At 39.9% G+C, this 72089-nt stretch overlaps 1 protein-coding gene across 1 annotated transcript; it reads right to left on the bottom strand.

Annotated features, from left to right (window-relative positions):
* Positions 1-38705: 38705 nt before the first annotated feature.
* On the bottom strand, positions 38706-67619 carry LOC114574101 (Fc receptor-like B). The gene is made up of 6 exons (XM_028606422.1): positions 67578-67619; positions 61469-61504; positions 60657-60920; positions 40013-40255; positions 39785-39940; positions 38706-38945 (listed from the first exon to the last, which is right to left on the bottom strand). Exons 1-5 carry the CDS (start codon positions 67606-67608, stop codon positions 39798-39800), a joined length of 717 nt encoding a protein of 238 aa, XP_028462223.1. The 5' UTR covers positions 67609-67619; the 3' UTR covers positions 38706-38945; positions 39785-39797.
* Positions 67620-72089: the final 4470 nt, after the last annotated feature.

The raw sequence follows: 72089 nt of genomic DNA, 5'->3' as shown, positions 1-72089 counted from the left end.
ATTGAAAGGTTTTAGATTACATAATATTAGGTTCAACTTTATTGTTATTGTGAAGAGCACAAGTACAAAGACAACAAAATGCAGTTTGCGTCAGATGTGCAGAAAGAGCAGAAAAGTGGAACATTATAGGAGTAGTGAGAATAAGTGTATGTGCAGGATGAATAGTATGAAGAGCAGTAGAATATGGCTATGTATAAGTGTAGCTACAGTATGTACATTTGTAAATAAATAAATAGGACACTATGGGTGCGATAGGAGGGTTTGGGGGCTTTGTTGGTCTCTAAAAGATACGTGGTTCTCACAGTACAGCGACGACACAAACAAGATCTTATAGAATATGATGCATTGCTGTAGATTAAACTACCCAATGGTATATAATTCAGTGTTCAAATGAGCACAACCTTAAACCTCTACAGCAGGAAAATACAACATACACATTAATGCAGCAGTTTTCTTCATTTTTTTGCAGCTGTGGAGGTCTTTGGAGTTAACACAACTGCTGACATGCTAACAGCCCGTAAGCATATTTCCTCATTTCTGGCGATTGTCTCGCTATAATCTCTGTTGCAAATGAATTATTTGTTTCTTTTGTTTTTTAATAACTTTGTTGTTCTATTGAATATTTTGTTGTAATATGGATGAATTCTTTTAAACCAAAGTTTGTTTTGTTGAGCAGAAACCAGATGTCTTGAGGTAGGTGTGTTCCAACCAATTCTTGGTTATCATCAGTTAGAAAGATTGTTCTTAAAAAAAAAAGAGAGGCTTTTTTTGCCTTTAATTGAAAGAAAAGTTGTCGACATGAATTGGGGGAGGGAGGGGATGACATGCATCAAAGTACTCCTGGTTGGAATTGAACCTGTGCCACTGAAGTAACGACTGAGCCTTGGTACGTGGGGCGCATGCTCAACCATGTGAACTACCAGGGCGACCCTTCACATAAGCTTGACAACTTGATATTTCTCAACACAAATGAACCACACTGTTGCCAGGTAAAGTAAGGACAACTCTTTTAAAAACCAACATTGGAATTTCATCTTTCAACATAAAAAACACACAACAAACTGCATGTGAAAAGCAGAAAGCAGTGTGTATTACACATCTGTACTGTTCTTGGGTCAGTTTCATGTCAACAAACTTGGAGCAGTTTGAAAACAAACTATTCACAATTAATCTTTATTACTGGCTTTTGCTTCCTGCTTTTACACACCATTTTTTTTTCATATTACAGGACATTCTGGAGAGAACGCCATCCTTCAGTGTTGGGGTCCCAGAGATGCTGAGATCCTACTGTTAACGTGGCGCAGGTCGGACCTGATGTCAGAGTACGTCTTCTTCTACAGAGAAAAAAACAATTCCTATGAAGCCTATCAGCATTCGTCTTTCCGTGGTCGAGTGGAGCTGAGAGATCCGGAGATGAAGGACGGAGACGTTTCTGTTGTTCTGAAGAACGTCAGCGTCAACGACACCGGAACATACCAGTGTCGAGTTTCAGTGAACACCACAGACAGTGAGACAGCCAGTAACTTCGGGCCAACCATCAAGCTGACTGTCACAGACTCAGGTATGTCTAAAGAAATCAGATCCTAGATTGTATAAAATACGGATTTAGTCTCCATTACCCATCATTTTCTAAATGGATGAAATGAAGCTCAAAGTGGGCTACTCCCAGTGGCTCCGGCCATCGCATGGGGTCAATGGGGATTGACTTGTTTTGGAGCCAGCCTTAAATGGCCACTCGATGAACTGCAGATTTTGGCACTCAGGTTTTTTCAGTTTTTTAGGCTCAGAGGTTGCTACTTGTTCTCAGACTCAGAGTTCAGTGTGTCTCTTTGAATGTAAAGCTGTTTCCTGGTTATTTAGCTCAAAGTTACATCACAGATTGGAGGTTTGTGTTTTATGAAGATGTTGGTGCAACTTTACCTCACACCTGTTTTCTGCTCTGCAGGCCAAACACCTGGAGACACTGGACATCCTGGACTCATAGTTGGTCTATCAGTTTTTGGTGGACTTTTTCTTGGTGGAGTTGTTGTTGTTGTAGGTTTAATGATCTTTAGAAAGTGTAAAGAATGGCCATATCAACGTCCTGCTGATGAAGAAGCACAGTATGAATATAAATACATATGCATGAACGTCTTGGGTTGTTGCAATTCCTGGCCGCGTCCTGCCGCATCCAGCTGTGTCCTGCTGCCTCCTGCTGCATCCGCCGCATCCACCCGTGCTCTGCAGCGCCACGTTACATCCCGCAACGCCCTGCTGTGATGTTCATACGCACAGAGTAGTCAGGATCCGGTATTGGAGACTGCACTACTCAGTACGATGTAACTTCCACGATGACCTTCGAAGTCACTGTTCCATTATCTTTAATGTGACTATTATTTGCCACTGTTCATCATGCCCCCAACCGGCCCCGTCAGACACCGCCTACCAAGAGTCTGGGTCTGCCGAGGTTTCTTCCTAAAAGGGAGTTTTTCCTTGCCACCGTCGCAATAGCCACTGCTAATGCTTGCTCTTGAGGGAATTACTGTAATTGTTGGGGTTTTGGAATTTATAGAGTGTGGTCTGGACCTACTCTATCTGTAAAGTGTCTCGAGATAACTCTTGTTATGATTTGATACTATAAATAAAATTTAATTAAATTGTTTTAATTGTTTTTTGTTTGCACCAAAGATCTATGAAAAATAAAGAGCAGCTTGCTGCTTTTGAAGCTCATGGACAAAAATAGGTTTCAGTGTGCTGGCTTTGTCCGGTAGAAACCAAGAATCACGTCAGCACAGAAACCACCCTGATTAGTCACAAACTGACAACTGATGCTGTTTGATTGGAAATCTGCACGCTGCTTTATGTTTGAGTGCATGGACAAAATCTGTAGTGATATACAACAACAAATTGACTTCATGTTATGGTCAAACACACTGATCCTGGTATTATATTTCATATGAAGTGTTATACAGCATGGGGTTGGAACACATATTTGTTCAGCTCAAAGTGCCACCTCTAAAGATCTGCTTAAAGATTGTGGTTCGAACATTGAATATGTTTCCATAATGTGAGTACCAACAGTATGTCAACTTGTTCATGTCATTGACTTCCCAAACACCTTGTGTAGTTAACCAGTTGTCGTTGTGTTGAGATCAGTGATTATTTTTTTTATTTAACCTTTATTTATTCAGGGAAGGTTCGCTGAGAGGCAGGAACAACCTGATCACATTCACACAGTTACGCATTCATACCTGGAAGCTGCCCAGTACAACCACAGTCTGATCTGCTGGCCACTGAGCAGTTTCCACTGGAGCAATTGGGGTTAGTTGCTCAAGGGTGAAGGGTGGTCAATTTCCCAACCCAGATTTTATCCTGTCAGTCTGGGGATTGAACCGACGATCTCCCGGTCACAAGCTCGCTTCTCTAACCTTTAGGCCACCACTGCCCAAAAAGTAAGCTGTAAATAATGAGTTTTGGTTCAGTCTCTTTGGAATATGGCAGTAAATATAAATATCACTGGCAATTTCCCTGGGTTCAGTTCATCTTTATATCTATTTATTTCAACTGTCCTTCCTACTTGTAACAGTTTTTGCTTCCATGTAGATCTTCATATCCACTCAGACATATGCAATATCCCTTTTTCTTTGTCCTCTGAATTCTCAAAGAAGTTGGACGTAGAAAGATTGAGAAAATTAAATTTACCGACTCTCGTATAGAGGAGATAAAGAGGAGATATGATTCAGGTGTATGAGCTTGTACAGGGACTATATGATGTAACAGTTGATCCTGTCTTTTGGTTTTGGAGCAATAGGTATAAATTAGGAGGGAATTCTCAGAACATGCTTGTCTGAACAAAGAAAGAATTTCTTCACACTTTGTGCGGTTAAAGCATGGAACGAGCTTCCAGCTGAAGTTGTGCGTTCCCCTATCGGTTAACTCTTTCAAAAATAAGTTGGATACATTTTGTCTGTCAATAGATGTCATGTACAACTATAAGTTATTTATGAAACGTAAGTTATTTTGTGATTCATGAAATCAATGTGCTTCAAATTTGTTTATTATTTTAGTTTTTGTGTTGTTTGAGTCTCGTATAGAGGATTTTATATCCTGTTCAAGAACATTTTCAATACATTTAGGTTAAGCTCCTTCTGATTGGAATAATCTTCCTATTTCTCTGAGATCTATTACCACGTACCATTGATTCAGGACATCTTTAATTTCTCAACTTAAAACAAACTGTCTATGCTTTTAATTGTGTATTCTTAAGACTTTTCTGTTCATTTTTGCTAAAGACAAAGTGCTATGCCATGCTAAGCCGTGAACAGTTACAACTATTATTTGTAGTCATAGTTCCACTATCTTTATTTGCCACTGTTTATCATTCCAACTGCTATAATTATTATGAATTTCTCTATATCTGTATGGTTGTATCAGTCTCTGTCTAAACCGGCAGTGACAGATGCTGTCCACCAAGAGCCTGGGTCTGTCCGAGGTTTCTATCTAAAAGGAAGTTTTTCCTCGCCACAGTTGCACTAAATGCTTGCTCGTGGGAGAATTGTTGGGTCTTTGTAAATTATAGAGTGTGGTCTAGACCTACTCTATCTGTAAAGTGTCCTGAGAATCATCTTGTTATGATTTGATACTATGAATAAAATGTAATTGAATTGCTTCAGTTGTTCTTTATTCTTATGGAATTGATTCATTATCACGGTTTTTACTTTATGTAATTTCTATATTGTAGACCAGCTGGAGGTCGGGGTGAGAGAGGGTGAGCAAGTGGAAGGCGGATTTGCACCGACATATTTTTATATGTAATCTTCTGCATGTGCAAAATAGCAAAAACACTTGGGTCGGGCTTTGTGCCGTGCTTCGCCGGGTGCAACATAGGACCCAGTGTGTTTCTGGTACGTAGTCTATTTTTTTTAGTTGTCAGTTGCTGCTGACAGTATTGTAATTTAACAAAGTAGGCTACAAATACTTAACATTTTCACATTTCTGTTCTGGAATACAACCCTAACCCTGTATTTGTTCCCAGAAAAGAGCACATTTCAGTGTTTTTTTGTACCATATAAAAGGTAAGACCTGTCATTTCTGGACATAAATGAGTCGCAGTATCTCAGAGACTCCACGTAAATGACTCGGACATTCATATTTCATTCCCACACTATTTTGTAGAAAGTAACTGAAATACTTGATTAGATTGAGAAAAATTATTATAAAGAAGACGAAGCAGGAAGTGTTCAGCTTCAACCAGGTTACAACAGAAGAGAAAGCAGCCATCTTTACTGCAGCCAAATGCACACAATGCCATTTGATTATTCAAATTCAAATCATATTCCAGTACATTTTCCCCTGTGCACCACTATTTGTGATATTGCTAAGTCACAGAAACACTTTGAGTGAGCCTGAATGTGACGTAATATGTTTTGCATTCAGGTAAAATAACTTGTTGGAACTGATCCAGGAGACACAGAAACATGTTTACTTGCAGACAAACAGCTGATCTGAGAGGGAAAAGATTCACTCAAACACTTTGTTACATATAAATGAACTATTTTCATATCTGGAGCTAGAAACTTGAGCTGTTGAAAACACCCACACACACACAAACACACACACACACACACACACACACAACACACACACATACACACGCCAAACATTATGCCCCTCTATCCCCTATCTCATTCCCCCTGTGTCTTGTATTGTGTCATATGTGTCTTCACGTTGAACTTGTATTGCACTATAAAAAAACAAATGGCTTTCACATTTTAAAATGACACCTCCCCCACAACCTCAGTCTGAGCAAGGAGTGTCTGTTCCTTTTAAATGTTGGCAGGTTGGTGGGTATCCTCATGGGTGTGTCTTTTACACAACAACATGAATGTGGAATGACAGGTTTTGCATTCAGATGAAATAACGTGTTGGAACTGAACTCCTCTGAAGTTTCTTTATCCCGTTTACCTGCAGACAAACAGCTCATCTGATTTATAGATGAACTCTTTTCACATCTTTATTCTCAATTTAACGTTCAGACCGGTGAGTTCAACAAAACGCTCTCTGTGATGCATGGAACTGTACTGAAAAAAGGTTTCTAGGAGACATAGCGTTGTGTGCAAACATTTGCATGCACACTGTCGGTGTCTCTTGGGTATTTTTCCGTGTCAGTTGTTGCCCGAGTGGCACAGGTGTGGCAGGAGAATGAGCAACACCTGAATCTACTCTTCCTGATCGCCCTCCTGTAAAGACATGTCCCATTGGACACTAGGTCTACTTCTACTTCTACTAGTGGTGGGCAGATCGAGGCTTCGTGAAACAATGAAACCGTTGAAGCAAATGTGCCATATTGTGTCGAGGCTTCGAAACAATCCGACACCCGTCTCAACGATGACACCTAGTGGTCACTTGCAGGTGTTGATCTAAAACAACCTTGACAATGAGCCATTTTTTATTATTGTATTTTTCTAATATGTGAAGCTTATAACCTGTAGGCTCCTCACTGTGCATAATGTTATTTTGGTCATGACAAAAGAATATTAATAAAAGAAATCAAGCCACAATGTCTCAATTCTTTATAGATTTTTATTCAAAAATATGAATGTCCCAACAGTTTATTATATTTCAATCCTAATTATCTATCTATATCTATATATTTATATATCTATATCTATATATCTATCTATCTGTGTATCTATATATGTATCTACCTATCAATATGTTAATGTGTCACTATGTATACTCTGTCTGTCTCTAGCCTATCAGTCAATGTGTAAATTTAAATGTAAGCCTAAATATAACTAAACAATTCGCACTATGAATGTCAATATATCACCAAAAATCCACTATCTCAAAATCAAACTCCTCTCACAATAACCCACGAGGTCAAGATGCGTTGACTTCACTTTTATACTGATGTGCGATTGTGTGTTCCCGACCCTGTCAATCAAACGCTGATTCATGCCACCTGTTGAAACACTTGTGAAACACTCCGATGTTTCATTTAGCCGTAGTCACGTGACATGGGTGTTTTGAATCACGCTTTGAATCAGTGTTTCGAAACATCTGCGCTTCGGGATATCGACAAAGCTTCGGAACGTCAGTTTCACTTCAGCCATCCCTAACTTCTACACATTTTTCACAGCTCATTTCTTATTTCAGTGGTGGTGAATTGAGACCTAGTGATGCAAACTCAAAGTTTTTTAAAAACATCTTGTGTACACATTCCCTACGTCGGAGGCCAACATTTCCATTGGACACAGCGCTTTCGTAGAATCTCGACTTAAAATGAAATGGCATTTGTCAGCCACTTTAAAATGTCTTCTTTAAAGATATAATCTCATATAAAATCTCATATAATCTCACTGTGGGCTCTTTGTGCTGAACTCAACCCTTATCTGACCCAGGAAAACAATCCTATGCTATCAGTTTTCTTTCCTACGCTTTGTTTGCACAGAGTAATTGGGGTAATGCTGGTGTTTTCAATAGACGTTAAGACTTTAATTATGAGCTCTGTATTGGAGGATTTTATCCACTCTTCAGTGGCGTTATTTGATCAGTGTATGAAGGACCAATTGTTAAAGGTTGCTGGGCACTTTGAAAATGAGTGGACTAATACATTTGTTTCAGAGTGCACAGGTAACCATTTCATGTCACCTGGGGGCTCTCTGGTTCTTCCATGTTCGAGAGTTGTACTTTGGAGAAAAATGATTCCAGTAGGAATTGTGATTACTGTGTAAAAGCACTGGAAAAAAAGGTCCTGCTCACAGGGAAAAAAAAACAAAGTGTTCAGGTAGTGAATAAATTGGTGCCTCTATGTTGTGTCTGCAAGTTAAATAGGTCATGCAGCTTTAGTATGAAGCGCCTTTGTTTGGTTTGGTTTAAGTGACCTTTGTTACAGTAGTTTAGATTCCTCTTTGTGTGTAAGATTAGGATGACTGGGTTGGCTTGTGAGCCTTTGTTTAGAGAGTAACCTTAGGTTTAGCTACTTGATTTAGTGTATGTTATTTCAGTTTGGGGTGGATTTGTTAGCTAGTATTTTGTAAAAGCAGAGCATCTTCAATTATGCCTTGTCTAGCTGCAGGCCAGCTTGTTGGACACATCACATTGGACACTTGTAGGTCAACATTTAGAGATGTACAGTTTGTTGTTGTGTGTGCATTTCTGCGCTCTTGGAAAAATCCTAATCAACAGCCTTTCTCCTGCATTATAGAGGCATTAGCATATTGATAATGTTGCCTATAGTACCTTTTTATGTCTCTCCCCACTATCTCTTGAAATGCTCATTAAGGTCCCAAGGTTGCAAAGGGGTGGCGAAGGGTGCTAGTCGGATTTTGGATGGTGTAGCCAGTTTCTTAGTGTTTTAGGTGGAGTACCTGGTGGGTCTCCTTTCTTACGGTGGGTGGTGTGTTGACACTCATGGACTGGGATCAAAAAACAGCCCTGGCATTTGCAACACACCGGTGCAATTGTTCCTGTGTGTGTGTGTGTGTCTGTGTGTGTCTTTCTGAAGCTGCTGTGGAGTTTATAATGTTTAAAAATCTCTGTGTTGTGATATTTTATCCTGCCATTGATTCTGTTTACATTATGCAGCTTAATAATGTTCATTATAATGTTTGTAGCACCTGCTGCAGTGTCCGCGTGTTGTTGGTCATTTTAGTTAACTGTCTGAGTTTTGTCTCTTTTCTGTTTTTTGCTGAGTGTTTTGCTTAAGTGTTTCTGAAATGAATTAACTGTTGGGTTGGACACTGTGGTGTGATCTCATGTGTGTTGACATGTTAATGATCTTTATTTTGTCGGCTAAACACAGTAACATTTATTACTTTTTGACTGACCTAAGTTTTACATTTATCTTTTTTGCACACTTACTTGAGTACAATATTCAAATACTCTATCCATCTTTGGAGGTGAGACAGCATGAGAGTTTCAAGCAGACACAGACATATTTCTGTAATTTAGACTTCATCATTTAAAGACCGAGCCAACAGACTGAACTGTGAGCTAACCTGAACGAATGTGCAAAGAAAGAGGAGGAGATGTGCTGCCACCTGCTGGCTGTCTGACTCAACTGATATGATGCTTTCATCCAAAGAGTTTTACAATGATCATCTCATTCACACTCACAGCCATGATAGGGATCTGCCCTTAAAGAAGGAGCCTATGTTGTCCTATGCTCACACATTTCTAATAAAAAAAATTCTCAATGAAAATAAGGCCCTATGTTCCCAAAGTTCCCACATTTCTACAGTTGTTTTCCCCAAAATTAGGCCCTGTGTTCCCACATTTCCTATTTCATAAATTTGTATTAGATTTTATTCCCTTTTCTTCCAATTGTGTAGCCCATTACTACAGAGTGAATGTAACCCTAACCCTAACATAGGGCCTAATTTTAAGAAAAATCTTAGACATGTGGGAACATAGGGCTGACCCCGTTAAACACTGACGGAACTGAAAACTGAAATACAAACCCTGTAAAAGACAGAAAGCAACGCAGATTAATTCAGGACCACAAACCACATAAACACGTCTGTAGTAGTTCTGAAGAAGAGACCTCAAACACTTCAACTTCAACTCGTCGTGAGAATAGGTCAAAATGTCCTCACATTCAAAATGTTATCTAAACACTAACATCACCAGAAACCGAGTGTTAATCCTGAAATACTTGACATTGTTGGGACTCGACTCCCATTTGGGTTTGAGTCCCCACAATGTGACCATGTGACATTTACCAACCACAAATATGAGTAATTTAAGGACACGAGCTGAGTGAAGTTTCAAAGCTCAGTATGATTGTGGTGACCTAGTTTTCTGTAGAAACACACACCACAGAGACAGGCAGAGGATGTCTCACTCTGTGAGCCACAACTAAACCACAACAAGCAGCAGTACTTTCTATTTGTCTGGAAACACACAGACAGCATCACAACATGAATCTGACTCCAGAACAGCAAATACTTCAGGAAGAACTACGGAAACTTTATTGAAAGTATTCTGGATTACAGAGATGGCTGTGGCTGGCAGTAAAGGCGCAATTCAAACTAGAAGCAATGATTTTATGTAAAATATGTTTCAATCATAATTACATCGGCTTCCTGATTTAACGTCTGTCATCCTGATATCAGATCAGTTCAGAAATGGTGCTTCGTGGTGACAGTGGTGACGACATCATCATAGTCATAATCCAATCCCCCCTCAGCCTGGTTGGGCGAGGTTGTCACCACGGAGACAGGTAGGCTGTTTCCTACAGTCAGAGCAGGTTAGAGAGAAAATGTAGATAATTGATCAGCTGAAGAGTTCTGTTGGAGACAACTGTCAACCATCAACACTAGAGGAGTTGAGAGAGTTACCTGTGGCCCTTTGTCGATATAAAGACACCATGATGAAAGTGGAGATGCAGTACGGACAGAACACCACCAGGTGGCAAACCAGTCTGATCACAAGGTAGAGGAGGTCTGAAGTTGCGTTAGGGGGCGGTGGCGAGGTTGGAGGTCGGTCTGAGGTCTTTATTTTCCCTGTAGAGACAATCAGCTGTCAGGTAGGCCTGGCAAACCCGATTCCTTTTAAGGATTCGGGTTATTCTGATTCACTCCTCAACTGATCCGGGTTGTGCTAGTCACTTGAGTCACTTGAGTCAGTATTGCTAAATCGGCAAGGAAACTCAGTCCTAGCCCATTGTCTCTAACCACTAACGTAGTAGGAAGTTCTGTGGCTTCCCTCGGTGCAGACTCACTATTTCAGATGTGATCTGATATAGGCTTTCAATGTAGACATGGAAACAGGAACGGAGAAATGCCCGTGAATGAATTAAAAAACGTGTTTTTAAATTGATCAACCTAATTTTGTTGTATGCTACATCTATACACCAAACCTATAACCTATAAGCATGTTATTTCAGAAGTGAAAGAATGGCTTTTTTTGTGGATTTTCTTTTCACTCTGACTCGAGGAGAGACTTCACTCGCTCTACAGATCCACTCTTGAAAACATAGCCGGCTGATTCGCACGACTGACTGACTGACTTGAGGACTCAAGGGCTCATGATTCATGAGTCCCATGGTCTGCAAGCTTAGAATTTTTCCGGCACTGTGGGAAGTTCCTAATCTCGGGACTGTCTCTGCTCACTCTGTCGCTTGAGTTGACTTGTGGAGTTGTGGTTGCCTATGAAATTTTAAGTTATAAAGCTTTCAGCAGCTAAGATGGCTAGGACTAGTAGTAGCTAATGTTGCAAGAGGTTTGTGTGTGGCGCTGTTATCATTTTAGATTGAATTGTAGTAGGACTCAACTGATCCAAGTTAATGATACTACAGATTTGCAACTCATGGGTTGATTTAAAGACTCGGGTGAAAGAGCCGAGTGAGTCACGACTCAAACAGGTTTACTGTCAGGTGAATATCTGGATGAATGAACTCCTGAAATCAAAGGTAGCCTCCTCACCTGTGACAGAGACCCAGCTGGCTGGAGACTCTACAACACTGCTGATGTTGCACTTGTAGAGGCCTTCATCAGACCTGGAAACATGGTGGATGGTCATGTGACCTGCAGGCTCAGTCCTGATGAAGGAGCCATCTTTATAGAAACCAGCTGGGAGGTTGGAGGACATCTTTGTTCTACAGGTCAGAGTGAGGTCTTCTCCCTCCATCACAGGGAGGACAGGACTCTGCAGGATCACTGGTCCACCTCAACACAGAGACAAACTACAGCATGTCATCCATTCACACACAGCTTCATCAATACTGACTCCACAGTCTGATCTTACCAGTGACAGTGATGGTGATGATGTTACTGGTTGCTCCCTCTCTGGACTCACACCAGTAAACTCCAGTGTGCCATGAGACCATATGGCTGATGTTACAGATAGAACCAGCAGGTTTTCCCCAGCCATCACCACACTGAGTCCCGGTTTTATCACTTGTGTTCCTCCTCAGAGTCCATCCAGCAGAGCTGTCGTCCTCCTCACAGCTCAGAGAGACATACTGTCCTGGAAACATCTGAGAGCTGCTGGGACTCACAGTCAGAGAGACTGGAGGGGGGAGTGTGTGGTGTTTAAAGATATCAGTTGATGTGACACTGCTCTGGCCATGTGAGGGAGTCATTTTGTTAGTTATATTGACTGGAAGAAACCACTTAACCGCGTACCACAAAAGTTCCTTCTAACAATTAATGGAACATACTTGTCATTTCAGTTAATCCATAGATTCTATCCAGTGAAACATGTCTTACCAAAGTTAAAGAGTGAGATGTACATTGTTCTTTCGAATGTAAGTTAAGTAGTCAATGTAAAAATGTCACAGAAGTTGAACGAACATGGGTCTACTGGATGAAATCTGCAGACCTGTAGTTTGTTTTGACATAGCCATCCACCCTGACCTCCTACCCACACATACATTGATACTAAGTATGAAAATGTATAGGCCAAAATTGAATACTTTTACGTATACTGAACAAAATTATAAACACAACTCTTGTTTTTGCCCCCATTTTTCATGAGCTGAACTCAAAGATCTAAGACTTTGTCTATGTACACAAAAGGCTTATTTCTCTCAAACATTGTTCACAAATCTGTCTAAAATCTGTATTAGTGAGCACTTCTCCTTTGCCGAGATAAACCATCCACCTCACAGGTGTAGCATATCAAGATGCTGATTAGAAAGCATGATTATTTCACAGGTGTGCCTTAGGCTGGCCCCAATAAAAGGCCACTCTAAAATGTGCAGTTTTACTGTATTAAGGGGGGTCCGAAAACCAGTCAGTATCTGGTAATAGGTGTCAGACGCCATCGAATGTGAGCATTTGTCCACTCAAGTTGGTTACAACGACAAACTGCAGTCAGGTCGAGGGGGTGAGAGAGAGAAAGAGAAAGAGGGATTAACCCTAACACCAGATACTGACTGGTGTTCGGACCCCCCGAAACAAAGTGTTGCATTTATAATTTTGTTCAGTGTACATATATACTTCATTTGCACATACATGCATAACGTGAATATGAGGGTATATGAATGTGCATTAACACTGGACTTTCACTCAGGAGATCAAGGTTCCCTGTCCATCTGAAATCAAAAGTCATTTTAATGACTTAGTGACTTATTCATGTTAACTTACGTAACAAACATCATTATTTGAACCCAAACCATGATCTTTTCCTAAAACTTAGCATTTTTGCTTGAATTCAAAACGTAAACCACATGTGATGTTAACCGCATATACCATACGGTAAAAGAATAGAAAAATAGAGCAATATATCCAAGACCCTTGGGATTATCATGTCATGCAACTTCTGAAGTCGGTACCTTTTTTTTGTCCAATGCAGGCACTGACGTCGGGTGCTTAAAGATACGTTTTTTTCAACTCAAGGCGTTCCTGCAAAAATGCAAGGTGCAAACCCTAACCCTAACTAGGCTGCTAAATCTCGCTCTGTTCTGATCAGGGCCTACTCTGTTCTATATAGAAAAACAAGTGTACTGACCTTGGTTTGTTGTGCTGCTCAGCAGTGAAGTCAGAACTGAGGAGAAATGAAACTCAGGTTAGTTTGAGTTTGTAACACAACAAGACATTCAAAGTTTAAATGTCTGAATACTGGCTGGAAAAGCATTCACACAACCTTTGAAAATGAAATTCTTACACATTTAAGTTAACATTCAGGAGCATTTATTTCAGCCGGACAAAACAAAAACAAAAACATGAATAAGATGTAAATACCAAACTATGGATTTCTCATGTTTTTCTTTTATTTCTTTTAGCTGATGGTTTTGGACACGCTCAAAGAGTTTACTTACAGAGCAGCCAGAGTAGAGCTGTGTCCTCCATCCTAACAGTTGGTAAAATGATGTCTACTCTTTGTTCACTTCATAGTCATAGCATCACATAAACCCTCCTCCTTCCTTTGTGTCTGTGGCTCAGTGTTGCGGTTTCCTCCACAGTGTGAGAAACAGGGTTACTAGGTTTTAACAGTGTGAGAAAAAAAAGTTAGTTTAGTTTAAACAAAGCAGATACATTCACTTCTAAAACAAGGCACAGGACTATAACAGAAAGTGAAGAGAATAAAAACTAATAGATAACGTTGAGATGAAAATGAACCAACCCACACCTGAATGTAAATTAACATTAATAAAATGCAACACTTGTGTGTGTGTTCATTTGTTAGATGCCTGAGGTGAAAGGTATCTTTCCACAAAGGTTGAAGATATGTATTTTAAATCTGTGAGTGATTAATAAAGTAAATGACTTGATGATGATTTTTAAAAAAACAAGCTGCATATTACTGTAGATGGCTGCGGTTCAGTTGAGAGGAAGTGAACAGACGGGGATTTCCTACCTGCATGCCTGACAGCATGTTTCTGTTTCAAGCACTGAAATGTGGTCAGAAAGAGACTAAAATAAACTGTGTAGCTGCACACTATCAAAATGCACATCAAAAATCAAATCAGGTTTTCACATAGAAGAAATGTGCCTTGGTGCTTTCCTGCGGTCAAATTAACATTTGTGGTTAAAATAAGAAATGTGCAAAAGATTTGCGTTAATGTGACATGTAATGTTTGGTACAAGGCGAGGCCAGCTGAGGCCAGATGAGATACAGGTCTTGGAGGGACGGCAGATTGCAGCCAATCACCTTCTCAGCAGCATAAACTGTTTAAAAGAAGTGGGCGTAGCTATTGTACTGCTTTAACACTATTGGACTCAAGATAGACAGTTTTCACAAAAAAAAGGATCAAAATTGATGCAGCAGAATGAGAGATATTGTCTTCTTTATTTCTACACATTCACTTCCTTCTTAACACACTAGATGGTATTATAAATGGAAAACAAGAGCATGATTGAGTGTTCGTATCAATACATGCAATGCTTTTAGATACAAAGACAAGGTCTATCTTCAAGTAAATGACAACAATGATCTGACAACATATATGGAAAATATCTTCATTAAGAATATTTCATCACAAGCCAACAACCTTCATCTCTGCGATTATAAACTAACTAGAGACTAACTGTCCGATCAACTGCAGGAGGAGAAACCACACGGCTGCTGCACCCCCCTCCACAGAGGAAATGGGGGTTTGAACTGCTCTAACTAACCTCAGCTCCACCCCCAGCCTCAGACTGCCTTGATTTTATTTTATTTTATTTTATTTATAAGAGAGTGCCCTACACATGACAAAAGGACATCAAATACAATCGAGGATAAAAACACAATAAAGTCCAAGACTTATTTCCATTGTGGTCCTCAACACACATGAGGACAAGACAAAATACTAAATGACATGGCCTTGTGTGACTGGTCTGCCACCTGGTGGTGTTCTGTCTGTACTGCATCTCCACTTTCATCATGGTGTCTTTATATTGACACAGGGCCACAGGTAACACTTTGAATAATTGACTTACAACCAACCAATCAATCAATCAATCAATCAATCAATCAATCCATCAATCCATCCATCAATTTATCTCATACCACCACTCTAATGTTGATGATTGGCAGTTGTTTCTAGCTAAACACTTAGAAACAGCTAATCAATTATCAAAATTTTCTTTCTGACCTGTTCTGACTGTAGGAAATGACCTGCCTGTCTCCGTGATGACGACCCTCCCACCCAGGCTGAGGAGGGATTGGATGATGACTATGATGATGTCATCACTGCTGTCACCACCAAGCATCCCTTCTAAACTGATCTGAAAAGAAGCTTGAATGTTTCAAGTCCTCCGTAGATCGGAAACTGTAGAGGATGCAAGACGCTTCCCAGTGGAACTCCAACAGTTTGACTTGTAGATGTTGAACTTATCTTAGTAGCAGATGTTTCCTTAGATTCTGCCATGATTCATGTTTTTAAGTTGGTTTAGATGTCAAGTTTTTATTCTCTCTTCACACAGAACCAGGCCCTTGTCATTGGCTTTGCGGATGATTGATGTTTAATTGGTGGCAAGCCAGTCTGTAAAAGAAATCACACTGATTAGTTGTTCAGCTTCACTGTATCAGTGCCTGCAAAGAAAAAATGATAGTGAGAGAGCGTGAGTATGAAAAAAATTTGTTCTTTCAGTTTCTTTTAAGCTATTGAGCTATTAAGCAAAAAATGTTCATTATTGTTTGCTGACACATGGTGAATATAATTTCTTTAAACATCGGATTTTGTTGGTAATGTGCTAGCTGATTACTGATGATACGTCCGACCTGCGGGTACTAGTGCCTTTCATCTGCATATGGCAGAACAGAAAATGTGCAGACTTTCCCTAAAGTTACTGGGATCAGCCCTATGTTCCCACAGCCCAATGTCCCCACATTTCTAAGATTTGTTTTTCACTGAAAAGTAGGCCCTATATTCCCACAGCCTTATGTTACCAAAGCCCTATGTTCCCACATTTCTAAGATTTTTCTTAAAATTAGCGTTAGGATTAGGGTTATGGTTAACCTCTAACCTTAACCCCAATTGAGAGAAAGGGGATAAAATCTGATACAACTTTATGAAAAGGAAATGTGGAAACATAGGGCCTAATTTTGAAAATAATCTTAGAAATGTGGGAACATAGAGCTATGGGAACATAGAGCTATGGGAACACAGAGCTATGGGAAGATGACCAACATGAGGGCAAGAAAGTAGTTCATGCCAATAGCATAAGTTTCCTTTCATGAACTTGTAACCTCGGAATGAACAATTACCACAGAGACACTGCAATGTTCTTTTCACAAGCCGCCACAAGAGGAGCCCTAGTATATCAACAGTTTGAGTTCAGCCTGAGCATCTGCAGTACACACAGGAACCATGAATGGACAAAGACTATACATGTTATCCATGATGTAAAATGTCATTTCTGGGCATAAAGTTAATAGGTAACTTTATTCCCAGTTGTGAAGATATTATGGCAAAAGCTATGAGCTTTGGTTACTGAGAATATTAATGAGAGTTGTGTCTTGCTTGAAGGAATTGTTTGAGCCCCTGGAAAAGAATACATGGAACATATTCATGATTATATACAGTATGTTTAATCATGCTTTTCAAATGGCCAAATTCCATATGTGTAAATTCACAGAAAGGAAACCTGCTTTATTGTCTTTAGCAATGAGTTCAAACAATAAATGCATTCAATGTAACACTGTCTTAAACAAAAAGCACTTTGAACTGTAACAGATCGTATTTCTTTTCCTCTTTTTCCGCTATGTCAGCTTTTGTAAATGATACAAAATGCTGTGTGTGTGTGTGTGTTTGATTGCTCACTAGAGATTGTTGGGAGAACATGGAGGCTGCTGCTCCCTCTGCTTACAGCAGGAAATACAACTCAGAGCGGCTTCATGTTTCTTTAAAGCAAACACACAGTCAGTGTTTGACATGATCAGTTCTGAGTTAACATCAGCATATTTGGACTCTGTTTTGCTTGCTGTGCTGTGAAAACTGAGTGACTTGTTCTCTTATATTCTTATCACTATGTATCGCCAACACAGGAAGTGGCAAAACCACCAAAAACATGTAGCATATTTTAGGTTAAAGCACAAGGCCAAATTCCATTTATCTGTGTATGCTTATGGAATGACAATAAAAGGCACTTTTCACCTTTAACCACACCCTTAGTACGACCCTGTTTTATTTTACTAACCCATCGAGAGATCAAATATGTATTTATAGCCTTGATGATCTAAATGAAAACAATGAAAAAAAGATTTCAGACACTGCCGTGGGAGCAGTAAAATAACTGTAATGTGCACACTCTGTTAATGACAAATCTAACTTGATACGATTGGTATGATCAGGTGTGTGTGTGTGTGTGTGTGTGTGTGTGTGTGTGTGTTTGTTTAACTATATTCGTGGGGTCCAAAACCCGAGAGTCCAGTATACTTGTGGCGTACCGACAGCTTTGTGGGGTCAAAATGCTGGACTCCATAAGTTTAAAGGACTGTTTGAGGGTTAATACTTAGTTTTAGGATTATGGATAGAATTAGGTGATGGTTAGGGTGAGGGTTAAGGTTAGGCATTTAGTTGTGATGGTTAGGGTTAGGGTAAGGGGCTAGGGAATGCATTATGTCCATGATGGGTCCCCACAAAGATAGTGCCACAAACCTGTGCATGTGTGTGTGTGTGTCTTGCCCCTGGTTATCAAATGCGATCTAACGAACACACGTATTCCCAGGGAGGGAAGAGTAAACAGTTGAAGTATGGTGCCAGCGTGCATTCAGAATATTTCAACCTGTCTGTCTGTAACTGATTGTTGTGGTATTGTCGCAAACAAGTCTCTCTTGAGAATGAGACGTGTCTTATTAACATTACCTGTTTACATAAATGTTAACCCTCATGTTATCCTCGGGTCCTATTCAACCCCTTTTCAAAATCTCGAAAAAAAGAAATATTACCCAAAAATTAGACGGATTCCATTCAAAGCTCTTTGCAAGAAACCATTCACAATCACTACTTTTATTGAATTTTTGTTTTCTTCAAGTTTTGGCATTTCAAAAAAAAATTGAAACGGTTTCAAAACTGTATTCTGACAAAACTTTGACTCTTTGAAGACTCTGATCAACATACAACATAGGAATCAACATACGTTCCTCTAATATCTAAGTCTAAATATTTCATCATTTTAGTTTTTTTTACTCAAAAATTAGGTACCATTTCCTACAAATGAGGATTATTGTCCATGAATTCAAAAATAAAGTGTAAACCTAGTGGTAATAACTTGGTGGTTGGGCAAGAAAAGCATCAAAAACATAAAAGAATCAACAAAAACACAGAAAGAAAGCATCAAAAGTGTTGAGGAAAGGAATATAAATGTCAGAAAAAGCATCAAAAAGGTGTTTATTTTTAAAATCAATCAACATGTATTCATATAGCCCTTTCCAGCAACCAGCAGGTATCCAAAGTGTTTCACATCATGGAACAATAATAAAAACATAACATACAGTAAAATCAGAAAAGTTACGTACGTAAAAATAGGAAGAATAAAGGAAAAAGTCAAAGCTCTATTAAAAGCTGTTCTAAATAAATCAGTTTTCAAGTTAAATTATAAAAAAGGGTAACCTATACCAAAGTCAAAATAAGCCGACAGTTTTGTACCTCTACTCTGGGACTTCTAAAATAGAATGATTGGATCAATCACTCGATCAACATTCATTGATACATCACTTTACAGCAACCAGCAGGTATCCAAAGTGCTTCACATCAGGAACCAAGAATATAACAAAATACCATACAATAAAAACAATGAAACATAGGAAACAGTAAAATCAGAAAAGATTAGAAAGAAACAGGAGGCAGAGAGGGAAATTGTCACACCACTACTACGTATTAAAAGCGGATGATTGATGTTTAATTGGTGGCAAGCCAGTCTGTAAAAGAAATCACACTGATTAGTTGTTCAGCTTCACTGTATCAGTGCCTGCAAAGAAAAAATGATAGTGAGAGAGCGTGAGTATGAAAAAAATTTGTTCTTTCAGTTTCTTTTAAGCTATTGAGCTATTAAGCAAAAAATGTTCATTATTGTTTGCTGACACATGGTGAATATAATTTCTTTAAACATCGGATTTTGTTGGTAATGTGCTAGCTGATTACTGATGATACGTCCGACCTGCGGGTACTAGTGCCTTTCATCTGCATATGGCAGAACAGAAAATGTGCAGACTTTCCCTAAAGTTACTGGGATCAGCCCTATGTTCCCACAGCCCAATGTCCCCACATTTCTAAGATTTGTTTTTCACTGAAAAGTAGGCCCTATATTCCCACAGCCTTATGTTACCAAAGCCCTATGTTCCCACATTTCTAAGATTTTTCTTAAAATTAGCGTTAGGATTAGGGTTATGGTTAACCTCTAACCTTAACCCCAATTGAGAGAAAGGGGGATAAAATCTGATACAACTTTATGAAAAAGGAAATGTGGAAACATAGGGCCTAATTTTGAAAATAATCTTAGAAATGTGGGAACATAGAGCTATGGGAACATAGAGCTATGGGAACACAGAGCTATGGGAAGATGACCAACATGAGGGCAAGAAAGTAGGTCATGCCAATAGCATAAGTTTCCTTTCATGAACTTGTAACCTCGGAATGAACAATTACCACAGAGACACTGCAATGTTCTTTTCACAAGCCGCCACAAGAGGAGCCCCTAGTATATCAACAGTTTGAGTTCAGCCTGAGCATCTGCAGTACACACAGGAACCATGAATGGACAAAGACTATACATGTTATCCATGATGTAAAATGTCATTTCTGGGCATAAAGTTAATAGGTAACTTTATTCCCAGTTGTGAAGATATTATGGCAAAAGCTATGAGCTTTGGTTACTGAGAATATTAATGAGAGTTGTGTCTTGCTTGAAGGAATTGTTTGAGCCCCTGGAAAAGAATACATGGAACATATTCATGATTATATACAGTATGTTTAATCATGCTTTTCAAATGGCCAAATTCCATATGTGTAAATTCACAGAAAGGAAACCTGCTTTATTGTCTTTAGCAATGAGTTCAAACAATAAATGCATTCAATGTAACACTGTCTTAAACAAAAAGCACTTTGAACTGTAACAGATCGTATTTCTTTTCCTCTTTTTCCGCTATGTCAGCTTTTGTAAATGATACAAAATGCTGTGTGTGTGTGTGTTTGATTGCTCACTAGAGATTGTTGGGAGAACATGGAGGCTGCTGCTCCCTCTGCTTACAGCAGGAAATACAACTCAGAGCGGCTTCATGTTTCTTTAAAGCAAACACACAGTCAGTGTTTGACATGATCAGTTCTGAGTTAACATCAGCATATTTGGACTCTGTTTTGCTTGCTGTGCTGTGAAAACTGAGTGACTTGTTCTCTTATATTCTTATCACTATGTATCGCCAACACAGGAAGTGGCAAAACCACCAAAAACATGTAGCATATTTTAGGTTAAAGCACAAGGCCAAATTCCATTTATCTGTGTATGCTTATGGAATGACAATAAAAGGCACTTTTCACCTTTAACCACACCCTTAGTACGACCCTGTTTTATTTTACTAACCCATCGAGAGATCAAATATGTATTTATAGCCTTGATGATCTAAATGAAAACAATGAAAAAAAGATTTCAGACACTGCCGTGGGAGCAGTAAAATAACTGTAATGTGCACACTCTGTTAATGACAAATCTAACTTGATACGATTGGTATGATCAGGTGTGTGTGTGTGTGTGTGTGTGTGTGTGTGTGTGTTTGTTTAACTATATTCGTGGGGTCCAAAACCGAGAGTCCAGTATACTTGTGGCGCACCGACAGCTTTGTGGGGTCAAAATGCTGGACTCCATAAGTTTAAAGGACTGTTTGAGGGTTAATACTTAGTTTTAGGATTATGGATAGAATTAGGTTATGGTTAGGGTGAGGGTTAAGGTTAGGCATTTAGTTGTGATGGTTAGGGTTAGGGTAAGGGGCTAGGGAATGCATTATGTCCATGATGGGTCCCCACAAAGATAGTGCCACAAACCTGTGCATGTGTGTGTGTGTGTCTTGCCCCTGGTTATCAAATGCGATCTAACGAACACACGTATTCCCAGGGAGGGAAGAGTAAACAGTTGAAGTATGGTGCCAGCGTGCATTCAGAATATTTCAACCTGTCTGTCTGTAACTGATTGTTGTGGTATTGTCGCAAACAAGTCTCTCTTGAGAATGAGACGTGTCTTATTAACATTACCTGTTTACATAAATGTTAACCCTCATGTTATCCTCGGGTCCTATTCAACCCCTTTTCAAAATCTCGAAAAAAGAAATATTACCCAAAAATTAGACGGATTCCATTCAAAGCTCTTTGCAAGAAACCATTCACAATCACTACTTTTATTGAATTTTTTGTTTTCTTCAAGTTTTGGCATTTCAAAAAAATTGAAACGGTTTCAAAACTGTATTCTGACAAAACTTTGACTCTTTGAAGACTCTGATCAACATACAACATAGGAATCAACATACGTTCCTCTAATATCTAAGTCTAAATATTTCATCATTTTAGTTTTTTTTACTCAAAAATTAGGTACCATTTCCTACAAATGAGGATTATTGTCCATGAATTCCAAAAATAAAGTGTAAACCTAGTGGTAATAACTTGGTGGTTGGGCAAGAAAAGCATCAAAAACATAAAAGAATCAACAAAAACACAGAAAGAAAGCATCAAAAGTGTTGAGGAAAGGAATATAAATGTCAGAAAAAGCATCAAAAAGGTGTTTATTTTTAAAATCAATCAACATGTATTCATATAGCCCTTTCCAGCAACCAGCAGGTATCCAAAGTGTTTCACATCATGGAACAATAATAAAAACATAACATACAGTAAAATCAGAAAAAGTTACGTAAAAATAGGAAGAATAAAGGAAAAAGTCAAAGCTCTATTAAAAGCTGTTCTAAATAAATCAGTTTTCAAGTTAAATTATAAAAAAGGGTAACCTATACCAAAGTCAAAATAAGCCGACAGTTTTGTACCTCTACTCTGGGACTTCTAAAATAGAATGATTGGATCAATCACTCGATCAACATTCATTGATACATCACTTTACAGCAACCAGCAGGTATCCAAAGTGCTTCACATCAGGAACCAAGAATATAACAAAATACCATACAATAAAAACAATGAAACATAGGAAACAGTAAAATCAGAAAAGATTAGAAAGAAACAGGAGGCAGAGAGGGAAATTGTCACACCACTACTACGTATTAAAAGCGGATGATTGATGTTTAATTGGTGGCAAGCCAGTCTGTAAAAAGAAATCACACTGATTAGTTGTTCAGCTTCACTGTATCAGTGCCTGCAAAGAAAAAAAAATGATAGTGAGAGAGCGTGAGTATGAAAAAATTTGTTCTTTCAGTTTCTTTTTAAGCTATTGAGCTATTAAGCAAAAAATGTTCATTATTGTTTGCTGACACATGGTGAATATAATTTCTTTAAACATCGGATTTTGTTGGTAATGTGCTAGCTGATTACTGATGATACGTCCGACCTGCGGGTACTAGTGCCTTTCATCTGCATATGGCAGAACAGAAAATGTGCAGACTTTCCCTAAAGTTACTGGGATCAGCCCTATGTTCCCACAGCCCAATGTCCCCACATTTCTAAGATTTGTTTTTCACTGAAAAGTAGGCCCTATATTCCCACAGCCTTATGTTACCAAAGCCCTATGTTCCCACATTTCTAAGATTTTTCTTAAAATTAGCGTTAGGATTAGGGTTATGGTTAACCTCTAACCTTAACCCCAATTGAGAGAAAGGGGATAAAATCTGATACAACTTTATGAAAAAGGAAATGTGGAAACATAGGGCCTAATTTTGAAAATAATCTTAGAAATGTGGGAACATAGAGCTATGGGAACATAGAGCTATGGGAACACAGAGCTATGGGAAGATGACCAACATGAGGGCAAGAAAGTAGGTCATGCCAATAGCATAAGTTTCCTTTCATGAACTTGTAACCTCGGAATGAACAATTACCACAGAGACACTGCAATGTTCTTTTTCACAAGCCGCCACAAGAGGAGCCCCTAGTATATCAACAGTTTGAGTTCAGCCTGAGCATCTGCAGTACACACAGGAACCATGAATGGACAAAGACTATACATGTTATCCATGATGTAAAATGTCATTTCTGGGCATAAAGTTAATAGGTAACTTTATTCCCAGTTGTGAAGATATTATGGCAAAAGCTATGAGCTTTGGTTACTGAGAATATTAATGAGAGTTGTGTCTTGCTTGAAGGAATTGTTTGAGCCCCTGGAAAAGAATACATGGAACATATTCATGATTATATACAGTATGTTTAATCATGCTTTTCAAATGGCCAAATTCCATATGTGTAAATTCACAGAAAGGAAACCTGCTTTATTGTCTTTAGCAATGAGTTCAAACAATAAATGCATTCAATGTAACACTGTCTTAAACAAAAAGCACTTTGAACTGTAACAGATCGTATTTCTTTTCCTCTTTTTCCGCTATGTCAGCTTTTGTAAATGATACAAAATGCTGTGTGTGTGTGTGTTTGATTGCTCACTAGAGATTGTTGGGAGAACATGGAGGCTGCTGCTCCCTCTGCTTACAGCAGGAAATACAACTCAGAGCGGCTTCATGTTTCTTTAAAGCAAACACACAGTCAGTGTTTGACATGATCAGTTCTGAGTTAACATCAGCATATTTGGACTCTGTTTTGCTTGCTGTGCTGTGAAAACTGAGTGACTTGTTCTCTTATATTCTTATCACTATGTATCGCCAACACAGGAAGTGGCAAAACCACAAAAACATGTAGCATATTTTAGGTTAAAGCACAAGGCCAAATTCCATTTATCTGTGTATGCTTATGGAATGACAATAAAAGGCACTTTTCACCTTTAACCACACCCTTAGTACGACCCTGTTTTATTTTACTAACCCATCGAGAGATCAAATATGTATTTATAGCCTTGATGATCTAAATGAAAACAATGAAAAAAAGATTTCAGACACTGCCGTGGGAGCAGTAAAATAACTGTAATGTGCACACTCTGTTAATGACAAATCTAACTTGATACGATTGGTATGATCAGGTGTGTGTGTGTGTGTGTGTGTGTGTGTGTGTTTGTTTAACTATATTTGTGGGGTCCAAAACCCGAGAGTCCAGTATACTTGTGGCGTACCGACAGCTTTGTGGGGTCAAAATGCTGGACTCCATAAGTTTAAAGGACTGTTTGAGGGTTAATACTTAGTTTTAGGATTATGGATAGAATTAGGTTATGGTTAGGGTGAGGGTTAAGGTTAGGCATTTAGTTGTGATGGTTAGGGTTAGGGTAAGGGGCTAGGGAATGCATTATGTCCATGATGGGTCCCCACAAAGATAGTGCCACAAACCTGTGCATGTGTGTGTGTGTGTCTTGCCCCTGGTTATCAAATGCGATCTAACGAACACACGTATTCCCAGGGAGGGAAGAGTAAACAGTTGAAGTATGGTGCCAGCGTGCATTCAGAATATTTCAACCTGTCTGTCTGTAACTGATTGTTGTGGTATTGTCGCAAACAAGTCTCTCTTGAGAATGAGACGTGTCTTATTAACATTACCTGTTTACATAAATGTTAACCCTCATGTTATCCTCGGGTCCTATTCAACCCCTTTTCAAAATCTCGAAATCAGAAATATTACCCAAAAATTAGACGGATTCCATTCAAAGCTCTTTGCAAGAAACCATTCACAATCACTACTTTTATTGAATTTTTTGTTTTCTTCAAGTTTTGGCATTTCAAAAAAGTCTCTGATCAACATACAACATAGGAATCAACATACGTTCCTCTAATATCTAAGTCTAAATATTTCATCATTTTAGTTTTTTTTACTCAAAAATTAGGTACCATTTCCTACAAATGAGGATTATTGTCCATGAATTCCAAAAATAAAGTGTAAACCTAGTGGTAATAACTTGGTGGTTGGGCAAGAAAAGCATCAAAAACATAAAAGAATCAACAAAAACACAGAAAGAAAGCATCAAAAGTGTTGAGGAAAGGAATATAAATGTCAGAAAAAGCATCAAAAAGGTGTTTATTTTTAAAATCAATCAACATGTATTCATATAGCCCTTTCCAGCAACCAGCAGGTATCCAAAGTGTTTCACATCATGGAACAATAATAAAAACATAACATACAGTAAAATCAGAAAAAGTTACGTAAAAATAGGAAGAATAAAGGAAAAAGTCAAAGCTCTATTAAAAGCTGTTCTAAATAAATCAGTTTTCAAGTTAAATTATAAAAAAGGGTAACCTATACCAAAGTCAAAATAAGCCGACAGTTTTGTACCTCTACTCTGGGACTTCTAAAATAGAATGATTGGATCAATCACTCGATCAACATTCATTGATACATCACTTTACAGCAACCAGCAGGTATCCAAAGTGCTTCACATCAGGAACCAAGAATATAACAAAATACCATACAATAAAAACAATGAAACATAGGAAACAGTAAAATCAGAAAAGATTAGAAAGAAACAGGAGGCAGAGAGGGAAATTGTCACACCACTACTACGTATTAAAAGCCATTCTAAACAAATAGGTTTTGAGTTTGGATCTAAAAAGAGCTACATCTGTAATACTGCATATATCAGTCTATACCCAGAGTCTCGGGGCACATCACCTCACCGTTTGGCTCACGCAGCGTTAAAATCTCGGACAAATGGTCAGGCCATTTAAGGCCTTGAAAACAAACAATAAAATGTTTAAAAAATAAAATCTTGAAATAAATTCTAAAACACACAGGGAGCCAATGTAGTGTGTAGAGAACAGGAGTGATGTGTGTAGGATGGAGAGTGTAAATAATAGGAGTCGCCTGGAGGTATTTTTTCACTTGCTGACTGTGCCCTCAAGTCTGTTAATCGGTGACCATCATGAATTGTGGTGGAAGTTTTCCTGAAGCAGCAGCGTTAGTGATATTCATGATAAAATCAAAACGAATAACGACCGTTTGAGAATTAAACCAAAGTTTGGTCTTTGAGTATTTATTTACATTTGCAAATGGAGAAAACACAGTTTTAAAGGTACACGCAGCACAACTGAAAATGTCTTTCTAACCAAAAGTCTAATTTGATCTGTCTATCGTGTGGGGAGTGTTTGTAGCGTGCAAAAAGCATGTCTTCATTGCAAGCATGTGTATGTACGTGTATGTCTGTATGAACTGTTTTTAGGGATCTGGCAGTCCCAGCATCGGGGAAGACTGCAGAGCCAGTTTCATATTCACGAACGCTTCAATAGCTTTAGCAGCAAAAGTCTTACAATGACATCAGGAACGTATACAGACATTCTAGGTGACCAGCTCAAGTAAAAATCTAATTTTTAACACTAAAATGAACAAGCTGCTATTCTGTTCAGTTTACATGAAAACAGCACTGCACCAAAAAACTTTTCATGAGGGATAAAAAGCAGATGCAGCCTTGAGTGATGTATTGGTTGTCAGGTTTCATGCAGTCAGAGGCAGGGCTGATTACAGATGCCGCCTTAGTGAGGTCATTTTAGCCACACTGTAATTAACGTGGTTACGTCAGTTGAACATTAGGAGAAATTCTCAATCCTTCAGGTGTTGAGGTTAAACCAATGTTAAAAGTGCACATTAAATCACTACCTAAACCAAATAAGTGGAACCTTCATACACCAAGAATTGTTTTTTCCCATGTACAGGAGAGAGGAACAGAGAATTGTTCTCTTACTGTTTGATCTGTAACCCCAATTGACCAAATAGAATGACCAAATAATCTTCAGTGTCAAATCTTTAGCTCTGATAATCAAATTATCTGAGTGGAACCCCTTTAACTTTACACTCAGTAGTAGGCATCTTCTTCTAGGTTTCAGAAGATAAGTAAGGGTTAATGGTTTAACTGAATAGATTATTTTTCAGAACTTTCTAACCTATCAATTGTCCCTAATAGCAAAAACAAAAAACTGTGTATCAGTGCAAAACATTTCTTCATTGCATGAAGCGAGTGTGTGTGTGTGTGGTAGCACTACCTTCCTCAGCTTTTGGACTCAGTCAAACAGAGGGACAAGTGTTGTTCTTTGTCGGAGGTGTTTTTTGCTTTTTCTTCGGGCAATTACATACACAATGTCCAAAGTCCTTGCAGTACAAACAATGGTCTCGGTTGTAGGGCTCACCATTTTGCCCACGGTACACGCCTGGCCTCTCTCTGGCTCGACCACGTCCTTTGTGGGAGCAGCCGTTTTTTTCGGGTCTGCGCTCCATATGTTGCCCACCAGCCTGTTGTAACATGCAGACAAACGCTTCAAACATGGTTTTCTCACGTACTCGTTGGTCTTTCCACCCGATGCAGGTGTGACTGATGCTGTTGGTCCTGTCCGATTGTTGAGTCTGTGTCCTCTTCGTCTCTCCGTTTCTCCAGCTTGTCTTCCTGATTTTTAGAGAAAGCTCAGAAATAGACTTTGGTTAGAACTGATGAGGTTATTGGTGCATGTTTGTTTTTGCAATCTTTCCCTGTCTCACTATTTTATCTATATCTTAAAACATTCTTTGTTTTTCCTTTACTCAGTAGCTTTAAATCCTCTGTCTTAATCATTGATTTTCCCATTAATTTTCTTTCTACTTCTTCTAAAATCTTGCTTTAACATTCTCAGTGTCTTTGTACACAAAGATCCGTTTCTCGGAAAGCCAAAGGTTTTTGACCAGTTATGACAGACATCACAAACATTCCGGTCCATATTTATGAGTCATTTCTCCCACTATGGGTCCAGTTGCATCACTGGAACGGGAAATTTCGTATACTATACTATGTCTTGGTCGATGTGATGGTCACCACACCGCAAGGTTATTTGTTCGGGAAACTTACGTGAAAACCCGTGTACAGCCCTGCGGACAAAATCAACTTAATAGTCAAATAACTCAACCTATTTAGTATGGTTTGCCTTGTTGCAGTCTGTCTCTAAATAATCAAGAGGCTCTCTTAGAGTAATGTTACAACCCAGACAGTCCTGCAGGTTGTCCTTAAAGGGTCCAGAACTCGTTTAGAGTTTAGACTATTTGTTTTTTGCTCGGGAAACTTGTATGAAAAACCTGGTGCGGCCCTGCAGTCAAAAATCTTTTAAATAGTTAACTATTTTTGGTTTTGTTTTACTCTGCAGTCCGCCTCTTTAATCAAGAAACGTGCTATCAGTTTCGTAGATTAATTCTTTAGGCCTTGCCTACTGTTCTGCCAGTTCTCTTACTGGTCTTGTCCGTCAATCAATTGTCTTATCACCATATGAGAATTCAATCATAAATATGTCCAACGTTGTCCGTGTCTGCCAAAAGATGTCATTCATAACCTCAGTTATATCTTTGTCCTATCTAATGACCCAAAAATTTTTTAACCCAGTTACTCACTTCCCAAAAGTCAGAATTAGTTTCATTTATTCTCTTTAGTTAAAAAGAATGATTTCGCCAATTATTCATTACTTAATTCGTTTAGCAACGGTTGCTTGTTTAGAATTTTTTGAACAAACCTTGAATTCACAATCCAATTGTAATTAATCAATTTTATCTTAACGTGCTGCTTGAAATCTCTTCCTGTTCATTTTTAACGGAGTGGAAAACAGTCTAGAGCGCTCCGCGGTCCTAACCCTCTTCTCTCTGAAAAACTTTTGTAAGGTTAGAGGTATGAGGCAGGTGATTTTTGATCCCTGGATAGCCAGTCATCAGCGACCCAACGGAGCTCTTTTTCTCTGTTAACTCAACCGTCCTGCCGACAACGCCAAATTGTGGTGGAAGTTTTCCTTGAAGCAGCAGCGTTAGTGATATTCATGATAAAATCAAAATGAATAACGACCGTTAATTAAACCAAAGTTTGGTCTTTGAGTATTTATTTACATTTGCAAATGGAGAAAACACAGTTTCAAAGGTACACGCAGCACAACTGAAAATGTCTTTCTAACCTAAAGTCTAAACATCAAAACATCATATAGTGAAGAAACTCCGTTAAGCCACCCCTCTTAGTATGGCCATAGTTGAAGAGAGACATCATTAACAGTCACACCATTGTCTCAGCTTCCCCTCTGCTCCTGTTCTTTTCATTAGCCTAAACAACAGTTTATCTCAGGAGGCAGAAGGAGACACGGTTTGTGGCCTTCTTGACTTTGTCTGCTAAAAAGTCAACAATGTGAGAAGGTTCAAACTAGTAAAACTAAATAATTCTACTGGGCTATAGTTCACGGTTGCCAACTATTTCACTTGGAGCTTTTTGAATCTACACATGAAGAAGCTAAATCTTGTGGCGTTATAAAACAATCATTAAACCAATCGTTAATATCATTAAACAAATGGTTCAAATAAAATTTGCCACCACAGGCTAATCCCAGAACCTGAAGTTGATGTATGCATGCTGAACAATAACAAAAGATAAAAATCAGGAGATGTAGTCAAAAAAGTTAAGTCTCATTCCCAGCAAGAATAGTTAAAATTTACAGATGCATTCAGACGAACCAAAGGACTCAGAGAGAGGGAACGTGGCATTTGGAGTAACCATCCCTGAATTAAGAATTAAAAAGGGACATAGTTTCAGATCTGATTTCAGTATTATTCCCAGCAGAGTTGATGGCAATATCATGGGTGCTTTGGTGGGTAGAGGACAGTGAACCAGACAACTCATTCTTTAATATGCAGTGATTCAGAAGCAGCTCCAATAAGATAAACCAGATCCAAGTATAGACCTGATGGACTGAGATTTATCGAACATGCAGTTCAATTGTTCAAAAGAGGCAGTAAGTAAACACATAGGTATAAGCAAATAAAACTCACTTCACAACCTGCTTTATGAATTGTGCACGTTATGTATATGTATTCCTATTCGGAACACTGTTAAAACGTGTTACTCCCATTCGTTGTAGATTCATTTCACTTCTCAATTTTACAAATTAAGTGAAGTGCTCTTAAAACACCCTTAAAAAAGACAGGACTCTGTCACTCGATGATGATTGATGAAGCTCAAAACAACATGACACTTCTAGAAGAAGCATTATGAATAAAACAACCACAAAGGACTAATACAAATCTACAAAAAATTTAAATAAATCTCTTTCTGTCTGACCCTCGTCTGGGACCAGCTTACCATGGGAGACCCGAGAGCACATGTGTCAAACTCAAGGCCTGGGCGCCAAATCCGGCCCCTGTTAAATTTTTATCCGGCCGCATATCAATTTAAGTTCACAACAGATTTTGGCCCGACTAGTTGTGCACCACTACAAAAAGGTCAGGTAACAGATTTTGGCAGATTTGCTGACTTTGAGTGTCAGAAATTCCCAATAGTCAGGCTGTGAAAGTCACCTTTAACCACACCCAGCTGTGTGGGAGCCTGCTTTTAAAAGAATATGCTGACTTTTTTAGGGTTATATAGCAATCAAACTGTATGGGAGAAAGCTATATGAGACATGCAACAATAAATCCAAATATATTTAACTTTTATTATTAAATGAAAGCATGTCAGTAAACCGGATAAGCGGACGAAGATGGATGGAAGCAGTGGTGGAGGAAGTACTGAATCTCAGTACTTAAGTAAAAGTACAAAAAACAAGAGACATATTTACTTTAGTAAAAGTAGAAGTACCACTATGACAAACCTACTTAAGTAAAAGTAAAAAGTACCTGATTTTAAATGTACTTTAAGTATTAAAAGTAAAAGTGCTTGCATAACGATTTATCATAATGTCTATATGTAAAAAAAAAACAGTATGGGCTGTAGCATTTTAATGTAATTGGGCTTACCATCTGTAGCCCAGTTTACATTCTGACTTACAATTCTGGTTATCTATCAGGGTGATCTGCATTATTTCCTACGGGACAGCGAATGCTACACACATTTATCTAGCGAGAACACACGGGCTTGGACAACAAGTACGTGGCTTCACAGCCACGAGGACCGGGAGTGTTGTATATTAACCCTATGTGAACGGATGCTTCACTTATGACCAAGCAGAGCATCGGGAGCAGCAGCAGTATCGGGAGCGTGGCCATAGTGGGATTCGTAATATCGTGAGCAGCATCGGGAGCTGGACAGACTGCCGCTGGTGCAGGAGCAGCTGCTGAAGGCTTCCCTGCAGACTGGTGAGACGGTCAGGAAGACGTTTTGGCAGGGGGACAAACTGATCAGAAAATGTAACGGAACATTGGAGAAATGTAGTGGAGTAGGAAGTATAGATAATTGCTGCAAAATGTAACAAAGTAAAAGTCAAAAGTATGCACTATTGATTGTACTTACTTAAAGTACAGATATGTTAAAAATGTACTTAAGTACAGTGAAGAAGTATTTGTATTTTTCGTTACATTCCACCACTGGCCCTGAGTGAACTTGAGTTTGACACCCCTGCCCTACAGGACTCAAAGTACATGGATTTTTTGAAGGAGAAACTACTACAGATTTACACATGACCTCACACACGAGGTCAGTGACTTTACAGAGGAATGGATTCCGTCTCTGTCGTCGGAGGCGGTTCTGGTCTATTGTCCCTACGTTTTATATATATCATGACACCAACAACAGCTACAAGAAGCAGTCCACCTAGAACACCTGCTGCCCATCCAACGTATTGGCCTACAGGAGAGGAGTTTCCATCCTCAGGTACATCCTTCATTTTGTTTTCACTGTTTGAACCTAAAGTTGAAAAAACACAAAAGTCAGGAAATGTCTAGATAGTGGAGGAGCCTTCTTCCTCTCTTGAGTATTCCTGATTGCTGTTTGAAACTGCAGCTACACAGCCTGTTCTCATGAAGCGTTCGTACATATAGCTATGAAAAGTTAAGCACTGTAACTCATATGTATTCCATGTATTTAGCACATTGGCTGCTGCTGTATTAGAGCATGAAGATCCTTGTAGGGAGGAGATCGGGGGGGATGTTTGATTCCTAAAACACAGGGCTTTCAAGAGGGGGAGCAGAGTTCATGTCCTGGAAGAAATGAAAGGGACAACACAAGACTTTCACCCAGGAAACAGGTGTTCATGTCCTGAAGAAGTTAAGGAGAAAACACAAGCCTTTCACCCAGGAAACAGGTGTTCATGTCCCAGGAGTGTTTCAATAACTGTTGTCGCCACATGATGCTCTTTTTCTCAGCTTAACTCAACTACCAACGGCCTCTGATTCGGCTGACAGCTCACGTAGGTCTGTAGCCGGAGACACGTGACCAATTTTGTAGGATGTCATACAAATTGGTGTGCTTAAAATATGTCATATGAACCTGTTCAGGAGAATGCCTTGGGCTACAACATGCTACACAGAAAAAACAAACTCTCAGAGAGACTCACTTACCGGAGTCTGTAACCTGCAGTCGGATGATCGTGATTGGCTCAGATTCAATGTTGGCTCTCTTTTTACGTCTTGAATCATGTGGTTTAACTCGACACTCGTATGTTCCAGTATCGTTTCTGCTCACATTCTTCAGAATAAAAGACACGTTCCCGTCCTTCATATCTCTGTCCACCAGCTCCACCCTGCCCTTATAGGATTGATGCTGGTGGGTTGTGTCCAAGTGTCCATCGCTGTAATAGAGGACGTACTGTGGTTGCACCAGGTCAGGTCTGGTCCACTCTACAGCTATGATGGAGGGATCAGGAGCCTTACAGTTCAGAGTGACATTATCTCCAGGATCAACTGTTACCTCAATTGGGTCTGAAAAACAATAATAATCAATAATTTATAATAAAAAGTCATTCCATTTCAAAAGGACTCCCCAGGACACTGCAGAAAACCTCTGTAGTGTCACACCTCAGCCTGTTCTCATGAAGCATTTGTACACATAGCTAGTGAAAGTAAAGCACTGTAATATTTATGTATTCCATGTATTAATCACACTAACGCTGTGTAAGACGCTGTGTGAGCGCTGGTCCCAGTGGGGGGAGGTCGAAAGTCAAAAGTAGGTAGGTTTTTGCTCCTTTTCTCTCAAAAGCAGGGTATTTTGAGGGGCTTAACATATTCAAAAACACACCAAAATTGGCGGTCGCATCAAGTCTGGTGAAAATTTACATTACACAAAAATTTAGCCCCTGCAGTGCGTTTAACGTAGACTCACGAAACTTGGTACACATATGTAACATGTCAAAATGTACAAAAACGTCATAAGAGCCATACCCTAAACCCAACAGGAAGTCCACCATTTTGATTTCAAAGTTCGAAATTAGTGCAATTTTGTCCATTTCCACATGTCGTACTTTAACGAACTCCTCCTAGAGATTTCATCCGATCAACTTCAAACTCGGTCTGTGCCATCTTAAGATGTTAAAGATGAAAAGTTGTTAAAAGAAAAACTTTTCGTCAAAGGGCGTGGCCACGGCGTGGCAGCCATTTTGAGCGTTTTGCCGCCGAAACAGGAAGTGGGTGTAACTCGAGTGTACGTTGTCCGATTACCTCGAAACTTTTCAGGATTCATAAGAGTCCGACCCTGAGGACAAATAAAGGCCGATATTTACTTAAAGTCATAGCACCCCCTAGTGGCAACAGGAAGTAGGCCTAAAAGTGAAGGTGCTATACTTTAACGTACTCCTCCTAGAGATTTCATCCGATGGACTTCAAACTTGGTCTGTACCATCCCAACACCATAACGATGAAAAGTTATTAAAAGAAAAACTTTTCGTCAGACGGTGTGGGCGTGGCGTGTCGGCCATTTTGAGTGTTTAGCGATGAACAAAGAAGTTGTTGTAACTTGAGTGTACGTTGTCGTATCTGCCCGGAATTTGTGACAATTGACAAGGGTCCAGGCCTGAGGACACCTACAGGCCAAAATTGACTTTTGGTCATAGCGCCCCCCGCTGGCAACTGTAAATGCACCTTATATGACAAACATCATCCGATTTACATGAAACTTATAATGTGTGGTCTACATGTGATACTGAACCGCCCTCTATACTTTAACCATGGCCACTTACTCAGGCCACGCCCCCTTTCATAACATTTGAACTGTTTAAGGTAGAGTCTTGTGTGAGGTATCATTGAACTCAGCAGAGTCTTCCTTATTCATCAGTGATTGTTTGGCCCGCCCCTCTGTGCTTAGCCATGCCCCCTAACAGAAATGGTTACCTGTTTATTGTAGAGTCTTATGTGAGGTATCATTGAACCCAGCAGAGACTTCCCTATTAATTGGTGATGGTTTGGCCCGCCCTCTATGCTTAAGCCACGCCTAAGGAACTGTATGACGTAGAGTCTTGTGTGAGGTATCATTTAACTCAGCAGGGAGTTCCCTGTTCATTGGTGACTATTTGCGGTGTCTGAGTGGCACGCAAATGCACGCTCGCAAGAAGCGTTATTTTTATTTTGTTCATCGAATCGTGATGTTATTCTTACCTGTAGATCTGTCCCAACTTGGTTTCACTATTACAATGTTGAGTTAAAGGTACGTGTATTGATTTGTTGTGTATATTTGTGTTTTGTATGTGCTTTTGTTTCCTCTGTCTACTAATGTGAACTACTGTGTCAGGCTCTACATTTAAATAGAGGTACACACACACACACACACACACACACACACTGAAGTTGATATATGCATGCTGAACAATAACAAAAGATAGAAATCAGGAGATGTAGTCAAATAAGTCTCATTTCCTGCAAAACCCACACACACAGACAGACACACAGACACACATACATACACAGACACACATACACATAGACACAAACAAAGAGACTCACACACACAAACATACACACACACAAAAACACACAAACACTCTCTCTCTCTGTTTCCTTCTCCTCATTTTTTCCGTAAACACACACAAACACACACACACACACACAAAACAGAGAGGCACACACACACACAAACACACACACAGACGCACACACTCAGAGACACACACACAGACACACACACACACACACACACACAAACACACTCACACACATACAGAGAGACACACACAAACACACAGACACAGACACACACACACAGACACACTCACGCATGCAAACACACACACAAACACAAACACTCTCTCCCTCGCTCTCTCTGTCTCCTTCCCCTCACTCTCTTCCTTCCACCCTATTTTAGAAACACGTGTGACAATCCCTCTTTTAGATTTTAAAGTAACTGACAAAGTTGAATACAACCTTTACTTACTACACTGGTCAATCAGGACATTCTACTGTGGGTTATTTCTCTGTAGATACAATCAAAATTAATTTTTTATAACTTCCGTGTACAAAATCTCTTGCCTGCTACTGTATCCTGTAATACCTGTTTGGCTGTACATTAAGACTATTCCTCTGAAACTATCAGTGTTTTTAACACATGCATCATAACCACACAGGTCAGAAATAAAGTCTCCATGAATCTTTAAAAAAGCTGATATTTACCAGAAGGTGCGTCAGCCTGATGTAACAACAACCAGAGGAACAACATTGGACCATGACCATGGGCCATGACAGCGGTAAATTCTGCTGCTATCTTATCTTCATCTGTGTCAGAGTCCAAGTCTTAGGCAGGTTAAATACTTAATACAGTTTAAATATATAATTAAAGAAAGAAGTTTAAGAAGTTTAAAAATACTATTAAAGAATATTTTCTTTAGTTAAAAATCACCGGAGCACGTTAGCGCAAATGTCCGCTCCCCAGCTCGTCCTCGTGTTGAATGAATGAGCTCTTCCTGTTCTCAGAAGTCACTTTCTTTTCTCTTTCTTTCTCTCTCTCTCTCTCTCTCTTACTCTCTCTTACTCTCTGTCTTACTCTCTCTCTCTCACTTACTCTCTTACTCTCTCTCTCTCTCTCTCTCAATTCAATTCATTTCAAGGTAGCTTTATTAGCATGACTGTAGGTACAGTGTTGCCAAAGCACAAGCAAAACAGCATAACAGTGTTTACAGTAACACTTAGAACATAGACAGCATTAAGGGAAACAGTAACATGTATGTACACACTCACTTTCTTCTCTTTTTCGCACACACACGCATGTACACATACACACAAACACATACATACACACACACACACACACACCCACACCCCCCCCCACACACACACACACACATATATATATATATATATATATATATATATATATATATATAGACAGTCTATGCATTACAATACATTGGATTAATACAGACATTAGGTCAGGCATTGTGGCAAGGTTTCCGACCGCCTGTGCCTCATGTTATGGCAACCTGCGATGTATTTGGCAGCCAGCGGAGCAGTCAGTCCTTCTCCTAGCAGCTGGGCCAGTTCATTAGAGTCTTCAAGGGAGCGAAAATTTGCAATTTTGCTTGAAAATTTTAGAAAATATCCTTTTCTTATCTGTTCAAACTTTGGACAGTGTAAAAGAAAGTGCATCTCTGTCTCAACCTCACCAGTCGTACAGTGACCACAGATCCGCTGCTCTCTTGGAAGCCATGCTTGTTTGTAGCGGCCTTTCTCTACGGCGAGGCTGTGGTCAAACCTAACCCTAACCCTGAACTTGGTAAGAATCTGTCTCTGCCTTGTATCTCTAACGGTGGAGAGGTACTCTGCTAATTCATAATCTCTTTTTAGTGACAAGTAGCATTCTAATTTGGACTGTGATTTTGTTTTTGATCATCCCAATGTTCCAGGTATTTGTCTTACTTTGATTCATAATTTGTTTGACTTTGATCTGATTTTGGAAAGCAGTGCTGGTCTGAGATGGATGGGTTAGTGTATTAGTTAACTTCAGAACCAGCTGACAGAGGGGACTGGTTTCAGGGCTCACCTCTTGGGTTTTGATCGCTGGAAACTTTATTTGTCTCTCTCTCTTACTCTCTATATCTGTCTCTCTCTGTATCTCTCTGTTTCTGTCTCTCTCTCTCTCTCTCTCTCTCTCTCTCTCTCTCTCTGTCGCCAATACACTCAAGTCAAAGAGGAAGTGGGAGGGTTTAATTGCTCAGACAGCTATAGAGAAAGTGTTGTTGTCATATCGCCAAGAAAGACAATGAAGCAAGCATGTCTATGTCCTATCAATATGTTTATATGTGTTGAAGAATAGTAATGATGATATAGGGCGATATTTGTTTCAAAGGTCACAGGTTTGAATGTTACAAAAACAAATTACAATTAAATAAGTGTTACTCATCAGCATGGGGAAAGAAATTATAAAAAAGTTAAAACATACTGACAGACGTGACGAGCAAATGAGGAGAAACACATTCAGAGTTGTGCCAATTATATTCTGATGGTCAAAATCACACAGACAGTAGGTCTACTCTAATCATTGTATTTCCCAACTCTGATGTGTTAAACTACTACATTTTGTGTGAATAAGCGTGATGACAGTCTGGTAGAGAAAAGAAAATCACTACAGTAGAGAGTGGAAATGTTTGGATTGAAAAGAAGACAATTACAGGGATACTCAACTACTTGTTTTATCTAAATGTTAGAACTGAATAGTGCATTAAACTTTCTACTATGTGACATCATGTGACAAATGACTGCACAACGCTGATTAAACCGCAGAACCTTTGGCGGAGAGTGGCACTTGGCGGGTTGCCATTTGCATGCCAATGGTGAGGACAGGTAGCTGGGCTGTAGGGCAAGGTTCCTGAGTTATGGAAGACTAGAGAGTTAGGGCTGGTAGGAAAGAATGCACACTAATCGTAAAGTACATGTGTAGTGACCTAGTTCTCTGTAGAAACGCACACGACAAAGACAGGCAGAGGATCTCTCTGTGAGGCAGAATCAAACCACAACAAGCAGCGGTACTTTCAATCTGACTGGAAACACGCAGACAGCATCACAATATGAATCTGACGGGAGCGTGCCTATGTTCCCACGGCCCTATGTTCCCACATTTCCTTTTTCATACATTTTTATCAGATTTTATCCCCATAACCCTAACCCTAACCCCTAACCATAACAAATGTTGTGGGAGGATAAGGATTAAATTGAAGGGAAATGTAGGAAAACAAAACCTAATTTTGAAAATGTCCCGGAAATGAGGGAACATAGGGCTATGGGAACATAGGGCCTAATTTTAAGAAAAATATTCTAAATGTGGGAACATAGGTCTGTGGGAACAAAGGGCTGTGGGAACATATGGCTGACCCTAATCTGACTACAGAACAATATAGACTTCAAGAAAAGATACAGGAACTAACTTTATTGAAAATATTCTGGATTACAGAGATGGCTGTGGCTGGAAATAAAGTTCAAGTTCATTTATTTATATAGCACATTTAAACAGCCGCTAGACAGACCAAAGTGCTTAACAGAGCAAGCATATAAAAACATAAAACCAGCAAGACAAAGCATAAAACACAAAATAAAAACAACAAGGCTAAGAGCAACCTTAAAACACTAACTCAAATATACAAAAGAAGGACAGATCAAAGAGGAAATCAAAACGCTAATGAGAATTGAAGAAAAAAAGATAAAGGAACAACTCAATCTCAAAGCAATGATTTCATATTGAATATGTTTCAATCAAAAGTATATCTTCTTCCTGATGTAACGGTAGACTCTGTCTACGATTGTTCTCAGATGGGATGCACGGTGTTGACCCCAACAATGTCATCTCAGCCAAGAACTCCTCCGGCTCGGGTGGGTGGGGCTGCTGCCATGGAAACAGGTAGGTAATTTCCTGTCAGAGGAGTCAATACACTTTTTGTAAACAGTATTAAAAGAAGCGATAAGCAAAATTGTATTTGATAAAAGCAGAAAAGTGAAAATATTGATAAGACTCCTCTAGGTAAAGTTTGCCCAGTACTAGCTTGGATGATCATTTCCAATTCAACCTTTGTCAGTTTTTGGTTTGGATATGTTCCTCAATTGGAAGAAGCAGTTTCTAATAAACTGTTAGTAGTGATACTCCAAGGACAGCGCAGATTAAAAAAACAACACCTAAATACCTTAACCTCGTCTGGACAGACAAGCCTAAACCACCAACATGCTTGAGAAGGGTTTCAGTGGAGTATATACTTGATGCGGTTTTAAGCCCCCAACGTCAACTTCAAGGCAACGCTGCAACTGTTGACTTTAAGGCACCTAACCCTAACCCTAACCATTGCCTAATCCTAGTGCCTTCCAGGCATTGCTGCCTTAAAGAAAACGTTGGGGGCTTAAAAGACCAAACACCGGTGTATATGAGAGCATATTTCATTTTATTGTAAATGACAGTGTTTCAGTAGCATATGTGTATGAGGTAATAATTAATAATGTCCCTGATGGCCCCTCTTTTGTAATGGTATCAGGGACCTGTCTGGGGACTACAAGATTGGACTGCATCTTCAGCTGTCCTCTGCATTCCCCACTCACAACTGGATATTAGATCGTAAATATTGAACATGTTTATTATTTGTGATTTCCGAGCAGATCGGACATATCTCACACCTCAGAATATCTGGCAAGATAATCTTTAGAACCATAAAAAAAATAAGGGTATTCAGACTCCAATCCACTCACATGCACATTGATTTTTACCTGTTGGTCTGTGTCAATATAAAGAAACCATGATGGTGGAGATGGTGTCGGGACAGAACACCACCAGGTGGACAACCAGTCTGAACACAAGGTGGAGGAGGTCTGAGGCCGGGGGCGGCGCTGCAGAGGTTGGAGGTCTTGTGGTCTTTGGTTTCTCTGTAGAGAGAATCAGCTGTCAGGTGAATATCTGGATGAATGAACTCCTGAAATCAAAGGTAACCTCCTCACCTGTGACAGAGACCCAGCTGGGTGGAGACTCTACAACACTGCTGATGAGACACTTGTAGAGGCCTTCATCAGACCTGGAAACATGGTGGATGGTCATGTGACCTTCATGCTCATTCCCAATGAAGACACCATCTTTATAGAAACCAGCTGGGAGGTTGGAGGGAGTCTTTGTTTTACAGGTCAGAGTGAGGTCTTCTCCTTCCATCACAGGGAGGACAGGACTCTGCAGGATCACTGGTCCACCTCAACACAGAGACAAACTACAGCATGTCATCCATTCACACACAGCTTCATCAATACTGACTCCAGAGTCTGATCTTACCAGTGACAGTGATGGTGATGCTGTTACTGGTTGCTCCCTCTCTGGACTCACACCAGTACACTCCACTGTGCCATGAGACCATGTGGCTGATGTTACAGGAAGAACCAGCAGGTCTTCCCCAGCCATCTCCACACTGAGTCCTGGTTTTATCACTCGTGTTCCTCCTCAGAGTCCATCCAGCAGAACTGTCGTCCTCCTCACAGCTCAGAGAGACAAATTGTCCTTGAAACATCTGAGAGCTGCTGGGACTCACAGTCAGAGAGGCTGGAAGGAGGGTTTAGAAAACACTAAATGACCCCGAGAAGAAAGTCTGAAACCCAAACTTGTTTGTGCAGAGACTGAAGACTGTCACTAGTTGCCATATTTGAGGTGTGAAAAGCTAGTGGCAATCACCAAGGTTGACTCTGATAGGATGAAATGTCACTTGTTTTCACACCTGAAGTTCGTTTCCTCTGGTCTGAAACAGTTGATGAGTTTGTAAACCTGCAGATTTTTCCCCATGGTTCAGTTTAGTTTCACATGGAGAAAACCTAAGCAAACCAAAGATGCATCACTGAACATTTTTTACTCCTCTTATTGGTCAGATGTGTCTGGGGGGCGGGAGCAAGAGAAGTAAATACAGGAAAAAGGTCCTGTGTTCCGGACGTCAAATCAGTTAATTACATTAAAATCATTCTTTAGCAGTGATGGGAATAACAGTGTATAAATAAAGGCGTTATTAAAGGCGTTACTTATTTCAATAACGAGTAATCAAATTGATTACTCTTCCCATCTTGATAACGCCGATACCGTTACTGCCAAAAATTGTGGCGTGTTACTATAATTGAAGCTTTTTTTTTTCATCAGACCAACTAGATCTCTGAGTCTGAGCCGAGAGTCAAAGGCTTTTTTTTTACTGTTCTTCATTGGTTAGTGGGCAGTGCGCGAGACAAGCACATAAATGCTGACGATTTGCTGAGGTTGAGTAAAATTTCATGGTAAGCCAATCAGAGGTAGAGTTGGGCGGGTGTTCAAAAGCACGCATAGTCAGACACACAACGAACAACACAAGCGAGTCAGTCAACGAGGGACAGGTATGGCAAGCCCAAATAATCCAAAAGTAGCCTCGAAAAAGTAGAACAGTGTAACAATATGAAGTGCTTTCATTGTAACTGAGAAGTGCAATGTATCGCAAAACTAAGAAATCCAAAAATAAACAGGTAATACATAAAAAATAAAAAATACATCCCCATATAAATAAATCTCTTTCTCTGGCCAATGACAATCTCACTTCAAGAGGCTGCAGCCAGCCAACAAATACATCTAAATTAAATTATGTTCTTTAAGCAATGTACCAAAAATGTCTTAAAACAATATATACACTCTTTTTAGTACAAATGTAATAAGATGCAACACAACTTCAGACACACTGTATCCAACTTTAGCTCCTGAACATTCATTCATTCATCTATCCATCCATCCATACATACATGGCATTGGATTGGAAGCTAGTCTCACTTTGTCCCACAGCAACATTAAAATAGTTTAGATTTGTGTACATTGTTTCTGTTAATAATGTATTGTATTAAGTGTCCATTTCATTATAATATTCAGATTTATCATAAATAATTGAACATGCACATGTATTTTAAGTTCTGTTAAAGAGGGGTGGAAGTGTACTTGAAAGTTAACTAAATATACTTGAAAGTAACGCAATAGTTACTTTCTGAAGTAACTAGTTACGTTGATAAGTTGTAACTGAGTAACTAATTTAGTTACTTTTTTTAAAGTAACTTGCCAAACACTGCTCTTTAGACATTGTTTCTACGTCTGCCCCACTCACAGAGACTTGGCTCTGCTCTGCCAGTGTCTGTCTCCAACTTTAGCGGCGGCTGGTTTGACCACCGAGATGCAAGTGATGGGGTTGACTGTTGACTGTGAGAAAAACATCAAAGCTGCTTCAGTTTGCTGCACTGCCGCATCTCAGATGGTAAAGCACACCAGACTACAGGAGCTGTTTCGCTCAGACTTGCCGAGTGCACAGCCGTTCTCACCACAAAACACATATTGTGATTGACAGCATACCGAAGTGTAGGCTTGTTTGGTCTGCTTCTAGTGCGCAACCGAGTGCGATTTCTGCATTCACACTTACGTAAACGGACTGCACCAAGGGGAAAAATCAACTCTACTGCCATTAAACACAATTAAATGAATGAGTAAAAACTTGTAAGTTTGCGTCTGTAGAGAGAAGTTGGGCGTTCACTTTAATGCAGTCTGTTATCACAGCAGCGTCTAGTAGAAATTACAGGATCTGTGACTCACTTCCGCTCTGACACATTTAGCTGAGAAAAGTGCTGATTGTGTTTGTTTCCTATGTAATGTGATCAATGTAACTTAAAATGTCATGCCTCCTCAGGTCCCACTCTACTATAAGGGTTTCTCAGACTGAATCAGGGAGTTACAAATATAATAGAAGGACTTTACCGACCTTGGTGTGTTGTGCTGCTCAGCATTGAGGTCAGAACTGAAGAGAAATGGACCTCAGGTTAGTTGTGAGTTTCTACTGCAGACAGACAGAACAACAGTGGGCTCAGAGAAGATGGAGTCCATGGTGCTAAATGGCCAGCCTTTTGTTTTTAATGAGAACTTTAACAGAACAAACATAACATTTTAATATATATATATATATATATATATATATATATATATATATATATACTATATATACTGTATATGTATATATATTCTGTTAATACACTGCATATATCCATATCTATATTCTTACTACTAGTAAAATGTCACTGCTGCTACGTTGCACATATCTGTACATGTGGCTCATACATTGTTCATATTACATAGCCATATTTATTCTGCTCTTATACACTGCCATATATTTCTTATACTGCCTATGCACCACCTGTCTAAACTTGTATATCACATTGCACTTTTCTGTTTTTTTTGCACTTCTGGTTGGACTGCATTTCGCTGTCTTTGTACTTGTACACTACCCAATGACAATTAAGTTGAATCTAATCCAATCAAAAATCTTTTTGCTCACACTGATCAAAACCGTAAGATGTTATCATATCTGAAATTTTCCAGCTGATCTTATCTCGCCTTCATTCTTCTCTGCACAGCAATGTTCTGACAGAAATTAGAAAAGAACAGAGTGTACTTACAGATCAGCCATTGCAGAGATGTTTGTCCCATCGTACCTGTTGATGATGTGACACCGAGCACTTTGAATGTTTGACTCAAAGCAGCAAAAACCACACATTTCCTCTGTGTGCTTTAATGTCTGGTTTCCTGTGCAGTAGACAGGAAACTTTAAGTTTACATCTGTAGAGATAAACGTTGTTTGTGATCAGATATTCTTAAAGAGGATTATTTCCATATGTGTTTATTTGTGATTGTGGTTATTTCTCTGAAGTTACAGACATAAAGGGAAAGAAGTCTGTCTGTCCTGTCCTCATGTAAAGATACAAAATTCAGAGTTATAAAAACAGTTTAATACAAACTGTTCCTGGCCCAAGTTTCTCTCTAGTGTCTTAAATAAATAAAGTTTTGTCATGACATTTTCTGAACTAGCTAAGATACTATACAGCCGTATTGTCAATTAACAATTCCATTTAAGAAATGAGCACACAGTTACACATAAGACCCTTTCCATAGACGTATAAATGACAAAGACGTATAAACGACAAACATATCCCATTAAAACCTCTGGATTAAGATCTCAGGTAGTTCAGGAACAGGACAGACTGATGTATGAAAGGCTTTTTTAGCTTGTTGCGCTTAACCTTCTAACATTGTTCCGGTCAAAAATGACCAATGTACACATTCCCTGTACCATAAATATGACATTTTTCATCAGATTTTTCAACACAATTCATTGTGACTACTTTCTTTGAATTTAGAGTGATTTATTCAACTTTTTTTTGTTCAGGAGATGAAAGACATCTCCATACACACACTCCTACAACTTTCCTGTGCTTGTGTGCCCATTCTACACACACACAAACACAGAAACACACATATGTACACACACACACAGACACACACAAACAAACACACACACACACACACACACACACACACACACACACACACACACACACACACACACAGATCATGTTGTCAGTTCATGTCATCATGTTGTCATGAAAGGAGAGATGCCGTCGGGACAGAACACCACCAGGTAGCAAACTAGTCTGAACACAATGTGGAGGGGGTCTGAGGCAAGGGGCGGAGCTGAGCCTGAGGAAGGGGGGTCTTTGGTTTCCCTGTAGAGAGAATCAGCTGTCAGGTGAATATCTGGATGAATGAACTCCTGAAATCAAAGGTAACCTCCTCACCTGTGACAGAGACCCAGCTGGGTGGAGACTCTCCAACACTGCTGATGAGACACTTGTAGAGGCCTTCATCAGACCTGGAAACATGGTGGATGGTCATGTGACCTGCAGGCTCAGTCCTGATGAAGGAGCCATCTTTATAGAAACCAGCTGGGAGGTTGGAGGACATCTTTGTTCTACAGGTCAGAGTGAGGTCTTCTCCCTCCATCACAGGGAGGACAGGACTCTGCAGGATCACTGGTCCACCTCAACACAGAGACAAACTACAGCATGTCATCCATTCACACACAGCTTCATCAATACTGACTCCACAGTCTGATCTTACCAGTGACAGTGATGGTGATGCTGTTACTGGTTGCTCCCTCTCTGGACTCACACCAGTAAACTCCACTGTCCAAAGGGTCCATGTAGCTGATTTTACAGGAAGAACCAGCAGATCTTCCCCAGCCATCTCCACACTGAGTCCTTGTTTCTCTGGTTGTGTTCCTCCTCAGAGTCCATCCAGCGGAGCCACTATAAGAGGCATCTTTTGAATTATCATCTTGCTTCTGTGTCAGATGTAACCAATAAAACCGGTTTCAAACAGGATTCTTTATTCTCTGGTGGAGAGTGAAGTTGCAACACCTCCCCGGCCGTGTTTGTGTGTGTGTGTGTTTAAATCCCTGCCTTCTTAGGAAGTAGTATTCTTAATTCTTACGTGATGTGTCAGTTAACATTAGTATTTCCACAAAAAATGAAACAGGCGATCCTATAAGCCGTTGTGCTCTAGCTACCTCAACCATCCCAAATGTAAACCAGCTGGCCAACATACCTGGACCAGCTGACACTGTCAGAAGTGGCGTACGGATGAAACATGACAACACACTAAACACCAAAAATCGTGCACACGCACGTCCTACGCCAGATTCCCTTTATAAATCACAATCAACAACAATAAATCACAATGTGGCGCAGCTTTGGCGGCTTCATGTCACGCCCATAGTTGCCCTTAAATAGCCAGTGAAACGCCCCAAATGAATATTCATCCATACCGACAGCATGGGCACGATATGAAAGTTGATTCAAAAAACGCCTAGCTCTACACAGAGAAAGTGTTTCTGCCACGGGACGCCGGAGCTGACCCCCCCTTGAAGTGGGACAGGCACGGCGTGGTATCTCTGAGTGCTCCTCTCTGTAACGCTGGGCCCAAAACAGCACAGAAATCCAACAGGACAGCTCCAGGCAGTCGGAACCGGCTCTGAGGCCACTCGTCTTCTAGCTGTCTGTCTCCATGTGCCACATCTCCCAACAGTGCAAAGACACATTAGTGTCTAGCAGTCCCCCTACTAAGCAATGTCTTGTACATTAAGATGACCCAGCACTCTGGCCCAAAGAACTGACAGACAAAGAACACTGCGCAATAGTGCAGAGAGGATCGGCTTTGAAAAGCATTAAATAAAAATTTAATAAAGGTGGAGAACAACAGATGGGGACATGACTGTGTTTGCCTTGTGCCCCCAAAATGCTAAATCCACCACTGCGCCCGGCATGCGGACCTTTTTTTGTGGATTCGTACACGTCCTAAACGCACCTGCGCCAGGCACTTAATAGTGTGCGTTTAGATCGTTAAAATAGGGCCCAAGATGTCAAAGTGTCCTTGGGCAAGATACTGAAAGCCCATTGGCTCCCATTTCTGCACCATCGGTGTGTGAATGTTTATCTGATGAGCAGGTGGCACGTTGTATGGCAGCCTCGGCCACCAGTGTATGCACATGTGGTTGTTATTACTGTCTTGCTTCCCACCCCAGACCCATCTGACCAATAAGAAGATGTTTTATAACTTCAGTCCATTTACTTAGTAGTCTGTAGTAGTAGTAGTCTCTAGTATTTACTGTACTTAAGTAGAATTTCGAGCTACTTTACTAAGCGAGTCTTTCCATGTTCTGCTCCTTCCTACTTGTACTGTACTCCATCTCAGAGACAAATCATGTACTTTTTACTGCACTACATTTATCTGACAGCTTTAGTTATTTTACAGATTCAGATTTTTTTACTGTATGTTAAACAGAGTCCAGCAGGCTGACTCGCCACTATAAGAGGCTTCATTTGAATTATCATCCTGCGTCTGTGTCAGATGTAACCAATGAAACCGGTTTCAAACAGGATTCTTTATTCTCTCCTCTATTAACATCAAAATGGTTGAGTGAAGTTGCAGCACCTCCCCTGCTTTGTGTGTGTGTGTGTGTGTGTGTGTGTGCGCGCATTTGCGCATTTACTGTAGTTACTTCCAGGTAAATCAGATCTCGGCAGCTACTGTGTATTACTCTACAAGTCAAAAGAGCATTTAGAGCATTCAGATACTTGATATTGATCTTTAAATGATTGCATATACATGATTGTATAATTGTATATAAGTAGTATATAATTAGTTTGCAACAACCATCTGGTGCATTCCAATAAATCAATTGCTCAAAGCACAAAAACAAGTTAAATAAACTTGTGTCAAGCAGTTGCACGCAAACATTTTAATTCACAAGGAAAAGTGCCCTAGGGGAGGGCATTTACTGGGATAATAGCCACACTTGTGGTCCAACAAGCCCTGAGCTATGACTGCTGCAACCACTTCCCATTATTACACTTTAAAGTACTTTGAACACTCATAAAGCCTAACATGTGTGCTAACAATCCTTAAGTAAATAAACCCTTTTGATCTGAATGGAACAGAGCACCTAGTTTAACAAAAGTCCTGAGCAGGATTACTTTTAAATCATGATTACAACCTTTGCTTTCCGCTAAACTCTAACTATATTGCTCTTTTATCTTTATTCTTTTGATCAAATGTCTTTCCTGCATTCTTTTAAATGCTGTCTTATTGTTTTATTTTATGACATGTTTTAATGTGAAGCACATTGAGTCTGCCTCGTGTATGAAATGTGTTTTTATAAATAAATGAGGCAACGTCAAAGCAAGATATATATATATATATATTATATATATATATACAGTACAGGCCAAAAGTTTGGACACACCTTCTCATTCAATGAATGAGAAACTTTTGGCCTGTACTGTATATATATATATATATATATGTGTGTGTTTCTTTATTTTCATGACTATTTACATTGTAGATTCTCACTGAAGGCATCACAACTATGAATGAACACATATGGAATTATGTACTTAACAAAAAAGTGTGAAATAAGTGAAAACATGTCTTATATTTTAGATTCCTCAAAGTAGCCACCCTTTGCTTTTTTTAATAACTCTGCAAACCCTTGGTGTTCTCTCAATGAGCTTCATGAGGTAGTCACCTGAAATGGTTTTACCTTCACAGGTGTGCTTTGTCAGGGTTAATTAGTGGAAGTTTTCCCTTATTAATAAAAAAGCAAAGGGTGGCTACTTTGAAGAATCTAAAATATAAGACATGTTTTCAGTTATTTCACACTTTTTGTTAAGTACATAATTCCATATGTGTTCATTCATAGTTTTGATGTCTTCAGTGAGAATCTATAATGTAAATAGTCATGAAAATAAAAAGGAAACTCATTGAATGAGAAGGTGTGTCCAAACTTTTGGCCTGTACTATATATATATATATATATATATATATATATATATATATATATTTTTTTTTTTTTTCATCCCTTCTGAGTTTGCAGGAATGATTTTAATATAACATTAGAGTCATTATTGCCTTTATAAAAAATTTGTTTGTGGAGGTGGGGTAGTGCACTATAGGCCCCTGTGGGGCGGGCTAAGCTTGAAGTAAAAAGCTTGAGTTGATACTTCAACTTCTACAGAAGTCGTTTTAAACCCAAGTATCTATACTTCTGCTTGAGTAATGAATGTGAATACTTTTGACACCTCTGGTCTCAGGTGTGTTTGTCTTCTATTACGCCATAGTGATTTGTCAACAAACCGCCCTGACAGCTTTATTCAGTGTAACTTGGCAAGCAGCCAGCATTTCAGGAGTAGCTCAGGGAAAACAAAATGACACACAGAGAAGTTATTTGATTTGTTCTTGGATCTGTATTTAACAGCTGCTACACTGCGTTCCATAGCCGGCACCGCCTCTGTATCTTTTGGCAGCCCTATTTTATTGTAAAATCCTTATTTATTAATAAAAATCTATGTTCCTCCACACTTCGTCAGGCCAAACAACGCCCCTTTGCTGTGATATGTGGCACTGTGTTAACTATTTGCCCTTAACTATTTGCCCCGCCCCACTTTAAATTTTGAACTGAGTGAAGCTAAAGTCTGGAAACACAAGTTAACTACTGTCTCTATTGTCTATAATACACCACAAGGGATTCTGAATGAATGTGTATTGAATGGGTGATATTATTCTGGCTTGACTCAGCTTCGTCAGCAGGGGGCGCTCTAAGCTTTACACTTGACTGGGTATCAGTAGCTGACGCCAGTAGAAGTGATGAACGAGTTTAAGGGTACATGCTACCGCTCCTGATCTGAACTGTGTTTTCATATATTCTACAGGTAAGATGTCTGTAATCAGCACCCGGGTAATAGACATGAATAGTTGATTTCATTAGAGCTTTAGTTAACAACTGTGACATTAAGAGACCTTGAATTTGACCGTGTGATGAGTGTGTATGTGTGCCGACTCATGTCTCTAAGATGGCGGATGCCGATATTAATGACTTTGGTTGCTAAACACAAGCTACTACCTTTTTGTGTGAGGAGTGAAACACATGTTTATAGAAGTTTGAATTGCTCCTTTACTGCAAGCCACAGCTATATCTGTAATCCTGAATATTTATATTATAAATATTATATAAGATTAAAGCTTTTTTTTCCCATATTTTTTCATGAAATTGATCTGTGTTACTTTCTGTAAATTGTCTTTGGATGAAAGCATCATATCAGTTGAGTCATACAGACAGCAGGTGGCAGCACAGCACCTTCTCTTTCTTTACACATGCTCAGTTCAGTTCACAGTTCACTCTGTTGGCTCGGTCTATGAATTATGTTTTTCATCTTAACTTTTTAATTACAGAAATCTGAAGAAATTTTGGCTATACGTGCAGGTTAATGCCCCAAATTAGTTGAGTGTCCCAAATTAGCCCTAACCCTAACCCCCTAACCCTAACCCCTAACCCTAACCCTATCCCTAACCCCCTAACCCTAAAACTGCCCGAGAGCTTCTCCTGTATTGTAGGTGGCCCCACTGTTATTTTCAATCAGAATTTCCGGATCACCCTCCCCTCAGTATCATCGTTTGAATATCTCGCCTTCAAAGATCTTTCCTCAATGACAGTCATCCTCATCTGCCGGCCACCTAAACCAAATCCCTCCTTCCTCTCTGATTTTACTGAACTCCTCACATTAGAAGCTGCTACTCTGTGACTTAAACATCCATATGGACTCCACCACCTGCAAGCTCTCATCAGAATTCACCATTTTACTAGACAACTTCACTCTCACCCAACATGTCACATTCCCCACACATGAAAAAGGAAATATCCTCGACCTGGGCTGCTCCACAAACCAACCGGTGCTCGACCTCCATCCATGCCTCTTTCCCCTCTCTGATCACAAACTGATACGTTTCACCATCCCTTCTCCAATCCCACGCCCCCGTCTCCTCAGAGAAATCACCTTCCGCAACCTGAAATCTATTGATTCCCACCATTTCTGTGACCTGCTCTCCACCACTCTCCACCTGGACTCAACCCTCACCTCACCTGATGACCTCACAAATCCCTCAACTCCACCTTGTCTACCTCCCTCAACACCCCGGCCCCCCTCAAAACAAAAACTGTCACTTTCAACACCTCTTCACCCTGGTACACACCTGCACTCCGGAATGAGAAATCTAACTTGATATGATTGGTATGATCAGGTGTGTGTGTGTGTGTGTTTGTGTGTGTAGGTCTGTGTGTGTGTGTGTGTGTGTGTCTTGCCCCTGGTTATCAAATGTGGCATAAGGAAGACACGTATTCCCAGGGAGGGAAGGGTGAATAGTTGAAGTATGGTGCCAGCGTGCATTCAGAGACATTTCAATCTGCCTATCTGTAACTGATTGTTGTGGTATTGTCGCAAACAAGTCTCTCTTGAGAATGAGACGCTTATTAACATTACCTGTTTACATAAATGGATTCCATTCAAAGCTTTTTGCAAGAAATCACTATTGTATTGAATTTTTGATGTTTTCTTCAAGTTTTGGCATTTCAAAAAAATTGAAACGGTTTCAAAACTGTATTCTGACAAAACTTTGACACTTTGAAGTCTCTGATTATACGTTTCTCTAATATCTTAAGTCTAAATATTTCATCATTTTAGTTTTTTTTACTCAAAATGTAGGTACAATTTCCTACAAATAAGGATTATTGTCCATGAATTCCAAAAATAAAGTGTAAACCTAGTGGTAATAACTTGGTGGTTGGGCAAGAAAAGCATCAAAAACATAAAAGAATCGACAAAAACACAGAAAGAAAGCATCAAAAGTGTTGAGGAAAGGAATATAAATGTCAGAAAAAGCATCAAAAAGGTGTTTATTTTTAAAATCAATCAACATGTATTCATATAGCCCTTTACAGCAACCAGCAGGTATCCAAAGTGCTTCATATCATGGAACGATAATAAAAACATAACCTACAGTAAAATCAGAAAATACATAAAATAGGAAGAATAAAGGAAAAAGTCACAGCTCTACCATGCATTAAAAGCTGTTCTAAATAAATCAGTTATCATGGGTGCTTTGGTAGGTAGAGGACAGTGAACCAGACAACTCATTCTTTAATATGCAGTGATTCAGGAATAGCTCCAATAAGATAAACCAGATACAAGTATAGACCTGATTGACTGAGATTTATCGAACATGCAGTTCAATTGTTCAAAAGAGGCAGTAAGTAAACACATAGGTATAAGCAAAAAAAAAATTAATTTCACTTCTCAATTTTACAAATTAAGTGAAGTGCTCTTAAAACACCCTTAAAAAAGACAGGACTCAGTCACTCGATGATGACTGATGAAGCTCAAAACAACATAACACTTCTAGAAGAAGCATTATGAATAAAACAACCACAAAGGACTAATACAAATCTACAAAAAATTGATTAAGGGCATTCTTAAAAGGTGGATCTCTCTCTGTCTGACCCTCGTCTGGGACCATCTTACCATGGGAGACCCTACAGCACATGTGTCAAACTCAAGGACCGGGGGCCAAATCCGGCCCCTTGTGAATTTTGATCCGGCCGCATATCAATTTAGGTTCACAAAAGATTTTGGCCCGACTAGTTGTGCACCACAACAAAAAAGTCAGGTAACAGATTTTGGCAGATTTGCTGACTTTGAGTGTCAGAAATTCCCAATAGTCAGGCTGTGAAACAGGTTGTTGTGAGTCAGCTGTGTGGGAGCCTGCTTTTAAAAGAATGTGCTGACTTTTTTAGGGTTATATAGCAATCAAACTCTAAGGGAGAAAGCTATATGAGACATGCAACAATAAATCCAAAGATATTTAACTTTTTTGATTAAATGAAAGCATGTCAGTAAACCGGATAAGCGGACGAAGATGGATGGAAGCAGTGGTGGAGGAAGTACTGAATTTCAGTACTTAAGTAAAAGTACAAATAACCAGAGACATGTTTACTTTAGTAAAAGTAGAAGTACCACTATGACAAACCTACTTAAGTAAAAGTAAAAAGTACCTGATTTTAAATGTACTTAAGTAAAGTAGTAAGTATTAAAAGTAAAAGTACTTGCATAACGATTTATCGTAATGTCTATATGTAAAAAAAAACAGTACGGGCTGTAGCATTTCAATTAAGTTAGTTTTAGGTTAATGTAATTGGGCTTACCATCTGTGGCCCAGTTTACATTCTGACTTACAATTCTGGTTATCTATCAGGGTGATCTGCATTATTTCCTACGGGACAGTGAATGCTACACACATTTATTTAGCGAGAACACACGGGCTTGGACAACAAGTACGTGGCTTCAGAGCTGAGGAGGACCGGGAGTGTTTTTAAGATAAATATATACGTGTTGTATATTAACCCTATGTGAACGGATGCTTCACTTATGACCAAGCAGAGTATTGGGAGCAGCAGCAGTATCGGGAGCGTGGCCATAGTGGGATTCGTAATATCGCGAGCAGCATCGGGAGCTGGACAGACTGCCGCCGGTGCAGGAGCAGCTGCTGAAGGCTTCCCTGCAGACTGGTGAGTTTTGGCAGGGGGACAAACTGATCAGAAAATGTAACGGAACATTGTAGAAATGTAGTGGAGTAGGAAGTATAGATAATTGCTCCAAAATGTAACGAAGTAAAAGTCAAAAGTATGCACTATTGAGTGTACTTAAGTAAAGTACAGATACGTGAAGGTTACGTTAAGTACAGTGACGAAGTATTTGTACTTCGTTACATTCCACCACTGGCCCTGAGTGAACTTGAGTTTGACACCCCTGCCCTACAGGAGCTCAGAGCTCCAGATAATAGAGATCCCAGACTCAGATACACAGACCCCTCCACCATGATAGGGGAGACATTATTGGTGTCTTTAAAGTAAGTGAAAAAAGTACATGGGGTTTTTGAAGGAGAAACTACTACAGATTTACACATGACCTCACACATGAGAAAACAGTCAGTGGAAAGAGGTCTGTGACTTTTCAGAGGAACGGATTCCGTCCCTCTTCATCATCATCAGCAGCAGCAGCAGGCAGTTCTGGTCCATTGTCCCTACTTTTTTTATATTTCCAGACACCAAACAGCTACAAGAAGCAGTCCACTTAGAACAACTGCTGCCCATCCAACGTAATGGCCTACAGGAGAGGAGTTTCCATCCTCAGGGACATCCTTCATTTGGTTTTCACTGTTTGAACCTAAAGTTGAAAAAACACAAAAGTCAGGAAATGTCTAGATAGTGGAGGAGCCTTCTTCCTCTCTTGAGTTTTCCTGATTGCTGTTTGAAACTGCAGCTACACAGCCTGTTCTCATGAAGCGTTTGTACATATAGCTATGAAAAGTTAAGCACTGTAACTCATATGTATTCCATGTATTTAGCACATTGGCTGCTGCTGTATTAGAGCATGAAGATCCTTGTAGGGAGGATATCGGGGGTGGGGGATGTTTGGATCCTAAAACACAGGGCTTTCAAGAGGGGGATGTTTGGAAATGAAAAACACAGGACTTTCACCCAGGAAACAGGTGTTCATGTCCTGAAGAAGTTAAGGGAAAACACAGGACTTTCACCCAGGAAACAGGTTTAAGACACTGTGTGAGCTCTGGTCCCAGTGGGGGGAAGTCAAAAGTCAATAGTAGGTAGGTTTTTACTCCTTTTTTTCTCAAAGGAAGGATGAGGATCTGTGCTTCAGTTTGTTTAGTGATTTAGTGTGTCTGTAACCTGAAATGTCTTGAACTTTTTTATCTTTTTATCGTCGTTATTTTTATTTTGTTGTATTTTCATCGAATCGTGATGTTATTCTGTCCTGTAGATCTGTCCCAACTTGGTTTCACTATTACAATGTTGAGTTAAAGGTACGTGCATTGATTTGTTGTGTATATTTGTGTTTTGTATGTGCTTTTGTTTCCACTATCAAAGCACTTTTATATACAGAGTCAACAGTCAAACTACTGTGTCAAGTTCTACATTTGAATAGAGGTACACACACACACACACACACACACACACACACACACACACACACACACACACACTGAAGTTGATATATGATTGCTGAACAATAACAAAAGATGGAACTCAGGAGATGTAGTCAAATAAGTTAAGTCTCATTTCCAGAAAGAATTGAGATACAGACGGATCAAAGGACTCAGCGAGAGGGATGCACACACACACACACACACACACACACACACACACACACACACACACACACAAACACACACACACACACACACACACACACACACACAACACAAACACACAAACACAAAGACATACTCTCTCTCTCTGTCTCCCTCTCTGTCTCTTCCCTCTCATTCTCTTTCTTCCATCCTTTTTTAAAACCGCACTTAGAAACACGTGACATTCCCTCTTTTAGATTTTAAAGTAACTGACAAAGTTAAATACAACCTTTACTTACTACATTCATTTGTTTGTGGTTGTTACCATGGTTAATTGTAGAATCATGGCTCCATTCATACTGCCTTTTTATAGTGGTGGTGTACGCGCTTAACCCTGAGTGAACCTACTCCGAGTTGATTGAACCAACTCAAATCAGCTGTTCTGGAACCGAAAACTCTGAGTTTCCCATCTCGGGGTAAATCAACTCAGAGATCAGGGTTAGACTCAGAGTTTGTTAAACCTCCTTCCTGGAACGGACCCCAGGTCAGACATTATCTGCTGACTCACAGCAGCTGTTCTCTTCAGAAAACACAAATATCACCTAAACTCTGAGACTCCACTCTACAAACTCACCTGAGACGGTCAGCTTGGTGGTGTTGATGAGCTTGTCGACTCCACCATTTGTAACTCGACACTGGTAGGTTCCGGTGTCGTTGACGCTGACGTTCTTCAGAACAACAGAAATGTCTCCGTCCTTCATCTCCGGATCTCTAAGGGTCACTCGACCACGATATGATAGATGCTGGAAGTTTTGATAGGAGTGGTTTTCTCTGAAGAAGAAGACGTCTAACCCCAGGTCAGTTCTGCTCCACACCAACTTTCCATTGTCAGCACCTCTATGATCCCGACACTGAAGATTGACATCCTCTCCAGCCTTCGCTGTTAGTTCTTCTGGGTCTGAAACAGAGAGAAAAGCAGGAATTCAGGAATATAGTTCAACTTCAAACAGCTCCACATGTGACTATTTAATTATTAGTTTGGATGTAAAGTTCAGAAACTCATCAAATGCAGAAAGCAGATCTGAACTCTGCAGAGTTCTTGTCTAAATCCCTAGTTAACCTGTAATTCACTTACAGTCAATAGTTAATCTCTGAAACAGATTCTCAACTGAGGAAAACATTTATAGTAAAAACTGTGCAAACCAAATGTAACTGAACGAAGCCATGAAGTAACAGTAGCGCTTACTTTATGCATCCCCTTGCAGGTTTTTGTTGCCACGGTAACCTATATCAGTAATGACATAACTCTTAGCAGGAACACCATTTTATTTCGTACAGTTGTTTTGGCTCTCTCTGAACTACTGAATATGTTTGTAGTGTACAGTTTGTACATTTGAGTCCGCTGGCTCTAAAAGATGCTAAATTCAGACATCATAATCTCTGCATTAGATAAAATGCAGAAAGCTTATGAGTTCTGAGAGATATCATATGTCTTCATAACATGATGAGTGTGCTGTAAAGATTGGTTAAAAAAAAAACACCCAGACTTCTCTCCCCAAAGCCAGTGTTAGACAGAGATGCAGCTTGAGTCCAAACCTCTACATACAACAAATTGGAAACAGTATAACAACTGTCTGCAGCACCTGGCATCACCCTTGCGGACACTGAACTCAAATGCCTACAGTTTTGAAATGATCTGGTGCTCCTCTCTCTAACCAAAGAAAGGCTACAACAGCACCTTAATCGTATGCACAATTTCTAACCAAGACAGAAAATTATAAAAATCCAGAAAAAGACCCAGCTTCCAGCACACAATTCTGCCCTGTAAAGGCAAAAGGCAGTACATTTGTTTTTGGTCGAAAAGGAGTTAATGGTATTTTTGGGACCATCAAGACATTCTCTATCATGCGGATAAGTTTCTTGAGTCAATTTCGTTGTTCTTTCGAGAAAATAAAGGGTTGTCTTAACAGGAACTTCCAGAAGCCCAGGAGAAACAAAGATAGAACAACGTAACACCTGTCACCGCTCTTTGACTTTGTTTTGGAATGCTCAAATTGAGTTAGGGTACAGGATAGTAATAAGTAGATGGCAAGAAGTCATTTCATACCATCAAAAATAATATATGCCATGATCAGTAGATTTTATACAGGTGTTACTATAATTATTTTGTAAATGGTGATCAGCAACCAAATACTGATAATGTGGAAGTTACTGCCTTTTGCCTTGGCGTGACATTTTGCAGACAATACAAAGACAGAGTTCAGTAACTTCAAAATAGAGGTCAGTCACACACACACACACACACACACACACACACACACACACACACACACACACACAGTTGCTAGTAGCCAAGGAGATACGTAAGATTAAAACACATGATGACTCTTCAGAAGAGCTAATTATCTTCACTCCACTTTCTGCGTGGGAAAGTCACCAGACGCCACACTCTTCTGAAGTTCTGAGAGTTGTGTGGAGCTGATAGTCTTAATTAGCTTTGTAGCAATTTACTGTTTAATTGATTAAAGGACACCTCGAAAATGAGATGATTCATCTCAAGGGGTTATCCTACTAATAAATACTTCTACTACTACTTACTTCATAAGACAACAACAAGAAAATTGACACATTTATATCATCCAAACTGAAAAACAGATCTACAATTGCATTGTTACTAGTCAAAATTATTTTTGGGGATATTTAAAATAACATATATATATATATATATATATATATATATATATATATATATATATATATATATGACTAGGAAGAATAAAATTATGGATATCTGCAATGAATAAAAACATTATCCAGTCCAGCTATTAAATGTTAAAACGGCCACTTATACATTTTTAAGGATTTAAAGATAGCCTACCACCAATATGATAGAATAAAAATCCAGTAGGCTAGTTGTTCTCAAAAACATTACTAAAACAATCAGATTTTTATTCAAGGTCAGAGTCCGGAATAACTAGCGATTAAAAAAAAAACATTACATCAACTCATTTATTACTTTTCATACACACCCGGTTTTCCTGGTCAACTTTTTTTTTTACAGATACCGGTAATGATTTCAGATGTTAAAATAAGGCCAAACCTATTTATCCTATCGACATTTTTGATTTAGAACATTTTACACACCTCACACAATATAGGCCTAAACAGTGATTTAGTCTACGTGATACGTAGGATTTCCATATACCCACTTAAAAATGTGCAATGGCACGTAACAACATACTTTCCATTATGTTTTTGATACATTTTGAATTGTCATCTGTGTTTGTCTTTGCATATAGTCTAAATAAAGGTATTTCCACCATAAATTAGTGCATTAAAGTGTATCAGAATGCAGGACATGAAGTCTTTGACACTTAAAATGTCCCTGGGGGAGAACACCCAGACCCCATATGTCCATTCTGGTCCATGTATTTATATAGTACAGTATACCCACTAAAATACATTAGACTACACCACTGGGCCTAAAACCCCCCTCTACCTCCCTCTCCCATCCCAAATCCATCCCTACAACCTCCAGCTTGTCGCTGTCAGCTCACCGTTATACACTGTAAATCCGAACGTTCAAAGTACTTAAATATATTAAGTAGTGTATACTCAAAGTTTTAGAAAAATTTCTACTAACTTAATTTTTTCTAGTTGGTGTAACATGTTCTTCATTAACTTAAAAACATAACTTAAGACAACTTAATAGAATTGAGTAATAACATACTAATAATGATAAAGTCCTGCACTGAACCAGAAAACAAGTCAGTAGCATTAAGTAGTGCTCACTTAAAAAATGTGAGCTAATTAAGTATTTACTTAAAAAAAGCAAGCTTGATTAACTTAAAAACCATGACCTAATTAAGTGTCATTTACTTAAAATAAACAAGTTGTCTTCACTTAACAAGTATAAGCTTATTGAGTGTTACTTACTCAGAATAAACAAGCTGTGTTCGCTTAAAAAAAATTAATTTATTAAGTATTGTTTACTCAGAACAATTAAGCTGCACTAATTTACCATTACTAAGTTCATTGAACTTACTTTTTTCAAGGCAATGAGTTTCCATACATTTTTTAAGTAAAGTCAACTTGTTAAAATTAACAGTGTATTATAGGCCTATAACATAGATGTATCTGTAACATTGCAGCAAACAAAGTCTGCGTGGAGTTGTGAAATAGTGTTACCACATTTGTAACAGCTTTATCGGCCCTTAGGCTTATTCCTGCTGCGCTCCGTTCACTTAAGAGCGGCAGTAAAACTTGCGAACTAGGGTCCGTTACGCTACTGTGTAATCAGCGTAACTGACAATGTTTTTATTGAACAATAAAACGTGTTTTTAAAATAGAACACGTTACACTTTATGAGGTCTTACTTAATACGAGCTATGGGCTGGGTCTGAATTAAATTGCCATACCTTTCTATCGCACATATATCTAAAATCTATGAGAAGGTTTCTGAAAAAAATTATTATATTATTATTTTGAGATACTTTCTCAGTATGTTGGGAATGTTTCTCATGGGGAATATGCCTGTTTCTCTGCCCCTTTAAATATTTTCTATGATGGAGTCTAATCCCCAAAGACTATGCAGATTTCATGTATTTATGTTATCCATGTTCATATCATGCTCATCTATAATAAATATTTGCATATCTGCAACAAAGTCTCTCCTGATTGAAATTATGACTAGGAGAAATGGTATTATGCATACCAAGAATGAAATTGACAAATGAGAGACACACACCGAGTTTCCACACTGCCAAACCTAACCCCTGAACACTGTTACACATGTTAAACAGCACACACACGCTCAGTGATCCTGACTATCTACAAACCTATAGCTATGCTACTCATTTTCCGGAGAAGACACCGACTTCATCAAACAAGTCGCGCAGATTAACAGAGACTACACATTGGGGACATCCATCCTGGGCACCTTGCTTTAAAATTTGATTTTGTCCACCTGTCTAGAAGACGACACTACCCATCAGTCACCCCCAGTTTCCGGAAAGTGTCACCTTTATTCATCGCCCTGCTTTCTCTGACAATTTGCCTCACTGACTGACATGAGATGAAGCTGATTGATGGGCTGAGGGATGAACATGTTGTGTAGGGACTATTTAGTTTGTATTTGTAGAGAGAAGTTTGGGGTTTTCCCCATTTTATTTCAATACAGTCTGTTATCACAGCAGCATAGACAGAGGATCTGCGGCTCACTTCCGCTCTGACACAGTCAGCTGAGAAAAGTGCTGACTGTGTTTGTGTCCTATATAATGTGATCAACCTAAGGTCTGATGTCATGCGTCCTCAGGTCGGACTCTACCATAAGGGTTTCCCAGACTGAATCAGGGAGTTTCAGATGTAATAGAAGACGTTTACTGACCTTGGTTTGTTGTGTCCTGCAGCAATGAATTCAGAACTGAAGAGAAATGAACGTCAGGTTAGTTTGAACTTTTACTGCAGACAGACAGAACAACTGTGAGCTCAGAGAAGATGGAGTCCATGATGCTAAATGGCCAGACTTTTGCTTTTAATGAGAACTTTAACAGAACAAACATAACAGCAAAGAACACAGCTCCTTTGAGTTAGTACAAATCTCACAATGCTCACACTGATCAGTAAATTGTAAGATGTTATAATATCCAAAGTTTTCCAGCTGATATTATCTTGCCTTCATTCTTCTTTGTACAGCAATGTTGTGAGAGTAAATAAGAGTCTGCTGTGGCTGCCGTACGGGTTGAGCAGAGGCTGGGTTTGAGCAGAGGCTGCACGGATGTTTGACCAGCGTATAACTATTATCAGACCGGCTGGGCAGCAGGCCGCGGATGGTGTTGCAAAGAACTTCCGCCTGGCCTTTGCAGCCTCAAAACATTACCGGCCCAACGGGAAAATTCCAGACTCTCCCGATTGCCATTCTGCCTCTGGACACAACCCACGAGAGATTAAATGTCTGGGATTTCCCACTAGTCAGTCTGAACTGAAGAAGTCTCTTGGATAGGAGAAGACACGTCTTCAAGAATTTCTGCAAGACCTGTTGCCTTAACTTATTACAGAGGACGTAAACATATTCTTTTGTAAATCTTTACAATAAAAAAAGAATTAAACCAAATTTTCTTCAAAACTTGCTATTTTTAGAGTGTAGCATGCTAGCTCAAAGTTTGTTGTTTCCCAAAGCGCAGTTTGAGAACAACAACACATAGAGAGCGGAAGGTGAGGGCCATCCGGTAATAATCCTGGAAATGTACTTACCAGTGACAGTGATGTTGATGCTGTTACTGGTTGCTCCCTCTCTGGACTCACACCAGTAAACTCCACTCTCCAGTGGGTCCATGTAGCTGATGTTACAGGAAGAACCAGCAGTTGTTGCCCAGTCAACACCACACTGAGTCCTGGTTTCTCTGGTCGTGTTCCTCCTCAGAGTCCATCCAGCAGAGCTGTCGTCCTCCTCACAGCTCAGAGAGACAGACTGTCCTTCAAACATCTGAGAGCTGCTGGGACTCACAGTCAGAGAGGCTGGAGGGAGGAGGGTTTAGAAAACACTAAATTACTTCTGGAAAAAAGACTGGAGCCCAAACTTGTTTGTGTGGAGACTGAAGACAGATTGCAGATGTCTAAAATATGTCATAGCTGCTTTATTTGAAGTCCCATTAGAAATTGGTCATTAGGATAACTTGTTAACTCACTCCAGTCCAGACCTGTACACTTACTTTCTCTGACAATCTGCCTCACTGACTGACATGAGATGAAGCTGATTGATCGGCTGAGGGATGAACATGTTGTGTACTGACTCTGTAGTTTGTATTTGTAGAGAGAAGTTTGGGGTTTTCCCCATTTCATTTCAATACAGTCTGTTTTATCAAAGCAGTGTCTAGTAGACAGACGATCTGCGGCTCACTTCCGCTCTGACACAGTCAGCTGAGAAAAGTGCTGATTGTGTTTGTGTCCTCTTTAATGTGATCAACATAACATCTGATGTCATGCGTCCTCAGCTCCAACTCTTCTATCAGGGTTTCTCGGACTGAATCAGGGAGTTTCAGATGTAATAGAAGATGTTTACTGACCTTGGTTTGTTGTGCTGGTCAGCAGTGAAGTCAGAACTGCAGAGAAATGGACCTCAGGTTAGTTTGAGCTTTTACTGCAGACAGACAGAAAAACTGGGAGCTCAGAGAAGATGGAGTCCATGCTAAATGGCCAGACTTTTTTTTTTTAAAGCGGTGATAGATTGCAAAACCAATTTTACCTTCTCATAGTTGAATAACAACAGTTCGGTGGGTAAATAGTAGAGTTTAAGCCGGATACTCGGCTGAAACGAGTATCCGGTACGGATAAAGCACTTTTGCTGAGTATGAGTATTATACAAGTAATACGAGTTAATATCTGTGTTCGGATTGAATAAAAATCCTCATTGGGTAGCTGACTGTGTCTGCGTTCTGTGATAGGCTAGTAGTCCCAGCGCCCCTCCCCTACACACACACAGATTTATTGTGTTGCTGTGTCCCGCTCCGCTCTGCTCACTCACACACAGAACACTCTCTGTCTCTCCCTCAGTCACTCAGGTTTGGGGGTCTTTTCCGTTAACGTTTAGGGTTGATTCAGCTTCAGGTTTGTAGTACTAACTTATTAACCAGTAGAGTTCTGGGAAATGTGGGGTTTGTTCAGACGTGGTGCTTGGTAGAATGCGACTCGCGTTGTGTCTCTGCCTGTCGGAGATTTCTTTTCTTTTTTAAACCGTCTGCTGGCTCTAACAAGTTTTTTTTTACTTCACGCACTGAGTGTCTGACACTTTCTTGCTGTATATTATTTAAAAAATAAAGGAAGGAGTGGTATAAATTGTTTGTTATCGTGATTAAAACCATTGATCTGATAAAAACCATTGATCTGAAGCTCAATGCTGATGCTGTCATGTAAATAGTTTTCTAATCAGCAATAAATATAACAATTTCTGATCAACCCATATCAATTGCATGCTTAAAATAACATACCCCGCCCATTTCAAGACAACCGACCCACGTCCGGTTTAAATCCCGCCCACTTTCGGGTTAGGCCACGCCCAGTCCGAGTACAGATACAGATAATTCATATGGTTAACAGATACAGATAATGCTGTACTCGCTCATCCCTAGTAAATAGGAAATACATAGAAGCTCAAAATCCCATTGACACCCCTTTACTATGAAAATCTCATATTTTGAAACTGCCGCTGAAAACGGGCGGGACCTGTACCTTTGTCACGCCCATAGATGTATTAAGAGAATGGTCATGCCCCAACATTTACATAGGGTACACAACTGACCTGAGATCAGGTAGTCTTCTGAATCTAGGTCGCGTAGATCTCTGCTATTCCATTACAAAATTCACTTCTGAAACTTTTTTATGCGAGAAATCAACAATGTAAAGCTCAAATATGAGCCGTTTTATGAAAATTGATGGCTAATTGCAAATTTTGTCCGACTGTGTGTTGGAGTTCAGCGGCCGGTGCTGCCTGGGTTGCTATATCGCCACACTGCCTGTCTTCCTTCACAGACCCCGGCCTGCTGTGAGCTTGAGTGAGCTCCGTCACCGCCGGCAGCCCGCGGTGCTCAATACCCGCGCAAACTTACCCTTTCTATTTTACTGGACTACCAAACACCGCTGCCCCGACAGAGCTCCAGGTCCTGCAGCTCGCTGTTCTCCCCCCCTCTTCCTGCTAAATGGCCAGTGAATGACTGAGAGCGTGGTCAGCGATCTTGTTACTCCAGCAATCTCTTACTGCAGGTTCCAGTTAATCTTATAATGGATATGTGTGTTGAGTTATTTAGTCAAACGATTGGAGAAATAAACGCCTCTTGTCCACGAGTCTCATTGATAGAGCCCGCGGTGAGCTGGAGTCCATCGATGAGAGCTAGCTGGCCTCCTCCTAACGAGACCTCTGACATTCACAAAAATGCATTAAATTGAAGTGTTAGCTAAGCTTTGTAAGACCTTGGGGAACCTGTAATATACATGCCGTGACGAAATTCAAACTGTAAATATACTATAGTTATGCCGAAAGTGTATCTAGCCACGATCGTTTCCCATTGTATTGAATGGGACACATAACTTTCTAGCTGCTCCTCCTAACAACAACCCTGATGTTCACAAAAATGCCTTAAATTGAAATCTGACACAACGTTTACCTTTATAAGACCTTTATTCAAATCAAATCGGACTGTTAGCTTTTGTTAGCTTTGTAAGACCTTGTGATAGCTGTGATATAAGTGTCGTGACAAAATTCAAACTGTAATTAAAGCTGCAAGCAGCGATGGACGGGCCCTCGCGCCTCTGCAAGCGTCGGGGTTACTGGCGGACACGGCTCCTTGTGACTGTGCATTTGCGCGGCACTGAGACACCGTAAATCGTCAACAATGAAAAGGGAACTCCCTGCTGAGTTCAACGATACCTCACACAAGACTCTACGTCATACGGTTTATTAGCTGAGACAAGGTGCATGGCTAAAGCATAGGGGGCGGGTCAAACCATCACCAATTAAAAAGGAAGTCTCTGCTGAGTTCAATGATACCTCACATAAGACTCTACCTTAGATGGGTCAGCATTTATGAAAGGGGGCGTGGCTTGAACATAGGGGACAGGCCAAACCATCACCAATGAAGAAGGAAGTCTCTGCTGAGTTCAATGATACCTCACTCAAGGGTCTACATCAAACGGGTCATTAGTTATAAAAGTGGGCGTGGCTAAAGCTTAGGGGGTAGGTCACACCATGACCAATGAATAAGGAAGTCTCTGCTGAGTTCATTGATACCTCACAGAAGACTCTACCATAAAGGGTCACCATTTATGAAAGGGGGCGTGGCTAAGCACAGAGGGGCGGGCCAAACAATCATCAAAGTAGAAGGAACTCTCTGCTGAGTTCAATGACACCTCACACAAGACTCTACCATAAACGGTTCAAATGTTATGAAAGGGGGGGTCTAAATAAGTGGGCGTGGTTAAAGTATAGGGGGCGGATCAGTAGCACATGTAGACCATGGGCCCTATCTTGCACCCAGCACAATTGCCTTTGTACACCGACTCATGTATCATTCCTATTTTGCACCCGACGCACAGAGGACTTTTCCCTCCACAGACGCACGTCGGTAAAATAGGGAATGTATTTGCGCTCCCGGGGGCGGTTCAACGAAAAGAGGAGGCGTGTTCAGGCACAAACGTTAGTGGTGCTATTTTGCAGTTTCAGAAAACAATTCTGCCACTGACCAGGAAAAACCTGGTCTAAAGTCAGTGGCACTAGTCTAAAGTCAGTGGCGCTAGTCTAAAGTCAGTAGCGTGTTATTCAGATACTATTTTAGGGGCGCATGTTTGGCCATAATGTAGCGTGGCACAACGCGCATACACTTCTCTCATCTAAATGGACGCAGCAGTTCCCATTTTTGCAAACCATACATAATTACAAAGGAAAAATATTACTGAAAATGCGCTTCAGGTGTTTGGATAGATCAGGAGGCACTTTACAGTACAGTCCACAAAAAGTCGCAGCATTCTTTGTGGCTTGTTGTGTTTTACACAACATTTCCATGAATCATGGATGTGTTGATGACATAAATGAGGAAATATTAGAGGACTTAAGGAGACGTGATGTTGAACTACGGTGGGATTGGACACTCCGGCAGGATCTGGTCCGGGGTTGGCAATGCGCGATGCGCTCCTGGTGGAGCGGGTGGACGGAGATGGAGTGGAGGGAAGGAGGAAGGGGCACAACAGGAGCAGGTGGTGTGTTTGGAGGCCCACGCTCCATGGCTGCAGCAATCCTCTCCAGACGTGAGGAGATGGGCCCGAGGGGCTGCAGCAACATCGCCACCAGGCCAAGACGGGCATTTATTACTTTGCCGCATCTCGTGCGCCAGGCAAATCTGCCGTTATAATAGCAATCCGCCATGGAACAAGCGCGCCTGCTCTTGAAGGGAATGTGAGATGACGCTCTGGTTTATTGCACGTTACGCCCAAACCACACCTAGCTACTTCAGACCAACCCATTTTAGATTTGTGTCTGGCGCAAGAGTCATTTATCCCGCCGGTATAATAGCAACAGCGCCCGAGATCCGCCCACAAAGCTACTTACGTTTTGCGTTTCATACTTGCGTTTCAGATCGTTAAAAAAGGGCCCCATATGTTTGTCATATAAGGCACATTTAATGTTGCCAGCGGGGGGCGCTATGACCAAAAGTCAATTTTGGCCTGTAGGTGTCCTCAGGCCTGGACCCTTGTCAATTGTGACAAATTTCGGGCAGATACGACAACGTACACTCAAGTTACAACAATTTATTTGTTCGCTAAAAATTCAAAATGGCCGCCACACCATGCCCACACCGTCTGACAAAAGGTTTTTCTTTTAATAACTTTTCACCGTTAAGGTGTTGGGATGGTAAAGACCAAGTTTTAATACCGCCGGATAAAATCTGTAGGAAGAGTTCGTTAAAGTATAGCACCTTGACTTTTAGGCCTACTTCCTGTTGCCACTAGGGGGCGCTATGACTTTAAGTAAATATTGAAGTTTAAGTTTATTTGTCCTCAGGGTTGGACTCTTATGAATCCTGAAAAGTTTCGAGCCAGTTGGAAAACGTAAACGCAACAGCCACTTCCTCTTTTGATGGCGAAACACACAAAATGGCTGCCCCGCCACGGCCACGCCCTAAGACGAAAAGTTTTTCTTTTAACAATTTTTCATCTTTAATGTCTTAGGATGGCACAGACCGAGTTTGAAGTTGATCGGAGGAAATCTCTAGGAGGAGTTCGTTAAAGTACGACATGTGGAAATGACCAAAATCACACTAATTTCGAACTTTGAATTCAAAATGGTGGACTTCCTGTTGGGTTTACGGTATGGCTCTAATGAAGTTTTTTGTACATCTTGACATGGTACATATGTGTACCAAGTTTCGTGAGTATGTTAAACGCACTGCAAGGGCTCAATTTTTTTAACTTTCTAGGGGGCGCTAGCGAGCCATTTTTGTGCGCCTATTGCAGAAAGCCTTAATTTTCACCAGAATTGATGCGACCACCAAATTTGGTGAGTTTTTGAATATGTTAAGCCGGGAAAAAGAAAAAAAATAATTCCTTCAGTTTCAATAGGGCCTTCGCCGCTGTCGGCGCTCGGGCCCTAAATATATTAAAGTTATGGCGGTAGTGCAGCCAAGGGTGACTTTGCCCTGGGTATGGCTTTATATAGTTGCCCCAGTAATGCAAAAATCCAGAAAAGGAAACAAAACATTGCATTGTATGGAGCCCAGCATTCTGTTTTCGTCTCTAAGACTGTGTGGAGCTCCTCAAAGTCCGCGCTCATCCAAATATTCAATTAGCCATCAATTTTGGAAGAAAAAGCCCATATTTGAGCTTTATATACAGGGATGCATAAGGACCAAAAAGTCTCAGAATGAATTTGGTAACAAAACATTGCAGTGTCAGGAATATGACCTTTTCTAAACCGAGCTCTAATGTTTGTGTATGGGGCTACCAGTTTGATACTTAACTTCTGAAGTCAAATTTGCTCAGTTTGCCTTTCTAAATATTAATGATTAATGATACCATATTTGGAAGAAAAGATCTTGTTACAAATAGGGCCAAAAATTATCAACAAGGGATAACAATAAGGGCCAATAAAATATCATTCAGGCCATTTTAGAACAGACCTGAGGGCAACCAATGTTACATACCCGGGGGCAGGAGACCCCTGCCTTAAGGAATAGTGTGAAATACTCTATATAATCATTTTATCATCCCTTTAATGATAACTTTAACAGAACATACATAACAGCAAAGAAAACAGCTCCTTTGAGTTGGTATAAATCCTGCGACTTGGACAATTTTTAAAATGCTTTAAAAATATCTAACAATAGGTGCCTGGATAGCTCAGTTGGTAGAGCGGGTGCTCATGTGTGGAGGTTTACTCCTCAATGCAGCAGGCCTGGGTTCGACTCTGACCTGCGGCCCCTTTGCTACATGTCATTCCCCCCTCTCCCCCTTAATTAATTAATTACATCTTGCTTGGTTTAGACCTTTCTTTTTTGTTTTGCTCACACTGATCAATAAACTGTAAGATGTTATAATAACCAAAGTTTTCCAGCTGATATTATCTTGCCTTCATTCTTCTCTGCACAGCAATGTAAGGTCAAAAATTAGAAAAGAACAAAGTGTACTTACGGATCAGCCATTGCAGAGATGTTCGTGCCATCGTACCTGTTGGTGATGTGACACCAATCACTTTGAATGCTAGACTCAGAGTTGCTAAAACCACCATTTCCTCTGTGTGCTCTGTGTCTGGTTTCCTCTGCAGTAGACAGGAAACTACATCCATAGAGATGAACATTGTTGTTTGTGATCAGATATTCTTAAAGAGGATTATTTCCATATGTGTTTATTTGTGATTGTGGTTATTTCTCTGAAGTTACAGACATGAAGGGAAAGAAGTCTTTCTGTCCTGTCCTCATGTATAGATACAAAATTCAGAGTTAGAGCATAGTTATAGTTCTCGCAGTAACACAATTTTCTGAAGGCAACATGACTGAGGACTCTTCTGCCTTCTTAGTTAGGCATTCATAATTCCACGCCCCTCTGAGTTGAAGCCACGCCCCCTATGCAAAATCGGGGCCAAAAAATCTAACACTGCAGCTCAGTCCTGACATTAACCCTTAAACATTTACTAAACATATTGAACTGTTAAATAATGTGTTAGTTACATCTTACTTGCTTTACACCTTTCTTTTTTGTTTTGCTCACACTGATCAGTGAACTGTAAGTTATAATATCTGAAGTTTTCCAGCTGATATTATCTCTCTTTCATTCTTCTCTGCACAGCAATGTAAGGTCGAAAATTAGAAAAGAACAGAGTGTACTTACAGATCAGCCCTTGCAGAGGTATTCGTGCCATCGTACCTGTTGGTGATGTGACACCTAGCAGTTTGAATGCTCGACTCAGAGCAGCTAAAACCACAGATTTCCTCTATGTGCTTTAATGTATGGTTTCCTCTGCAGTACACAGGAAACTTGCAAAAACTGTAAGTTTACATCTGTAGAGACAAACATTGTTTGTGGTCAGATATTCTTAAAGAGGATTATTTTTTATATGTGTTTGTGATTGTAGTTGTGACGCCCAGCAATGTGTGGTCACATTATGTGGTTTAATAATGTACATTTTGAATAGCTGGCATATGTATATTGCTGTATAAGGCCCTCATTTTTTTTCATTTGGTGTAAATTCATTTTGTAAGCTGTATACCAAATTTCCACAACAAGGGGGCCTCGCCTCCCAGCGAGACGGCATATTGGGGCTGAAGCCGACTCTCGTCTTTAGTCTGGCAGAAGCGAGAGAAGGAAACACAATACGTGTTGCCAGTCTCATCATTTTCCTGTTCTGTTGGTCACTAGCAAAAACACACATATGTGTTCAAAATAATGTCAGTACCAAGTATGAATGCTTTTCCGTTATTTATACTGGGTGAAGATTGTAGTTAAAAGGTATTTAGATGAACACATAACGTGGTCGGAATGCTACAGCTAAAGCCGAACAAGCTATCAGTTGCTGTAAGTTAACACTGATTAAGAAATTAAGAAATAAACATACAGTTACACAAAAGACCCTTTGGACAGATGTATAAACGACAAACATATGCCATTAAAACCTCTGGATTAAGATCTCAGGTGGTTGAGCAACAGGACAGACTGATGTATGAAAGACTTCTTCAGCCTGTTGCGTTTAACCTTCTAACATTGTTCCGGTCAAAAATGACCGATTTACACACTCCCTGTACCATAAATATGACATTTTTCATCAGATTGCCTCAAGACGTAATGATATCCTTCACAAAAGGCAATTCATTGGGACTACTTTCTTTGAACTTTGACTGATTTATTCAACATGGTCACACTTTCTCTGTTTATAGTCAAAAATGACCGCCGCTTGTTGCCACTTGTGCATGTGAACCACCAATGTTTGCACAAACACACACACACACACACACACACACACACACACACACACACACACACACACACACAGTTCATGTTGTCAGTTCATGTTGTCAGTTCATGTTCCCACTTGTGCATGGGAACCACTAATGTTCGCGCACACATGCATGCACGCACACACGGAAACACACCCACACACACAAACAGACATACACACACATGTACACTCCTCCTGCACACACACACACACACACACACACACACACACACACACACACACACAATTCATGTTGCCATGTTACCACTTGTGCATATGAACCACAAATGTCTGCATGGTATTTTCATAAGTGTTCATGTCTGTGAAGGGGAGACTCGTGGGTACCCAGAGAACCCTTTCTCATTCAGATATCTAGAGGGCGGAGGTCAAGAGACCCTTTGAAAATAACTATGCCAGTCCTTTCCTCTGACAAGGATTCCTTAGGTCATCTAGTGTCATATGATACTAATATCTTCACTCTTTTAAAACATGTTTGAGCTTGCAGCCTGCGAAAGACAAGAAGTCGGTCAGGCGCTGTGACCCAGCGGTGCTCTTACTCTTTCCCCTCCCTCTGCAGAAGCGTTTAGGGCATAGAAGTTGAGTTGTCTGGGCGTGTTCATTGTGCTCTCATGGCTGGATTAACAACTGCGCCATATGTAGCTTTCTTCATATCTATACGGATAGCTTTTCCGACTCTAGCAGGTGAGATTTGTGTGTGAGAGGGAGAGGTGGGGATTAACAAATGATGCCATGAATGTTGTAACATACACCCCTGTCAAAATGTTATGAATCTGCTGTTATATTCACGTTCTTACGTCATCAATCATGAGTGATGTTTGTGTCCAGTACAACCCAGTTTTGTAGAATACTTGCTGTAACATGAAGCCACAATGTTCCCCTAATGTCCTTAAAAATGGACCACCGTTTGTGTTTCACGTCTCTGTTGTTACTGTCGTCAAGGCGTTTCCATGTGAACAAACTGGGTTGCTGTCTGAAATGTACGACTGTCTTTTGCTCCCTGTTTTTCTCTGGATTTATTCATGTTTTTAGACCAAAAAGAGGTACCAGCGAAGGCTGGACAGGACGTCACTGTTACCTGCCTGGCTCCCAGAGATGCTGAGATCCTATTGATGAAGTGGAGCCGATCTGACCCGAAGTCAGACGGTTACGTCTTCTTTGTCAGAGAAAACCGCCACTACGAGAGCGCCCAGCATCCATCGTATCATGGTCGAGTGGAGCTGAGAGACCCACAGATGAAGGCCGGAGATGTTTCCGTTGTTCTGAAGAACGTCGACGTCAACGACGCCGGAACTTACGAGTGTCGAGTCTCAGTGAGAAGCAGGGAGACAGCCGATGAGTTCAGTCACTTCATCAAGCTGACCGTGACAGAATCAGGTGAGTTTGAGATTCTCCTGTCTTCTTCGGTCCTCCCCTTCCTGACAGCTGATTCCTCTCACCTCTTTCTGCTCCGCAGGTCACACTGATGGATGGGAACAAAAAGTCACTGGTTTATATCATACACAGGTATTTATCGTGCCACTGTTAGTGTTTCTTGTTTTTGTTATTATCATCTTTACAAAATACATAAAGAAGAAGCTGACTAACAGCAGCATCTGATAGTGACTCAGTGTCAGTTATTAGTGTTATGATTATTTTGTAGTTTTATAGTACTCTGGAAACATGAAGACTGAAGAATGCTTGGCTGTTGATGAAGAAAAAACACTGAGGTCAGAAGAGATTTAAAAATAATAATGAAAGCCTACTCAACTGTATAGTTGACCTTCTAGAAATAATATTCTGTAATGTATTGATGTCGGAGTTAAAAGGGCTGTTGCGAATGTTCCTATTTATGATGCTTCACTGTAAGATTGGGTTTAGGTTGTTTTCTTATGTTGTAAAACCCTGTGAATGTGAAAAACTTCCAAAAGTTTGCAATAAACCTGATTCTGATTCTAAAAAATCAATTTTGGTTCGGTCTCTCTGTGCAGCAGCAGGATAAACTCCTCTCCTTAGTTGTTTAACCTGTCCTGTCTCTACAATATGATGATTTTGAATTTGAAATGTGTCAGAGCACACAAAAGTCAAACACAGTGCGTCTGATTAATTTGCATTAAGAACAATACATGATTGAGTTTCCTACTTCGGGCTGTGAGCCAAGTTACAACAACAGAGGAGAAGTCCTCTCTGCTGAGCAACGCAAATCACACGGATCAGTTTGACTGTGTGAGGAGAACATGTTTTAATCTTACGTCTTATTTGTGAATTAATTAAAAATAGTTTATACTCAGTGGCTCACTCTTCCTCCTCACTTTAGTCGTTTGTAATCTCCGTCAAATTAAAAGCACCAGTGGTCTACAATGTATTGTAGTGGGTATACTGTACCACACATATACAGTACAGGCCAAAAGTTTGGACACACCTTCTCATTCAAATGCGTTTCCTTTTTATTTTCATGACTATTTACATTGTAGATTCTCACTGAAGGTATCAAAACTATGAATGAACACATATGGAATTATGTACTTAACAAAAAAGTGTGAAATAACTGAAACGTCTTATATTTTAGATTCTTCAAGTAGCCACCCTTTGCTTTTTTTATTAATAAGGGACAAAATTCCACTAATTAACCCTGACAAAGCACACCTGTGAAGTGAAAACCATTTCAGGTGACTACCTCATGAAGCTCACTGAGAGAACACCAAGGGTTTGCA

This window comes from Perca flavescens, chromosome 19 (assembly GCF_004354835.1).
Source record: "Perca flavescens isolate YP-PL-M2 chromosome 19, PFLA_1.0, whole genome shotgun sequence".
Lineage (NCBI taxonomy): Eukaryota > Metazoa > Chordata > Actinopteri > Perciformes > Percidae > Perca > Perca flavescens.
The sequence above is the reverse complement of the archived record's forward strand: the minus strand, read 5'-3'. Positions and strand labels throughout refer to the sequence as shown.

Excerpts from the sequence above, each read along its gene's own strand:
- LOC114574101 (XM_028606422.1), bottom strand. The coding sequence starts at position 67,608 with ATGGCACGAACATCTCTGCAATGGCTGATCC. Across the intron at positions 61,505-67,577 it reads ATCTCTGCAATGGCTGATCC|TTCTGACTTCACTGCTGACC; the intron begins GTAAGTACACTT and ends ATTTCTCTGCAG. Across the intron at positions 40,256-60,656 it reads CATCAACATCACTGTCACTG|GTGGACCAGTGATCCTGCAG; the intron begins GTAAGTACATTT and ends CTCTGTGTTGAG.